This window comes from Grus americana, chromosome 1, assembly GCF_028858705.1.
Source record: "Grus americana isolate bGruAme1 chromosome 1, bGruAme1.mat, whole genome shotgun sequence".
Taxonomy (NCBI): domain Eukaryota; kingdom Metazoa; phylum Chordata; class Aves; order Gruiformes; family Gruidae; genus Grus; species Grus americana.
The window spans coordinates 126659403-126731491 of NC_072852.1; the positions used below are offsets into that span (position 1 = coordinate 126659403).

General features: G+C 41.0%; 1 protein-coding gene and 1 long non-coding RNA gene across 2 annotated transcripts; one reads left to right on the plus strand and one right to left on the minus strand.

The window, feature by feature from the left end:
• Window positions 1–7438: 7438 nt before the first annotated feature.
• On the minus strand, window positions 7439–22738 carry LOC129207995 (uncharacterized). Its single transcript, XR_008577640.1, has 3 exons — window positions 21813–22738; window positions 19857–20006; window positions 7439–14530 (listed from the first exon to the last, which is right to left on the minus strand). It is a non-coding gene; the product is annotated as an uncharacterized LOC129207995 (long non-coding RNA).
• Window positions 22739–22915: 177 nt separating this feature from the next.
• On the plus strand, window positions 22916–48602 carry TMEM47 (transmembrane protein 47). The gene is made up of 3 exons (XM_054829956.1): window positions 22916–23363; window positions 37032–37172; window positions 44844–48602. The coding sequence occupies exons 1-3, from the start codon at window positions 23138–23140 to the stop codon at window positions 45020–45022; spliced, it is 546 nt and encodes a 181-aa protein (XP_054685931.1). The 5' UTR covers window positions 22916–23137; the 3' UTR covers window positions 45023–48602.
• Window positions 48603–72089: the final 23487 nt, after the last annotated feature.

A 72089-nucleotide genomic window follows, 5' to 3' on the forward strand; every position in this document is an offset into this window, starting at 1 on the left:
TTGTCTTTAAGGCACTGTCAAAGGGTAGCTGAATGAGGAAAGAATGGGCCCATTGAGGAAAATCAAATCTGAGCTGTAAGCTAGCTATAAATTGGTGGCAAAATATCTTTTCTGCAGACCCAGTTTTCGGCAGCAGCCTTGACAAAGGACAGTGAGCAGCAACAGAAACTCAAGAGCAGAACAGGTGCCTCCAAGAAAGTGTCAGTGCTGTCATCCAAAAGCAGTAACCAGGATCTTGTATCCGATGACAGTTGAGAATACAGTATGGAAAAAAAAAGTCTTGTCAACAGTAGTATTGCTTTTAAACGATGCTTGGCTTGTTCCACAAGGACAAAAGGGAAATAGGCATCACTGCTCATATCCCAAGCTGAACAGAAATGGGGAATTCTGCTACGTTTTGAAGGGAAAGTACAGATTGTAAAGTCCAGCATAAAAAACAAGGAATAACTGTGCCTTATTTTTCTCACCTTCACAAATGAAAACTTGAAAGATCAGTGAAGTAGTCTTCTTAGAAATAAGCTGGCAGAAATTTTTGAACCCACTTATTAAAATAGCACTTTCATTTAAAAAGAATCAGACGTGCTATGCCCTTTAATGTTCAATACACTTCATAATGTTCAAATGGCTGAAGGGGCCCATCTTCTTCAAGATTTTCACCACAGATAGCTCACTTGTGGAAAACATCTCTCATGACTACTTGAAATTTCCCCTCACATAGCAACATGGTATCTTGACGGTGGAATTCAGGAGCTACAAATTACAAGAGGAGACAGAAAAGGTCCAAAGATGCCAGAGAAGCATTTGTTCTGAAGCTGGGAATAAGATATATGACCTTCCTGTCATCTTCAGGAATGATAGATAAGTGAAGTGGGCTAATGGAGTGACACAAAGGTGCACTGTGAGCTATTCATCCAGAAAAATGTTATCTGCATTTTAATGTTATGGGTGGTAGCAACCTTTGAAGCTGGTTTAAGAAAATAAGTTTTGGAAGTTTTGCCACTTCATTGTAATGGATGACTGTACAATAAAGTCATAGCTATAACAATATCTGGTAGTGATACTTAGATAAAGTTGGGCAATACAGCCTGCGGGTTTTTCTGAGCTTTTTCTTTCCTAGAGTTTTTGTGGCACTCATCACTGCAGTATCTAAGTATCCTCTGGTTAATTGGATATGCATGACAGGTTGCTTACTGGGAGCCAGCTTCCTAGTTTAGGAGGTTTTGCTTTGGGTAAACATGGCATTTTTACTCTTCTCCATCCCCCATTAATTTAATGATGGTGAGAAAGCTTCTCTCAAAGAGGCTCCTGCAGTGCACCCTGAATGTCATCATTAGTCTGAAAGTTCATTTCTCTGATAAATATTTCAGCTGAAATTACATATTGCCTTCTCCTGCATACTTTGATGTAGGCTCTTTAGCTTACCTTTTCCCACAAGATTGCAACTACCTTGATAGATTATGGGCAAAGACTTGGCTAGTTGGACCCTAACTTGCTGAATGTGTTGGAAGTGAACCTTATGTTGGCATTAAAAGTCTGCAAGAAGCTCGCAGAACAGTCAAAGCACTGCAGCAGCCTGGAACGTTGACATGTCATGTATGAACTTGCTTCCACTTTCATCCCTGATCCATGACCCAGTTTGAGACTTCTGATGCTGGGACATGGACTTGGGTGGGGCTCTGTGAGACCTTCCCAGCTGACTAAGCCAGGAGAGTCTGTGCTAAGTGGAAGACTAAGTCTAACAGGACCCCAGAGATGTGCATGACTCTCACAAGTGCCATTCACAAAGCGCATGGGCACAACTCCTTCGGACTATTGCCCTCGTCCAGATCTGAGTGGTTCTTTCTTTGCCCATATGAGGTTCTGGTCTGGTCTGTATATGTGCTTACGCTGTATTGGTGTCCTACACTTTTAATGACAATCCAATTAATTCTCTTTCTTGGGACACTTTTGTGGCTGAAGCCTACGAATTTGCTTTGCCGAGCTTACCCCTTCAATGATTTATTTATTTATATATTTTTCATCATAATCTGCAGAATAATAATTTTATCAACATACTTGTTTCCTACTGGAACTGTCCTCTGACAACTGCTTTTATGTGAGAATTTTGTGAACAGTGGAGAAAGAAAAAATACTTTCTTTTAAACTGTAAAATGCCATAAGTGGCCACATTTTTATAAAAGCTGTCAAAGTTTTGTGAATCATGAAGAAATTAGTAAGACTGCAACCTGTTTGTAGATGTCTTGTGAGCATGGTTGAATACATTAGTTTTAATGGCCAATTTTACCACTGTTAGCTCAATCAGCGCAAGAATTATAGTTCTGAAAGTTAAGACAGCTTGGACACATTATCCAAATTTCTTTCCAACATGTTGGAAGCAAAGCAAACTGCTGTGTTTACTGAAGAGGACAGTTTTGCTGTGAGAGTTTATTTTTATTCCTCTTCTTACTCAGTTACAGGGAAAGATCCTATAATTATCGACTATCTTTTAGTGGTGATTTACTTGGCAAAGATTGATTAGCACAATCAGTCACTCTAAAGCAATTTTCATCACCAAATATTAGATGGTTTCTTTTCCTACTTGATTAGCAGTCCTTCCACAGGTTACATTGTAGATGTAATTCTATAAACACGGCTTGCAAAGTGTTGTTATATGGCAAATCCATATCTAAATATAGAAATTCTTAAATATTTATGGGTACTAATTGTGTGCATGCGCATGTGCACACATGCATGTGTGTTTGTATATATGCATATGAAGAAAATCTGAAAATGTCGATTATATTCTAAATATAGAGATAAAGATTTGGATTCAGAGATTAATCTTCCATATATGTATATGAATAATATTTTTGTTTGATCTTATCATCCTGCCCCAGCATAATCTGCGTAAAATAAATAAAAAAAAACCCTTAGATATGCTTAGCAGAAAGTAATTCACATTTGTCCTTAAAAGTACAGCTAGCTTAATACATTTTAACTCAGGAATTGTGTTCAGATTATTTTGGGGGTTTTTATTTATTTGGAATGCTTGCTTTTTGAGCTATTCTGTTTTAAGCCTTGGGCTTGAAAGGCTGCACTGTTTGGCTCTGTTCTGTAGGGCTGACCTTAGGTGAACTGCTACCCCAAGTGAAGAAATCATACGTAATTCCTATGCCAAAATCTTCCTCAGATTGAAAAGAAAGCAGAAGCAACCATATTGAAGTACAGATTCAGCAGAGCTGCTAAAGCGTCTGCAACTCTAGGTATTGCAAGGCAATGTGTATAGTATAGATCAAATGATATAGCTCACTCTTACAGCCATGTAAATAATACATTTGCCTATAAAAAATGTTATATGTGCATTAGCAAAACCCCAGGTTTAATGAGAAACTGAACATCGCTGATTCTGCTTCTTGGTGCAGTTTCCTATGTTGTAGAAACACAAGGGCTGGCGAACTGCAGGTATGTGCACAGGAGGCACAGAATAACTGCCAGATAGGGGGGGTTCATTGCTTTGAGTAACAACTTAACCTGAGGCTGATCTGGAAAAAAGGAAAGAGGCTTCTACCCCCAACCATGGCCTGGGGAAGCAGTCTTCCTTCAGTAAGTAGCAGTGATTGTGCTGCAAAAGGAGAGGCTGAATGTGAAGTCTGTGTAGGGGATGTAGGACTTGGGAGAGGGACAAGTTCAACAGATAGCTGCAGTAGGTCCCTGTCTCCTACCTGGGCTAGCAGCCAGCATGAGGATGTTCCCAGTCTCCTTTGGAGGCTGAGATGAAATTATTTCTTGATTTTCCCAGATTTTTTTTTTTTGAGTGGGTAAATTCAGTCTTCCGCTTTGCCTTGACTCTTCTGCAGTGCCAGCTTGGCTACTCAGTTCCAACAGAGGATACAGCATTTTGGACCAAAAATTTCTTTACATAGCGAAGCCTTTTGAAGGTTCAGTGGACTTTCTCAGTCTTCAAATCACAGAATCATAGAATCATTTAGGTTGGAAAAGACCTTTAAGATCATCGAGTCCAACCATAAACCTAGTACCGCCCAGTCCACCACTAAACCATGTCCCTAAGTGCCACATCTACATGGCTTTTATGGGGCAAGTCTTCCTGGCTTGGCACAGCCCAGCCCACACTTGTGCATAGGAGAATATACTGTTCTGCATCTCCTCTTTTCCTGCAAGTCACAAAATCAGATAAAAGTGGGAAGATAATATACATTTTAAAATCAATACTGAGCAAAGCTGCTGAATTTTTTGAGTTTCTAAATATATAGCCCTGTTTTCAGTGAAACTTAGCTCTGTTTATATCTCTTATTTTTCTGTGCGCTCATGTCGCATCTACTGTAAGAGTTAAGGGAGTTGTACCATATACGACAAATGAACATGAGAAAATGATGTTGTCATGCAAAGTCACATAATTGCTACTTTATAAAGCACTGGAAAGTTCATATTTTTGCAACTATATCTGGGTTTTCTCTTATATAAACACACAGTCCCAGATGCAACGGTTTAAAAAGGATTCCCCCTGATCTGAAGACAAAGACTGCATGTTCACATAGAGGTTTAAGTTTGAATTCTGCTCCATAACCTTCCCCCGCACCGAGGTCAGACTGACAGACCTGTAGAATGACAGTATCATCACATAGAAATTTCATTATTCTGTGTAATTTTTGTATTCTTTCTAAGAGGCTTTAAGTCACTAATGTAGAACCTAAGCTAACAAAAAGAATAGGAAAATTTCTTGAGTCTCCAATACTCCATTTTTTTCCTTATATATATATATATATATATATATATATATAGTTCTAAATGTATGGGATATTAGCAAATTTACTATAGCACTTTTTACAGTGTAAGAAATGTTAATAATAGGAATTGCCTGTATATTAAATTTAAACTGTAACCTCTTTGCAGACTTTGTTTGCAAGCTCTCACCATTAGAAGCAGTGATGGCAGCAGGAAGCATGCAGCGTGGTGAGGCTTTTCATGTCAGGCCATTTTCCATTTCCGAATTGGCTCTGTACCACTAGTAGCATACACATACCACAGTTTGAGACCCCTTAATTTATGTCAGGAATCTGAGTGAAAGCAGTGACCTCATGTAGAAAGACTGCAAAAGTTTTTACGTAGCCAAATGAGAGATGTTGAGATTATTTTAAATAGTACTTGTGGCAAATCATTATATTCCAGTTGAACAATAATGAAGAAAACTCACTGATCTGTAATGATTTCTGTTTCTTGTAAAACTTTTGATTATTCAGCTGGAGAAGATCTCTCAGATCATGTGGTATGGCCTCCTGTGTGGAGCATGATATTCTTGTACAGTAAGCCAACAAGAAATGTATCTAACTTATTTTTGAACACTCTTAATGAAGGTGACTCAGGTTCATCAGTAGAAAGCATTTTTCCATTATCTAATTGCTTGTCTGGTAAGAAATGTTTGCTTTTATCTAATTCTGATTTTTTTTAATTTTACAGCATTAATTCTGATTTGATTTCTAAAAAGAAAGCAAGCAGTTATTCCTTTAGCTTTCTCTGCAGTTGTAAGCAACTGGTAAATAGCTTCAAAGACAATTAATTAATGCCAGCTTAGTGCTCTGTAATATATGATAATCACCTTTGCCATGGCTGCGTTTCAAATGAGACCCCGTTAAAAAAAAAAAAAAAAGAAAAAAGAAAACATCTTAGAAAGGTCCTTGGTTTAAAAAAAAGGCTTTAAAAATTATCTCCTGAGTAGCTAAAATATTAGACACAGGAACGAAACTCAACCTTTTATAAAGAATGTATTTCCTACTGATGTGAGGGATACTTTTATTTTTTGTTAGACCTGAGTGGATACTTTCAAAATACTCTGGCAGGCAAAATATTGGAAATCTCAGTTACATATTTGCACTGAAGAACATACTACTGAATTAGATCTATTGGTACAAAATCCCATGATAATCCCTCAAAACCATTTGAATGTTACCTGTAACTATTACAGTTCACAAAAGCAGGAATTAGAAAATGTATAACCAACCTTTAATTCAAATCCTGAACTGTGTCTTTGAAATGTGTGTTGTAAATAACAAATCAAAGAATACATCAAAACAGGAAATAATAAGTATATTTTAAGACTGGTTTTCATTCTGATGCAAGTTCAAACTTTTCCAAGAAACCTTTTAAATGATAGGCAGGAAATGAAGGGTTTCTGCTGGAGGACATTGCAAGTTGCCATCTCAGTGAGTGATTATGAGCGTTGCCTGATGTCAACAGCCAGTATGGTTGTTTATACTCTACTTTGCTCTCCTTTTAAGTCCCAGGCTTATATCACACCATTTTCTCTAAACTCGTTATAGCTGGGACTAAAATGTGCCGATAAGTCATAACATTTTCCTAGAGACCATCTGGTGTCCAAAGTCATGGGAACGTTGGCTGCTCTGCCTGACCTCACATGCAGTTAATCTTAAATGTGTTACTCTTCATTTAGTGGAGGAGAAAATGAAGTCAAGAGTGTCTCCTTCGGTTGCAAAGAAGGAAAGTTTAAAAGAAAAAAGAAACATTTGAAATAGATGTCAGAACAGTAAGTGATAATACCTAACCCCGTGGAGCCGAGGTTGAGAGCTTAAAAGCTCCTTTCTAATTTTCAGATGAAGGGTAATTATTACACAGCAAGGTTCAAATTAAAAAAAAAAAAAACAAACCCAAAACTGTAAAGGTTGCAACACAAGAATTGGGACAACAGACAAGTGACTATAAAGAAACACCTATTTATTTTGGTCACGGTTGATTGTTTAAAACAGATCTTCCCTTCCAAGGGGTGAAAGCCCTGCCTGCTGCTGTGAGCGGTTCGACCCCGCGTCCCGTGTGCTGCCGGACGCTTCCCCGAGAGCCGCGTCCCCGCAGCTCGTGCATCTGCTTGCCTACGAGCCCCGCGCTGGGGATTGCACGTGAGGGTCGCGTCTCCTCACCCCACTGCCGCAGGATGCCCTGCATTGTCCCTCCAACAAAAACCTGTCTCCAGCAAAGTGGATTTATGCCTCCTTCACACGTGCGACACCCCGAGCCTCGCCAGAGGCTGCAGCCATAGCCACCAGCTTGGTAACCAGCATCTGCACCCTCTCTGTAAATAACAACAGTTTGTTCTGCTAGGTGGGCATGTCCTCACCTGGCAGTATTCTTGGGCCGGTTTTCCTCCTTCTCTTCAACACAAAACTAAACCCGTGATTGTAAAGCTGCCCAGAGTGATGGCGGAGAATTGTTTCTTCCATTCTTTAAGGAGAACCACAACATGCAGACGATGCTCACAGCAAATCCTTTGACCACATTTATCCTCATTCTACAGGGAACTAAATAGAGTCCTTGGCTGCCAGCGTTAGTATTCATATAATCAGACACTGTTACTTTCTTTGTATTTATTTTTATCCACTGAAAGAAAACAGCATTCTTTTTCCAGAAGAAATTAATTTTATTTTTTCCAGAGAAAGCAGCATATCTCAAATTGGAAGATGTACATTTAAGGACATTATAACTCTGGAAATAAAACTGCAACCACAAATCCAGCAAGAAGTCTGGGGATTGTTCTGAAAGGCAAATAATAAAACAACATTTTACTGGTGATGATGCGTATTCTAGACAGACAGTGACAGCTGAGTGTCAGTGATGGATGAAGCAATTCCTGTGTGTGTATACATAGGCTCTAGCAAAGCCACCAGGACTTCATATTCTTTCCAGTGATGTTAATTGGGGTTTTGCCATTAAAATTAGCTTGAGCCGACTTAGGCTCCTAATTACGATGAGTCTAATTGTATGTATCTACAAAAAAGAATTTAAATAAGTAACATTTTTAAGCCTCTTCAACTATGTGAATGAGTATTTGACACCCAACCAAATGATTTTAAAGTGAAATACCCAGAGACCTTCCAAGCTTAGACCTAGCTGGAGACTGAGAATGAATTTGCTTCCAGAGGCATTAAACATATAATTGCAGGGTAGATTGATGCCACCTGGATAAAAGAACCCAAATGAGCTGCAGATGTCAGGTGTCTGGTCAACCTAAAAAAACCTTCAAACCAACTGCACAGTACTGAAGACGGATATAGCATTGTCCAGCCTTGGCTTTAGACAAGGTAAATGTCTGAATAGATCATTAATGACAGGGGACGAAAGAATGAAATATTCCTCTGGTAAGTGGTGGGTTTTAATTAAGTGGCAGATGTGTGAAGCTGCTAAAAGATTTAGTACATTATAAACCTTGAGAAGATAAATTAATAAGCCTACCATTGGTAGTATATGTAACTATCACTGGTACATAAAAACATATGCACACCCTCTTACTTGCACAAAATTACTGCCATTAAAAAAACAAGCACTGACGAGCCAACGTTGCAACCCTCTTTACCTTTGATAAAAGTACTTCTTGTTAAATCTTTGACATACTGAATTCTAATACGGGGGGAAAACATTTAAAAAGGACTCTAGTCTGAGAGACGTAACTGTTTCACAGACTGATGCTTAACATAAATGACAATTCATCTTCTCTACGCCAAATTTCATAGCTAAGCACTGTAATCTATTTCTTTATTGTAACCATCTGATAGCAATCTATGTGCAATGCTCAAGTCTAAAACTATTAGATCAACTTTTATAAAAGAAGTTTGACTGACAAAGCCTGAGAGAAGATAGCAATACCAGGATTACCGCCCATAGTTGTGCTTCCTGTGGCTAAACTTATCTGAGTGGGACTAGAAGGTGTTCACGAGAAGATATATTAATAACGACCATTTAAGACAGTGAAGTCCCTTTCAGCTTGCCCCATGGGTTATACTTTCCATCCTGCACCTTTAAGATAAGCAGGGATAGTAGCAACCCAATGATAATCCCACTTGCAAGAAAACTGAGATTTGCGTAACTAAAATTCACTTTCATTTCAAAGTGAGTTTAGGCATTTCAAAGTGCCTCAGGTATATGATCTTACTTGTTTTAGGAGGTCCACATTAATACACAACGTTATATAATTTAGAGTCAAACATGAAAAGTTTTGCCACGTATATACAGACCCGTATAATCTGATTTGTTTATCCTGAGCTATATCAAGGTTAATAGAGTTATACTAAATCTCATTGCCTGTGAATGCAATTACAAAAAAATTGACATGTAGTTAAACAGGAGCCTTCATCAGGTCCTGCTGCTGGATACATGTTGCTACATTAGAACCTCCTTGCTCAAGTGCAGACATTAATTTTTACCAGTGTTTAAATTAAATGTTTGATTATGCACCACAATAAAGTAAATTGAAGAGAACAGTGGGGATCAATGTTATTCATATTATTTCTACATTATGAATACATCTGGGGCTTTACCAAGACAGAAGGATGTGGATTTCTGACAGTTTCTCTTTTCTTCCTCCAATTAAAATACGTGTGTGCTATACATATGTACTTGTAAGCAGATTATATTTAAGCATATTACGTGTATGTTGTTTTATATTCATATATACATACATTTGAAGGTAAAGTAAAACCATGAAATAAGAAATTTTCCCTTTATTTACGCTGTTTTCCACAACCAATAGATATGTGAAAAGGTGATTAAAACAACACTGCAACTCAAAATAGATTATCAGGCAGTTCCCTCATCTAAATGAATGCCTACGTTTCCGGAAAAAAATAGATTGCCTTTATAAAAGGATGAAGGTACCTTCTGCTGTGACTAATCTTACCCAACCATCTGAGAAAGGCATAGCAGGAAACAATTTATTGAGTGTAATTATTCAGTATGCAGGTAGCAGTAAATAACAAACACGAGCTTCTTAGAGTATACAGTCAGTAGAAGAAATACCTAATTAGTGAGGATTTTTGCAAGTCTCTTTTTAGACCAGAGTCAACATCCAGCTCTTAGGAATAAGTACATCATGATCTGCTGTGGAAAGACTTTGGACCAACAAATCAGCATTGGATATTGTCGCTGTATTTCTGTGACAGCAATAAAATGGATAATATAGCAGAATATAGATAATATAGCAGTCTTATTTTATGAAATATAAGAACTCAATTATTCAACCAAGTGATTAATATAAAATAATCTTAATTAAATATTTCTGCTGCATTATCCTCTTCTCTGGCTGTATAAAATGTATATTGTTTCAATTACAGTATTTTGGAATCTATCAATCAATCATCTTCTAGATGGCTATTGTCAGAAACTATATGAGCTTGAGATATAAGATGGATAAAAATGCCATTTAGATTTCATAGTCCCTCCAAAAGGAAATCAAGTATTCATTATATTGATCTCTTCAGCATATCAGAGAATCATAGAATGGTTTGGGTTGGAAGGGACCTTAAAGACCATCTAGTTCCAACCCCCCTGCCATGGGCAGGGACACCCTCCACTAGACCACGTTGCCCAAAGCCTCATCCAACCTGGCCTTGAACACTTCCAGGGATGGGGCATCCACCACCTCTCTGGGCAACCTGTTCCAGTGCCTCACCACCCTCACAGTGAAGAATTTCTTCCTGGTATCTCATCTAAATCTACCCTCCTTCACCTTAAAGCCACTACCCCTTGTCCTATCACTCCATGCCCCTGTAAACAGTCCTTCTCCAGCTTTCTTGTAGGCCCCCTTTAGGTACTGGAAGCATGTAGAAACGGAGCCTAAATATGCCTTCCAGAAATTTGGCATATGCAACATACAGAATGCTAATACTAATAATCCTCACTACCTACTATTCTGCTCCCTTTTTGTCTTCTGTGGCTGCTTCAGACAGTGAGATGACTCTTCTGGTAAGAAGCTGGTCCTTATTTCTTGGCCTCATTCTTGTAAAATGTTACTGGGAACAGTCTGTAGCTGTTGCTCCCCTGAGAGTGAAACTTACTATTTTTGGAACGGATTTCTTCCTGTCCCTCACTCTATCAATGTCTATCAATACTAAATTATCTTCCAAGGACCTGAAGACCCTTGAATTTTATCATTTCATTTTAATCTCACATATTTACTTTTTTTCTTTTAAGTCCTTGGGTATGCAAATGCCTTAAAATAATAATTTTAAAATTTTAATTAAATATTTTTAAAGATATTTAATTTCTTAGTACTAAACTGCTATTCTAAGCACCTTTATTCTAAACATCAATGAAGTTTAAAGCAAAGACAGTGCTGGTAGCATCAGCTCTGTTTTGTACTTGCTCTTTCAGAGCCTTGAAAGATTTGCAAATATATCACTTGGATAGTTTGCTTTATACTATCTTTCAGATTCTCTGGTGGATATGCGAAGAATTTATATGGCTGATAATCCTATAGACAATGACGCTTTGTCTAGTATTCTGAAAGCTTGACCAAAAAAAAATGAACGTGTTAATGGGCTAATGAATAGTCACACTGGGTTTTTGCATATTTTCTTCCTTTTCTGCTGGTATTTTTAATAGTGGTATCAGCTGTTCCAATAGCAATTTGATATTTAAAATCAAATTTAATCACCTTTACCTAAATGCAGACTCAATTTTGTCATCCTTTTTTATTGCTGATACCACATCAAGAAATATTGAATAATCCCCCAGTAATAGCAGTTTTTCAAGACTTTTCAGTGGGTTTCTAGGTGACCTGGATGCATTATTGCATGATATTTCATCTCCTTCATTCTGCCTCTTTTGCTTGACATATATATTACTTAAGCTGTAGGTTGTTGTCTTCCCATATCTTTTGCAGTTTTCGATGTCTTTCCTCCTATAAATATTCTCGCCCTCCCACTTTATGGCTCTTCATTGTCATGGTATGAGCTTAGTCCCATTGCTTCTCCCAGTTTTGTCATTCTCATATTTACAGTATCAGTGTTATTGCATGTGGTATCTCCTCTGATGCTAGCATATACATTCTAGTGCTGCTTTTTTATGGTTTGAGGTTTTTTATGCTTTGAATTGAGTTATAGGTTTCACTAGTATTAGACTTCACTCTGACAACTTAGGATGCCTTGCATTCATTATCTGTCCTAGCCTATATTCTTAAAGCTCTGTACTCACAGTTTGATCACACTATGAACTGCATCAAAAATAAACTCCATGTGTTTCCTTTTGCTCTTTCCATTCTCCTTTAAATGCTACTTTTTTCATACAACATGCCCATTAAACGAGCACCGATTTTTCACGTCATTATGTGTAACCCATCTTTTCCATGTCAGTCACATGGAAAGCATTCAGGTATCCAAACCTTTGAATTCAGTAATACATGAGTGTATCTGAGTTTCCACAACTGATTACATTGTCCTAGGGATTACGAATCCCATTGTATTGCACTGACATCTCTGCAGTTTCACTTTAGCAGTTCAACCTTGCTCCTGCTTCTTGCACATTCTGAATACTTCCTTGTAAATAATCATTCTTTTCATCATTTTGCAGGCATTCCTGGTGTTCCATTTATTTTTATTTTTACAATTTCTGTTCAGGATCATTTACATTTAATCCCCATCTTTCTTACAGCTTCCACTCCAGCCTTCTTAACTTTCCATTGCATTTCTCCCTATAATCTCCCCAACTTCTCATCAGCTTTCCTCATAGCTAGCAGTGCAAAGGGATCTGGAAGGCTGTTGGTTTTTTGGGTCTTTTTTTTTTTTTTCCAATTTCTCTGTACTCTCTTTCTGAACAAAAACCACATAGTTCTGAAGCAAGGAAAAGGCAGAGTTCCCAGCCTCCTAACTATGAAAGGTCAGCCTGATCCAGGAGCATTCAGAAAACCTTATTAAACTCCTGCTACACATTAAATTGTCTTTTAAAGTTCCCAAATGCAAATGTAACAACCACCAAGAGCAAGAATAAATGCGTATGGCTCATTAATACAAGAAATAAACCAATGCATAGAGTGGAAGTCAGAGTCATCATTTTAAAGTGCTTTGAGATAGGAAGGCCGCTGAATATTTGACAGAAATTATTGTCTCCAAATTGCATGGCTATTTCTAAATCTCACAACAGTCCTTTGTGTCCTCCCCCCACTGGGAAGTACTATTCTTGCCACAGAATTCATTAATTTTAATTAAGAAATCAATTTAAAAAACCAACACATTTTGCTACTACATTTTGAAATTCACATTCTTCTTGCTTCTTTCTTGGAGTGGGAAGAGGAGACAAATTCAGTATGACAAACCTTAATTTGCATACTTTTGAAGCCAGGGACATGGAGTCACTCCAAGTCAATATGGAGATGCTAGTTTATCATGTCCACGTACACTTGTTCATACACAGCACCATCTGATGCTTATGTGCTAAACAGAAATACTGGCGTTAAGCTAAAGTTGTCACACAATTCAGCAAGGTTTGAAAATAATTATGGCACAGACAGTTTGGATCTGATCCCAACCCTCAAGGATGTCACACAATTTCCATAAAACTGAAACTTTAAAAAAAAAACAAAAACAAAACCAAAAAAAAAATCAACACCCCCCCCATAAATTTAAAACTTTGGGTGGTTGTAGACAACAAAACGGAGTAACTCACTTAAAATAGCAAGGAGCGGAGAATTATGGGTAAATGCTTTGAAATTAATTTCTATTTTCATTGGTAATAGTGAGGCCAAATTCTGCAGTGTTTAAAAACTTTCTGCTCTCTGCTAACTTTCTTCTGGCAGCCGGTGAGGCTGGTTCCAGCCCTGTTCTCTGCCAGATGGAGCGCAAAGAGGGAAACATCTGCCTCTGGCTGCCAGGTCACTGAAGACACGTCTAACCTAAAGTATGTGAATACTCCTTCCAGGGTGGGAACTGGTGCTATTAAGCACAAAAGAGGCCAGGCATTATTTTCTTTTGTATCAGGATACCTTTATGGCACTGCACTCTACCAAAACAAGGTGAAGTGAATTGCTGTAGATGAGAGGCTGACCCAACCCTGCTGTAAATCATTGACATTCACAGGGAGACCTTCCCTGTCAGGCACAGTGTGTCGTGGGGAGGCGGGGGGGGGGGGGGGGAGGCAGGGTAGCGGGATACAAGTAGATGTAAGCTAAAAAGAAGAACAAACTCTTCCGACCAACTCCTGTCTCGCACCCTTCTTTCACACTGCTGGGAATTAATTTGTTTTCGGTAAAGTGCCACTGTTTCTAGTCAGGTTTCGGATCCCAAATGCCATTTTTAGAGCGCCAGACATAAGATGCAACACGGCCAAGGAATCTGTTCTTCTCAGACCCCAGACCTGCGCTGCCAACCTGCAGATGTCTTCACGCAAAGGCAAGCACCCAGCACATGGCTCCCCTGCTTCCTAATGCTCCTTGAACATTCAGGCTGCATCCATTTGTGAATCCGTGCTTTCATTCCTCACACAGATGGGGCTCTTCAAACAGCTGAATCCTACTCAAAACAGAAAGGCAGTTTCTAACCCACATTTTGGAGACGGGAGGGATGCACAGCGCAGTCTACAACGGTTCATCTCAAAACGAGCAGCGTACCACAGACATCTGTTCTTAGCGCGCCTCTGCATACGCTGCCTGCAGCCAAGACTCCAGCAGCAGGGCAAAACCAGCAGCACTGGTGCCAGTGGTTGGCTGTCATCCCACTGTGGTCCCAGAAGGACATAAAGCTGCTGGGGTCATATAATGTTTCTGTAAGTGATAAAAGAAAAGGGAAAAATCTCAGTGCACCCCTGAACTCCTGAAATTGAAAAGGAACTTGAATTTTTTTTTTTTTATTTATTGATTTTTACAAAGCAATACCAAAACACAAATGTTTCAAGGGGCTGCGAAGGGGAGAAAGGGGAATGAAATGATACCGCAAAAAGGTATGGGATATTTATTACCAGTGCTTGTTCTGCACCTAGTCTGCATTCCTAATGTATTCATCTACTCAAATCAATAAGAGTTTGGGGTATGCAAAGAATCTTGGACTGGGATTAATTCTCATGCTAGTCAAAGTGATTTTTCTTCAATCTATCATATACTGTATTTGACATATGGCTTTTCTCTCTGTCAGTAATTGACTGGTACATGCTTTGTGCTCCAGTGAAGGTAGATTTAATACACTGGACATCGGTGTGAGCTATTTTTGCTTTTGAATGACAAATTTAATTTCTGTAAGTTGTATTGTACTATTGTTTCCACTAATTTCACATTCTTCGCCAGCAATTTGGTCCCTTGTTTCATAACTAATGTTTTACTTCAAGTGAACAAGGATCTCAAAGATATCAAAGGTGCCTTGACATCTCTCAATAGACCATGACAGCCTCCTTCATTCTCCATATTTCTTAATGTGGAGACATCCAGTGAAGGAAGAAACACAGGACTGTGGTAAACAGACTTAGGAGACGTGACTCACTGTTTTTTCAGTGATGTTACCGATGGATTTTCATTGCCCAGATTAAGTGGACTAGGGGATTGAGCAATTTACCTAACGAGCTAGCGGACAGATGCACACTTTAAAAGACAGTGTAACAGTCATCTTCCACGAGATTGTTTTTTTTTGGCTGAAACTGTTTTTTTGGCTGAAACTTAAATTAATTTTTTTCTGGTTTTAATGTACTTTTGAAACTTGATTTTGTGTGTATTGTTTCCTTATGAATATGAAGGATTTTGATGAAGAAAACTCTTAAAAACAGATCTAGACAAATGTCCTAATAACACCTACTATTTTCTCAATCTTCTAAAACTTTGCCCTATTTGCTGAAGCTTTGTATTCGATTCTCTTAAGAATTTATTTTAAGTTCTTAAGACTGCTCACTGCAAGCCTTTCTTGGCTGTATTTCTGACTGCAAGCTTCCCTTTACTTTTATTTTTACTACTTCTTATATGACTGAGAGAAGCCAAATGAAAATCTTTTACTGGCAGTCTTAATATGAACAACACAGCAACTGGAGCTATAGAGCACCACTTCTTGGCTAAAAAACAAGTGGTGAGTGTACAGTGTGGAGGAGGGAGCAGGAGGAAAGGGAACTGCTAGGTCTCAATTTTCTTTTTCTTAAATGTTAAACACGGATGAAGTTAATCTGATAGAAGAGGAGATTACAAGAAACAGGATGAGTCTAAAACATGTTATAGATTCTCAGGGCATCCAAAAAAAACCCCAAAACATCCAGGAGACTGTCCTTTCCCTCATTTAGGAGAAAGATCTGAACAATTTGCTTGAAGGCAGTGCAAAGAGTACAAGTGTAATTCTCCCATATAAAAATAAAACAATAGCCTTCCTAGACCATTGATAGGGAAAAAAAATCATAAAAATAATTTAGAATTAGCCTCCATGGTTGTCCTCAACAAGCATTAGCTGGCCTTTCTCATCTGCATTTCTACTTAAGGGCAACACAGAAAGAGAGGAAATGTAAGGAGACTAAAGGGCTGGAGTTTAGGAAGAGGGAACTGCAGGACTGCTGCGGGGGGGGGGGGGGGGGGGGGGGACACGCATCTTGTGCCTGCTATTTGCCGTGCCAAATGGGCCACAGGAAAGTAAAAGCCTGAGGGAGCACAGACCTGGGATCTGCCGCACGCCTGGAATAGCAGGGAAACTTCCAGCCTCGGCTGTCCTTCCCACTAGCAGGGGAGCTAGATCCACGGCATGGATGCTGGGTAGGAATGGGTTTCTAGGTGACCTTCACGTTAACCAAAGTAATCAAGGTGCGTAGATATAGCGCAAATCCTGACTTCTCGATGTGTTTTGTAAAATCCCAAATATCCCTCTTTTCAAATGCTGATTTTTGTCATTAATTTTAATTAGATTAGCTCTAACATTGCAGTTAGAGGCATTCTCTTAATACAGCAGAATAAAATGAACCAGCTTGCTCTCTCTAAATATTTTGCCATTTTAAGTGGAGTACCAGGAGAAAAAAAACCACACAGAACAAAACAAAAACGAATGTCACGTTACAAATGCAATGAAAAAAACAGCAACATCAATCCAGCCAATGAAAAATGCATTTCTGTTGATGCTCGAGGGCATATGAGAAGTGTTAAAATATATGAGTGAGGAAATGCACTCAGTCAGATGTACAAATGACAACGATTTGGGGAAAGATTCAAAACATTGTGAAAGAAATTCCAACAGGCATCAACAAGCAGAACAAATACACTTTCTCAGATATGATGTCTGGGAGGTTTCACAGTAGCTCATTTGACCATATGAGGTGACGATATATCAGGAGATAACACTTTTACAATCCCAGCCTCTGCAGAAAAAAAGGATATTAAAATTTGCAGTAATGACGCTCATCTTTTTACTTCTGGATAAATCAGTCACATTGAATTTTCTGTGTGTCACTAGCTTAACCATACATTTTCCCTTGGTATATCTACCACCTGTTGCAAAGAGCAGTTTCTACTTACCTTTTTTATTTTCTTTAATATGACATGTTCAGCTTCATCACAGCCTTCAAATGGCATTTTGTGTGGAAATAATACTATTTTCTGTTCCTACTAAGGATAAACTTTTCCCATGCTTTTTCGGTACCTGTCTCGTTTTTTTCTCAGTGACTGTGCACTTTGTGGCACTGCCAGCACTAAACCACTACTGAGAAACGAAAGGTTTTCTTCTGCTGCATAGTGACAAGTTCACCGTGGTTAAGGAAAATGCAGTAGCTCTCAGGTGATGATGTACTTCCCAGTTTGGGTGCTATTTGGCTTTAGAATCTAATTTAAAACCAAGCATGCCAGCAGCAGCGACCTCAACCCATGCATAATTCAGACCCTAACTCACTTCAGGGAAAGATAACTGAACTGCTGCCTCAGTTCTACTGCTATTATCGCAGGGTCTAGTCCTGAGATACTATGCATAATGGAAGAACTCCCACAGAAATCAACATCCTGCTTGCACGGATACTTGTTTAAAGGTTGCAGGGCTGGAAACTTCTCAGGGGACCTCTGCCACACAGCTCTTCCTATTGACTCTGCAAAGAATTGACAATAGAGGTAGCAGGCAGCTTGGTACATACAGGACTGGGCTTTGACTGCTGGTTACTGCTCTCATTTAAGAGTCTTGTTCGTGACTGCGGGGGGGAAAGCCTTGTCTCCCTCGGTTTTCCTTATGCAGTGTCTATCATGTTCAGGTCAATCTCTTCAGCTCTTTGACTTGGACGGACCCTTGACTAGGTATACAGCTGTTGCAGCTGTGACTTCTGACAGCATGAGGAGTACTCTCCGCAAATTTGCAGACAACACTGAGCTGGAGGGGGAGCAGCCAATGCACTGGAAAGCAGGACTGTGATTCCGAAGGACCTCGTCAGGCTGGAGTAATTGTCTGGCAGGAACCTCACTAAGTTCAAAAATCCAAATCTTGCACCTTGCAGGGAATTCTCCCATGCACCAGTACAGGCTGGGGGATGACCAGTTAGGAAGCAGCTCTGCACAAAAAGACCTGGTGATCAAAGCGGGTAGCAAGCTGAACAAGAGCCAGCAATGTGCCCTTGCAGCAAAGGTGGTCAACAGCATCCTGGGCTGTAGCCAAAGGTCCAGGAGGGTGATCTGCCACCTCTATTCAGCACTTGAAAGACCATTTCTGGAGTGCTGTGTACAGAATTTTGGGTCCCTAGTACAGGAAAGATATTGACATACTGGAGTGAGTCCTGAACAGGGCAATAAGGATAGTCAGAGCACCCGATGTGTGAGAAGACGTTGAGAGAGATGGGTCTGTTTGCTCCAGATAAGTAAAGGCTCATGGAGACTTTATTACTTCCTGACCAGAGGACACAAAAATGATGGTGCCAGACTCTTTGCAGAGGTGTGTGGTGATGGGACACAAGGCAATAGGGAAAAGTTGGAACATGGTACATTCTGACGAGATATTAGCAAAATTTTTTACCAGGAGGACGTTTAAACACTGTGGCACCAGGGACCACAGAGGATGTGGGCTCTCCATCGTTGGAGATGTCCAGGCCTTGAGTGGAGATGGCCTTGAGCAACCTGATCTGATTAGACATGGTTTTGAGCAGCAGGTTGGGCTAGATGACCTCTGAAGTTCCCCTTCCAGACTAAATTATTCCTTGAGTCTATGGCCTATGCATGTAGTGGTATAATGTATGAGAGAGAGTGCCAAAAGAAAAATAGAGAAGTCAGAGAGAAAGAAGGGGTGGGGGGGAAGTTAAAATAGTCAAAACACTAACTGGAGAAAAAAACAACAGAGAAAGGGTAAATGCAGATCTTGTAGTGATATGCTAAGAAAAAAATACCTCTGTTGAGAAATAGAGTGTCATTTCAGAAATGAACTACTATAATGTTTACTTTTGTAACATCCTTAAGTACCTTAGAAAAATACTACTAATTGGAAATGCTTTAAAATAGAATTATTCAATTTTAAATTGTACATAGAATAACATATTGTATTTTAAAAGATATTGTTGTTCCAAAGTGTAGCACTTAGAAGTCTGGAAATGGCAAGATTTAGACAGATTTAATTCAGCTGTTTCTACATATGTACTGAATCATGTTAACGGTGGCATACTAACTTAATACCTGACCGTGAGCTATGTTTCCAGAGGATACCTGCCTCTCCAAGGAAATGAAGCAGGCAGTCAGTACTTCTTAGAAGCTTTACTATTTATTTACTGCATTTTACCTCCATACTAACTTTTTATTGAGTACAGCAGAGTTAATTCTGTTGGGATACTTCTATGGTCTTTGTGACTTTAGCATATGGGTTCTCATAAACAGCACTGAACATTTCTGTCAGATTTGGAGAAGGTATATTTTTATGTTTCATAAGAGGGATTTCATGTACAGACTGACTGAGATTCGTTGAAACTGTACACTGATGGTAAGAGAAATTTCTTTGCTCTGTACCTAATATTTGCGAATATTTAACAAGCTTGTAGTATCTTACATGTTTAAAATATCCTTGCACTTGATTTCATTTGTCAACATGATCTCCAAACCTGAACCCAGGCAAGTCAATCAGACATTTCAAAAATAAGTAACTCGTACAGTGGAAGTGCACGTTGTGTGAAATTACACTGACCTGCCACTTATGTCATCAGCAAAGGTCAGGTCTTCATAATGACACAGGGGAGACTCTTATCACTTGAACTAATAGCTTCAGTAGCTGTTCCTTCCATGGACTGACTCCTCCAGGGAGGCAAGGCAGAGACTTTTCCAATTGATTTCATATCTGTTCAATAAAGGAAAAAAGATGGTCACAGTACTTCTTAAGTCAAAGACAAATTTCTGAGGCAATGGTGCTTGTTACTTTGTTACGAACTCTGCTATTTCGGTTTTCCTTGCTGTCTTTTCCCATTTTGCCTCTATTCACTTACCTTCGCATGCACGCTTACACTGTCTCTGCCTCCCGCTTTCCATCCCTCCTTGCCCTCTGCGAAGCCCTGGCTGCCTTCCTAACCCTTGAACCCTTGACGTCTGACGCTGCCTTAGGACCAAGCGGTCCCACCACATGGGCTGTTTCTCCCGTGCTCCTTGAGCAGAACATCTCTGGGGGGGGGTACATGTCCCTGTTCCTTTCCACGCCCAGAGCAGGCTCTCCCAGGTACTTCAGGACCAGTGGGTGGCCAGGAGGCGGAGGCTGGAGCGCGCCCAAGCATCCATTTGCTGATGCACCGTTCATTCAGACACAGAAGCTGTAAATGGATGCAGCACGCTCACAACAGTTGAAGTCCTTGGAGAATTTAAGATGCAAACACGTCTCTCTTGAGCATAGCAAACTGCAGCGCGGTGTGCAGGTTGTGGTTGGGTTTGTGTTTTGGGGGTGGCTGTATGTCAACCTTCTGCTTTTCAGTGAAAAACCTGTTGGTGTTTTTTTTGTAGACAGTGAAAAATATGTATTTTTCAGACAACATATGACAGAACTTTAGCTGGAACTTTAGGAAAAAAAAATCAACCTGAGGCAGGTATCTTGCAGAGGCAACTCCAGCCCAAACAGCAAAGGTTTGATAAAGTCAAAACAAATTGAGACTTGTACAGAAAGTGCTGGCAACATTAACTATAGGCACCAGTGCTATTTCTGTATGTAATATCCCAAGTTTTCACGTATACTAGTAAACTGTTGATGTTTTCTCCTCCTTTTTACGAAATACTAAAACAGAACCATGATTCTGCATTTTGTACAGTTTTAAGAGAGCGTGTTTAACTTGGCACACCTATGTTCTTTATTAGTTTTTGAATCCTTTCTCATTGTTTTCACTATATTTGCTATGTTATCCCAATAATTAACATTTTAGAATTGTGAGGCAACAGAAATGGGACTCAAACTAATTGGCTAACATATTAATGCCTGGCACATACCTACTGAAGTTATACCAGGCATTAAAAAAAACCTCAAACAAACAAAAAAAAAAACCAAAACCCCAAGCCCCCAGACCCAAACATCCTTCCAAGTTCTAGCTGTAACAAGTCAAGGAAATGCATTTCTTCTTCAGGATTAATGACAGACTGGCATTAGTGGAGGCACAGATACCTCTGGCTTAGAGCCCATAGATACACACTTCACTTCTGCTAACAGAATGGTTTGTACATGCACTCTGATTCACCTATTATGGTATCAGGACACTGAGCTTTGGTGGTTGTGTTTTTAACAGAGGAGGCACCTAAATGCTTAAGAAAAGGAGAAACTGTTGCAATAGATGTGAATGTTCTCTAAGGCAATGCCACTGGGAAACCAGGACTAGACCTCATATGCTAACTCCTATAAACAGCTGTAAGAGCAGAGCTGTTTGTGCTCCAAGAAGCTTGCAACATAAATAATTTTTTTTTTCCTGTTTCTGCTTTAAAGGACTATGAACAGAGTGAAATGAAACTTGGAAGAAAGTTGTGTAAACCAGTAGGATTTAATCCTGCACCTTTTGAAATTAATGAGAACATTCCTATAGTTAGAAGAAAGAAAGATGGAGATCTTAGAGAAGAAAGCTGATTTTTTTTTTAAAAAAAAGCTAAATAATATTAATAGGGATATAACAGCACTTACAGGCCAGATTTTTGCTGTTTCTTCACTAGATGACAGCTTTGCTGGCTTGATTTCTCTCTTTCCATTTTATCATGCCTTAAAAGTAAGGAGCAGCATTCACTTTCAAATCTTCACTTTGAATCTTCCTCCTCTTTTAATAATCCTTAATGGACATTATACTCTATCTTCGTGTCTGTCTGTGTTTCTATCTCATGAGGAAGAGCTGCTTTAGACAGTGAATTGTACAAGTATCCATGTTTAATAACTAACCAAAACATTTGCCCTTGACATTCTCAGCACCGTAATGCTAATTAAGCAAAATAAACAGAGATGAAATGAAACCGGGGCAAAGTATTTATCCTTCCTCAAGATTTAATTTGGAATCAGAAACGCCACTGACGGGAGAGGGAAGCGGGAATTGCAACTACGTCTGCACACGAACAATGAAACGCTGAATTATTTTTTTAAACCTTCCACTAATAACTTGTGATTTAAAGGTCACTTCAGAAAAGGAATCAAGGTCAGACACCGCTAATCCGAAATCCGACGCACCCCTTCGTTTCTCCCGCTTCCTCGCCGTAGCGGCGCGGTAACGCGGAGCTGGCAGCGGGGGCGGGTGGGGCCGGGGCCGCTCAGCTCCCGCTGCTCTCCATGGCACGGCACGGCACGGCACGGCCGGGACACCCTTCGCTTCCACGCGTGACGCCTGGCCACACGCGCAGGGTTACAGCGCGCACGATCACGCGTCCGCCGGGCACAACCTCCCACACGCACCCCCTCCCCGGCGCGGCCAAGAACGGCAGCGGGGCCGGGGGCGGAGGAGGCCGCTCGGGGGCGGCGGGGCGGGCCGGGAAGCGGGGCGAGAGGCTCCCAGCGCCGCCTGCGGTGGGGGGAAAGTTCCCCAAACTTCGCCCTGGAGGGGCGGAGCGGAGAGGAGCCGGCCAGAGCCGCGCCCCCGCCCCGTTCCCGGCCCCCGCGCACACGGCGCGGCGGCTCCCGCCCCTTTTCCGGCGGAGCCCGAGCCGGGCCGGGCCCTGCCGCGGCCGCCGCCTCCCCCGGCAGGGGCGGGCAGGGGGGAGGAGCGCGTCGGGCCGGGCCGGGCGGCGCCGGGGGGACTAGGGGGAGCTACTGCACCTGATACACCGGGGCGGGAGCGCGGCGAGGGCGGGAGCGAGCGGCGCTGCTCGCCGCCTGCGAAAGCCTCTCCCCGCCGTTAGTCAGCGCTGGTCTCGCTGCTGCTCCCTCCTCCCGCCCCTTCTGCGCGGAGCTGGGCTCTCGCTCCTGTTCCCCTCGGGGCCGGCGGCAGCGCGTCCTCCTTTTCCTCCTCCTTCTCACCCCCGGGCCCCATGGCTTCGGCCGGCAGCGGCATGGAGGAGGTGCGCGTCTCGGTGCTGACCCCGCTGAAGCTGGTGGGGCTGGTGTGCATCTTCCTGGCGCTGTGCCTGGACCTGGGAGCCGTGCTGAGTCCCGCCTGGGTGACGGCGGACCACCAGTACTACCTGTCCCTCTGGGAGTCCTGCCGCAAGCCCGGCAACTTGGACAGCTGGCTCTGCGAGTCGACGCTGCATAGCGGTGAGATACGGCTGCCCCGGGGCTCTCCCCGGCTCCGCTTTCCCCCCCGCCTTCAGCCCCCCCCCCCCCCTCGGCGGCACCCCGACCCCGGAGCCGCCCTCTGGCTGGCCCCTGCCCCGTCCCTCCTTCGGCCCTTTCTGCCTTCCCTCCACCTCGGCCGCACCCCGTGCCCTGGCTGCCCTGCCAGCATCCCCGGAGCCGCCTCTCCTGCACCCTTGTCTCCTCCGGGATCGCGTCCCAGCCACCCCTCCCCCGGACCGCAGCAGTGCCCGGGGCCCTGCCCCGCCATCCCCCGCTCGCCCTCCGGGCTCCTCGCCTCGCCCGCTGCCGCCCCGGCTCCCCGCCCGGCTCCCCGCTCCGGCCGCCGCCGCCGGGAAAAGTCTCCGGCACCTCTGTGCTCCCGCCCTCCGCACACCTCCTGTTCCCGAGCCGCTTCGTCCACCCCCATCCTCCTCATTCTCCCTGCCTCCCCGGTCCCGGCGCTTGCCCTTCCCGGGCTGCGCGGCCCCGACCCCACTTCTCCCCTGGCTTGCGGGTTGGGGCGAAGGCGGTCTCTGTAAATAGCGTGTGCTGGCGGGGGGAGCACGGGGGGTCCGTGCTGGGCTCGTCCCTCTGCCTGCGAGACGGTCTAGGGTGCAGCAGAGATGTGAGGTTGGCTTCTGTCTCAGAAAGGGGAGACTGATTTCGTATGTGCCTTTGACCGTGTTTTCACAAAACATCCCGAGTTTGGATTAGTTTTGATAATTTTTTTTGTGTGGCAGTTGTTCTCATATGGTGAGAAGCTGTTGGGGACCAAGTGTCTTATAATTTCCCCCCCTCCGCCCTCATCCCCCGAAGTCACTAGTCTTGGAAAGTTGGGGCTTCGTTACCAAACCCGATTGTTTTTTTTTGTCCCGAGTGAGAACGCCTGGGCTCTGGCTCTCTCTCTGTTCCCCCGCATCTGCTCGTGTGTGTCTTTCTCTAGCAAGTACTGATCTTCCCATCGTCTTTCATACTCCCTTGCCTGCTTGCCACACTCCCTGTTTTGATTTCTTGATGCTCATTCATTCTTCAGCTTTCTAGGTCTTTGGTCATACATATTTTTTTTTAATGTCATTTTGCTATCGCTTGGAGTATTTAAAAAACGGATTGTGAATGATATAAACAAGCTGCCTGTTGAATATTTTTCAGTAATTTCTTTGGTAGTACCATAATTGTTTAGGCTTTCGTGGGTTGTTTTATTTACTTTATGCCTGATAGCAACTTCTGGAGTCCAAACAAAAACATTGACAAACGAAGCCAGCCTCTTCCCCCCTGCTCTGTTTTCATCCCCATCCCTGTCCTCTTCACACACACACTTGCATTGCTAAATCATCCATTTGGATCGCTATGTTCTTCGGTTGGATAAATCATACTGAGACAAGATGTTTGTTTTGGGAAAGGCGGCAAGGGGCTGACTGTGTATTCTAGATGCTTTCCTCTTTTCCTTGCTTCTCTGAAATCCTTGTATAGATTCAAGAAAGTAACTATCTCTGGTTGAGTAGAAATTGCACAGGTTCCTTTGCTGCTGTGCTTATTTCTTCCTGTCATTGTGCAGAGTAGTATTTGAGGGCTTGAATGTTATTTGGAATTTTGTTTTAAATCACGTAATGCCAAAATGAATTGTAAAGAAATGGCGGTTTCAATCAGTTACCAGGGTATCTACACAAACTTTGGAGAGCTTTCTTTTCCTTCCCCAGTATAAATGGAAATTTATGTAGGAATGTCAGCTTCTACGTGTCTCCTTAGCAACGTGAATCCTTTGCCCCTTCTCCCTGTCTCCTGAAATAGTATCCCCTTGATTGCAGAAAGACTTTTCAGATGGCTTGAATGAGAACCTGCTTCAAATCCCCCCCCCACCTCCACACACACTTTATTGGGCTCCCCCCTCAATTCATCTCCCCGTGACGCATGCGTGCGTGTGTGCACACGCACACACATAGAGAAGTGGGACATTAAGAAAAGCAGGACAGCTTATGGAACGGCATAAAAGGACACGAATCTCTCCTGTTGCTTTATTAGTCACCTGTCTCTGTATGGGAAGGTGGAAGATGAATGGGTGAGGATGGATAGGAATGAAACGTAGTTTTGTTGGATGCTGTGTGTTGAAAATTTGCCCTCTCCTGGTGCTTTCTTCTACCTTGTGCAAAAATTCCTGCCTGTCCAGTTTTATTCAAGTTCCTGAATGAGCTTTACTCATTTTCCTTAGATACTTTCCAGTCTGGTGGAGCCAGGTTTCACAAGCTACTGGGGAAGAAGTGAATGATTGTTTTATTTGAGGTGACTGGAACAAGCCCTTCATTTTCCTCGTGTTTGGCACACAGTGCTGGACTCTGAGGAGACCTGAAATACGAGAAACTGTACTGCTCTCCTTTAGCCTTCTGCTAGCGTGTTACAATTCCCATTTAAGTCAATGGGAAGGCTCCCAGTAAGTTCACCAAGTTGGATTGGGCTCATATTTGAGACCATTTTGTGTGCTTGCCTTAATATTTTAAGTGCACTTTCCTCCTACATCAAGGATCTAGCAAGTGGTATATTTTGGAGATAGCGGAAAGCTCCCACAGGGAAAGCTCTTTTAGCTTGATACCAGTGCAAGCAGCTTTGTAGCTGGCTAGCTGTGAAAAGCAGTAGTACACACAGGAAAAAGGCATCTTCACCCATGGTTTTAAGAGATTTACTTCATCATCCCTTGAAGGAGAGCACCTCAAGTGGCACCATCAAGGGCAAGCTCATGCTAGAAGCTGTTAAAGCATATTTGAGGTTTAATTAAAAACCTTTGGTGTAATTAGATGTAGGACCCCTGACTGCTATCAAAAAGGGCAACTTAGTATTGGAGAGCAGAAGGAAATGTACAGAGCATGATTACGTTGGCTGTTATAGCAGGAAATAATCCTTCTCGGTTTTCCTTCAGCGTTGCTAGTGCTTTGAGTATGTGTTCTTGCATTTATTCGCTCACTGTTTTGAGGGGGTTTTTTTACAGCTTGCAAGCAGTCCTTTGCTTTTGTACTGATTTTAAAGTTGTGCAAGTACTACACAGTATTACTGGTTCAAGTATGTAAAATAGTGAGTCGCATTAGGTTTAAGAAATCTGATATCTCAATTTATTTTTTTTTTTTTTGAGTCCTTAGGGTCTATGTAAATGACCTGTTCAATTTGTTTCCTGTAATTGCAGAAGCTGGAAAGGTGTTCTTTCATATCTGTTGTCTCCCTCTTCCCTTGATGAAATTCTAAAATTCCCACTAAGAACAACTTCAGGAGCTGAAAAACTAACAAAGGTGCCAGTATGGAAAGCTTCGTGATAAACTCTTGAGATCCAGCAATGTTGCTTTACAGTTTCACCAGCTGTCTGGGCATAAAATTATTTTCTGTGATCAAAGCTTAACTTGGCTAATGCACAAGTTGTCTTTAAGTCAGCTGTATTTTAAACTCGTGTGCTAAACTAAAGGCAAAAAAAACCCCCAATTTACAGGGTTTGGAGTGTTCCTTTGGTGTCTTTAAACAAATTTTTTTTTAGACCTCATTTGAAGTTGGATTATGTCTAATTTGTGATGGTTCATTTGCAAATTTATCAGGAGTTAAGAGTTATGTATGAATATTTATTTCTATCACAGCATCTGCCTAAAATTAAATGCATCTTGTGTACAACTGTGGCATGTCTGTACCTGTACAGTTTTCTTCTTCCTGCAGAATTAATAACAGAAGGTTGAATTTATACAATAAACTGCAGCCACTATAGTTCTTTAAATCAAAGATATGCAAATATGATGTGGAAGATGTAAATAATTCCATAAAATCCGAGCTGCAGGTAAACATTGTGTATTTTGGCTTCAATACATGTATATGCTATTCATAGAAAACAATAGCTCCTTCACAGCATTTCAGTTTATTGTGAAAGTAGCGCATATAAAAATACGTTTGAATGGTTTCATACTAGTTAACTGTATTCATTCTGGTTTATGGGGGGCATATGACTTTGTTACTTCTCAACCTGTATATTTGTTTATGCAACTAACTTTCAGTTTTCTGTAAGATCATTATACTCTAAGAACTGTCCATAAATGTTTGAAAGACAAAAGGAAAGACAATGTCAAGGAAATAAGTGCAACAGGGTCTCTGTACATGTTTAAACTTAGTGGTGAACAAACCATAAAGGTAAGCTCAACTTACAGCATAGTGCAGTAAGACAACTTGAGTCTAGTTTTGTGCTTATAATTCTGTTCTAATTTGTTCTTAAAATAAAAAAAAGCATCAGGGGCTGCTCATTTGGTAGCACTTGAAGCAGTTTAACCTTAATTATACATTAGATGCGGATATCTGAATTAACATGGCTCAGTAGTCTTGGATGGTATCTGCTTGTTTTGAATTTAAGGGGTTGTTCCAAGGGGAAATTGCTAGCTCAAAAGCAGCTTCCTCGTTAGAAGATCTGGATCATTGCTCAGAGTTGATGTTGACACATATTTGTAAAAAGCTCAGCAAGGCTGATAGTTTGCTATAAAATAACGTAGGAAGAACAAATTTAATTTTACTAAGTCTGAAGAAAGTGGCTTATACAATGTAAGGAGCAATTAATAAAACATTCTTTCTGGTTTTGAAAACTAGTTTTTTGTTTTGCATACTACTCTCTCTAATAATCATCCCCAATACTTTATCTGAAGGTGCATATAAAATCAAAAGCCATACTACTTCAAACTCACTGTCTAAGACCCTGAGCAAGCTGCTCTAACTTTGAAGTTGAGTCTGACTTGGAGATTGGCCCTGCTTCCCATGGGGAGCTGGACTAGATACCCTCCGGAGGTCCTTCCCAACTTAAATTGTTCTGTGAGTCGGTGATAACTGATACTCTGTTTATGCCTGATGTCTACCTGGCTCCTTCAGTGCCTTGACTTGTTTACTACGCCTCACAGTAGCCCCAGATAGAATATTTTAAAGTATGCTCCCTCTTTTACAAATGGACCAGTTATTTTTGCCTCAGACTTCTCAAGACCGTGCTCTGTGGCAGCAACAGATCTAGGACTCCTGTTCTGCTGTCTGGACCTCTTAGTATGACGGAGGCTACCATCTCAGCCACCCTTCTCCATCCAGCTAAGAGACATGGTTACAGCACGTGTGCGTAACGTGTGAAGCTTGTGTGAGTTTATCTGATCAGAGCAAGAGCACCATACACCTTGTCATTGATAATACTCTTTTAAAAAAACAAATAAATAAAGACTTCTAGCCTTAGTGGGTTATTGTTACTGCTGTTGTTCATCGCAGTTTTAAAGTCTGTAATGTATCCTGTTGCTTTGAGTCATGTTCATTTAATAAAGAAGTCTTGCACCAGTAAGTTAAAAGATGTTCCTTGTGTTAGGGATAATATAAGTGGTTTAAATATTTGATGAGATTTTATATTTAGAATCACGTAGAGAGTAACCTTGCCTCCGTTACTGATTTGTGGCCACAGATGACCACATAAGATTCAAGGTAACAAGCGGGAGGCGGGGTAAAGTCTGTCCAGCCATAATGCTTTATGTGTTTTCACTTGTTCCATTTCTGTAATATAAAGGCCGTCGTTTTGATGGGAAGTACTCCTTGAACTATTTTAAATGCTAATTGTTTTTCTCAAGGAACAACGGAATGAGTTTTGAAAATTGCAAAAGATTGCCAGTTTGCTTGAAGAACATCAGTAACTGTGGGAAATAATTACATTCCTGTTCCAAGGCGAAGCATACTTCTTCCTTCTTCAGATTGCTAAAATGTAGTAGTATATATAGAAGAGGTCAGAAAAGGTGAGGTTTTCTTGGAAAGCTTGTATAACACATCTCCCACACTTCTCTTCTAATGTCATAATTCTAAGATTTCCAGGTTTTCGTGAGGTTCTTGGAGTTGTGGGTGTGCGTGTTTGGCTTTTTTTCTTGAATGAATGGATATCCAATAATTAAATTGGCATAGTAGTGAGCTAATCTCAGAAGAATGCCATGTATCCAATGGAAGAAATGCCTGAGTACATGCTGTACTATTCTGTGAATGAATTATAGATTACATGACTTTCTGTAATGCTGTGCTTGTCTTGAAGTACTCTGTTGGCAAAAGTGATGTGCAACGCATGTTGCCTTTAAATAATAAAATAAAGATCTATATAATGGCAGCACTTAAGTCTTTATTTGAAGATGCACTTCACTTAAAGGATTTTACTCCGTGATTTTAGAAATACAAGTAGGTCATGGCTTAGAGAGCAGCTGTACAAAAAAAAACCCCAAAGTGTGTATATATTGTCTAAGTAAGGAATGTAAGCTTTAATCTTCAGGAGAGATGTGTGTCATGGGCAGATGAGCAAGCACCTGCTATGTTTCAAGTTGTTCATACATCTGTAACCCCCCCCAGGCATTAGACTGTCTTATTGTCTTGCAAAATCTGTCTCCTTTGCACAACAGCAGAGTTGCTTACCATATTTTTATTGCTTTTGTTGTTCAATGTGGTCTGCTGTAGAGTCGGCAGATAAAACTTGTGGTGGTGTCGAAACTCACAGAAAGTTTGAGTCCAGCCCCAGTTTCAGGGTCACACATAGTCTGATGAACATGGCAGCTGAAATGGAGATATTGGGCAGATTAATGCAGTCCATATCTTATGTGAGACTGCTATAGAGATCATCCTGAGAAACTGAGGCCATTTCTTCTTTGTGCGCTGCTCGCTCCTCTGGGAACCAATCTGTCCCCCTCGTGCTCACTGTCATCTTGGGGTGGAAGGCAGGGAGCTCTGCTCACTATTGAAAGGGGAGCGGAGTCTGCGCCATGGCTGCCTCATGAGTCCCCTGACCTAGCCAACGCGTCCTTCCCGTGCCGAGGAGGGTAGGTAGTAGAGCACCTACTACCTGGAGCATCCTGCCAGTGGGCCGTTACCGTGTCTGGAACGGAGCCGGCCTCTTCCCCTCTGATCATGGTTATCTTGCTGTGGAGAAAAGTCAAGCCATAGGAGGGGCCTGGGCGAGAGGGACGCAACTCTCTAGATGACTGCTGAGGACTCTTCCTCCAATGCTGAGCGAGCCCTGAGTCTGGGCTGCCTTACGGTAACGTTCGGGTATTTTTCGTGTGCCAGTGGAAAGGTGTGTAAATGGCACCAGAAAGTTTGAAGGGACCGGTTAGGTAAGAGGCACTTCAAAGCAAGACTCAGATTTGGATTCCCTCCTATTTGTTCACAGACCCCATAGATCTCATGTTTATCTTTTTCCAGCTTGAGTCTAGCAGACGGAAGGGAGGGGTTTCGGTCTACCCTACTGGTTAAGAAACTTCTGCGAAATGGGAGCAGAGGTTCAAGGCTGGAGCCAGAGCTGGGAAGCAAAGACCTTGCAGTTTCTGAGAAGTCATCTAGCCCCTGGTATATTGCAGCTAAAGAGGTGCCTGCCTTTCCTCCTTCGTTAGTCAGCTGCTATTGTTAGCCATTAACCTCAGCAAGACACAAGCGTACCAGGGTTTGCCCCAGTTAGCTGTTTTTTGGATGCGTCTCTGTGCTCGTTCTCTTTTTCTTTGGCTGGCTGTAAATAACTCTCCACTTGGCATCAGGAACACTAAATCATCCTACGAGCATCTTGTAATGGTAAATGGAAAGCGACTGATGCCTTATGTGGAGCCTCCGAAGTATACTTAGGAGGCACTTACGGATTTTGGCACCCAGCATAAAGTGCTCAAATTTCTGTTTGGGTGTTGTCAAAATCCTGGTGAATTAGATCTATGAGAGAACCTCACTGTTAAGCCCACCTGTGTTGTGCAAGACTTGGGTTATCGAGGGCTTTGTCCCATGTGCTGTGGTGTGTGGATGAAGACCGATTTCTTAGGGAACAGCTCAGTATGTAAATCTGTTGAAGAAGCAGAAAATTGTTTTGTGTCTTCTACAGACAGCTTCTTTTTAACATATCTGTGACCTCACATAGTTATTTCATGTGTTCAAATTCATGGCTTTCAGAAGAAAGCCTTGGTGTAGAGCGTTTGAGTTCTGTCTTAAGGACATTATGCATTCAGTCACAGCTGGCTGGTTCCCACAGCTCTGGTAACACTTTTTAAGTGTCTGAGTGACTTGAGGATTCACACGCACAAGTCATTTTCATACTTTAGAAAAATCTTATTCTAAATCCATAACATAAAAAGAAAATGTAAAAGCCAGAGTGTGTCTGTGCAGCACCTAGCAGTGATAAGCATATCAGACAAACTGACAATGAACAGAAAAATACGTTATTTACTGCAATTTTTGTGCAAGGCTCTGCTGCGGAAAGTTGTGGCTAGAGCAACTTAATGGAGGTTTGGTGTGGAGACTGCCAGAAAGCGCTTCTCTCTGCAGTGTGCAGAGGTGTATGCTGCGGAGTCTCAAAAGACTCTGTTTCTGGTGCTGGCTGTACAAGAGTGGAAGAGTATGGACCAAGTAACTTATGGACGCTGGGCTTCCCAGCTTTAGCTGATTTGCCCTTCATGCAGAGCAGAATTCATCCGAGCAGCTCCTTAAAATAACATCATTTTGGCTCAGGTGAGGTTCCAAAGGACTGACTTGTCTGTGGAATAATTTTATGTGAGAACTTAATGGTGACCGCAGTGCTTGCTTTACCTCAGTATTTCTACTGAATTCAATGGAGCTTGGCCTTACGCAGTCTGTGCATCTGGATGTGCTGAAGAAAGAGGAAATCTTAGCAATCGTGCAACAAATGCCCTTTTACAAACTAGACTTTACCATTCTGCCTTTGTGTTTTTATATAACCACTGCACTTTTTAAACTTTTACTGGCTATTTGATGGCCTAGTCGATGAATGTTTGTAAACTCAGAAATAGTTTTGAATATGAAGCAATTAAGATTATCTCTAGCTATCTTATTTATCTTAGTTGATTGTTATGACGTTCAGTGGGTTATATTTAATTTTCTATGCGTGGGTGCCTCAACTTTCTGTGCTTTACTTGACACATTCAAATTCATTATTCTTCACTTTAAATGTTATATTAAAATTTCTAAGAATATTTATTGGCTGAGAGAGGGCATGTACGTGACAAGTGGAAGCTCTGCAGTGAATCAGAAAAACTTACCTAAGAGCATTTTTCTGTTTTGTTTCTTACCAAGGTTTTCTTTAATGCTAGAAGAAGGTCAGTCATTACCTTCATCATGGAACAGCTGCATGCATTTTCTTACTTCAGCCTCTATGATAGGACTCAGTAGAGAACCATTATATGAAAGAAAGGAATACTTGATTGTTTCTTAAGAGATTAATTCTGTTCACTTGCATTATCTGGAAAAGCCATATACACAAATGTTTCACATATTCCACAGTATGTTTTTATGTCCACCACTTCTCTTACTGTAGAATACCACATAAATAAAATATTTATAATCGGGGAAACTTGCTGAAAACGTGAAATGTATGCCTTTTGCATTTCTCTTTCTGGTGTTAACAAATTACCTATTTATTAAAAGAAACATTTCACAACTTTGAGATGTTTTCTTCTTCTTTTATGGCTTTTCCTGATTTTCATCCTAGTACTGAAGTATTATTTTGCCCCAAAAATAGAGCAGATAGAGCTGCTCTTAATTAAAAATTAATAAAAAGCTTAAAGCCTTAGGTCGTTTCATTTGGGGGGGAAGAAGGGAGAAGAGTCACACATTTCAATATGCAATTAACACTGTGCTTCCATATCATTAAGAAACAGGCAGAAATTCCAAAGAGCAATGAAACCAAGCTGTCCTTACAAAAAGGCACTGACTTATGTATGAGGAATTATCATCATGGTTTGGGGGTTTGTTTATTTTTTTTACAGAAGATGGTAATTTTAATAAATTTTACACCATATATATTTTGAAAATGTGTTAAGTACCTAGGTTCATATTTATAGATATTTCCAAATACTGAAATCCACCTCCCTAAACCAATATGCAGATTGTTATAATAAAAATTATGCAAATGCTATCATCACCATCAGAACTGCACTATATATTTCCCATGGTTATAGACATTGTGATGCTGCTTGTGCAGTACAAAAACATGTTTGGATTTTCAGACCTACAATAGTATACATTAAGTGAGGCTTTTCTTAAGAAATCTGTCCTGAGTTACTTAACGATTGTCAAAATGTATTCATTCTAGTTGTTCAGATGGGATAGGTGGCATTATCAGTGTAATTCTTAATATATTGCTAAGATCACGAATGCTGAAAAAATCAGAAGTTATGCTTTGTGTTGACTCTACCATTATAAACCAACAAAGCAACTTAATTTGGGCATGACTGTGAGATGATGGGGCTTTTTAAAATCTACAAGTTTATTAAGATTTGCAAGAGCACAATTTTAGTAGTTCCTAACATTTTTCTTTGATAGCGGATATGTAGTGTAAGTAAACCGTAATGATGTACAGTGAAAAATACCGATGTGCATTCTTAAAGTGTAACCAAATTGTGTTTTGAATCCAGGAAACTAATAATGATTGTCTATAAGGTCCCATGTTGCTCATGTTTGTGCACTTTTCTATCTCTGTGAGAACCAGCAGTCTCACTGAACTGCGGAGGCTCCTGAACTGAGTGTAGTAACTTATTTGCAAGATTGGTACATGCCTAGAAATGGTGCAAGCATATTTTGGATACTCTAAAGTAGACTTACGATGTTTATGTTCTGTGTGCCAGTAACACTATGTAACAGAGCAGTCTGCTGTTCCCATTTTGATGCTGTGTGTTATAAATCACTCCTGGGTAGTCCGAGGAAAACTACAGATTTTTGTTGTAGAAAACTGTGTTTTCTGTGTGTGGTTATATTGTTGTAGCTATCTAACTTACAGGATGTTCTTCTTGAGAGGTAGTGATTCAGTTTTCTTTGGATGTTTCTTTTCTTCTGTATAAAGTCCAGTGGCCTGGATTTTTTCTTAAAAAATAATTGCCATTAAGTAGAAGGCCCACGCGGAAGGTTTTACTTCCTTAATCCAACGTAAGTTTTATTTTGTCACCAGGTCAAATGGCTTTCAGACTTGAAAGTTAAGGTTTTTCTAAGATGACAAGGAGATTTAAACATGCAGTTTCCATGGTAGGCAATACAAGAAAATTCAGTACAGTATTCTTTGTGCACTAATGTCTGACCTTCATGATGTTCTTTAACCAGAATCCCTTTCAGCTGCAGCTCAAGGTAAAGGTTGGTGGCATCGGATGCTTCTGTAAACAGGGGCTGGAGCTAAACTAGACAATTCCAAACATTGCAGCCCAGAGCACAACGTTCAATACCTGATCCTCAGCTAGTAGTGAGGAACATTAAGAGCCTCAGTTTTGTCCTACTGTCAACATCACTGAGTAGGTTCTCTTACTCAAGAAATTAGTTTTGTTTAACTAAGTCGGTTCTTTTTTAGTTGGGAGTGTAGGTGTCTTCCAACACTGATTTGTCCTTCTACCTCCCACGTCAGTGCTATAGTAAGGTAGTTTGTTTATTTTTTAACCTTTCCAAAATCCAGATACATCTGTCCTGGAAGCTAAACTATATTCTAACCCCACGCTTGTATCATCTTTGCCTTAGTTATTTTCACTTGTTTGGTAGTCTTGCCAGTGTGTTTTGAAAAGCAATAGGATACTCAACTTTTTTTCCATTTAGTTGCTACTCCAACGTTGCACACCTTTTGTTTGCATTAGACTTTGGCATCTGATCAATGTGAAGATAACATTTAATATTTTATTATTTGTAGTGGCTTTCAAAAATCTTAGTTTCTGAGTTTTCCCATCTGGCACTTTGATTTATTTCATCAATTTTGTATGGCTTTTAACTTTGGGGCGATATGGATTTATGTGTCTAGTCTTCGTGTCTGTGTAATTTTCTAGTGCAAGGGTTCCTTTCATGTTGTTCCAAAGTGGTCCATTCTGTTTATTTCTGTATTTTATATCTGTAATGTGCTCTGATATTGGAAGAATAGTCTCTAAATCATCAGTGCACTTAGCACTTGGTGTTTCTGAAGGATCATGTTAACATTAAAAATCACTCTTCATAACGTTCCCATCCATAACTAAAATCGTATTTCCATCTCAATAATAGTAAAGCAGGGGGACACACAGCAAACTGATGTTAGAGATTGCATGCTGAAGGTAGGAGAATGAGAGATTGTTCCAGCCTTGGGTTTTGGTCCAGTAAGAAAACAAGGAGTAAAAGAGCTTGGAAGGTTGAGTACTTAGTAATTAAAGTATTGGTAAACAGCGTGCCTGGATTTCCAAAACAGAATGAAAATAAATGTGTATGCTTGCACAAACATGCCTTTAAAATAACTTTCTTTTTTAGCAATGCTTTTATAGCTCTTCTATTCACTTTCTTCTTTTAATCTCCTTCATCCTTTTTCATTTAATATATGAAAGCTTTTTGGTGATAATGGCTGCCAGCCTTCCGTTCCCAAACCCCACAGCTGCGTTGTCGGTATCTTCAGCAGATTAGATCCTTCTTGAAACTGGATGTACTGTTTTTAAAAAAATTGAATTTTGCTCTTGTCAAAAAAAGAGTGTGAATTTTGGTTGTTCTTATTTTAGTAACCTTAGGATCTCTAAATTTATTTTGGAAATAATTAATCTTCTTTTCTTTGAACTGTGTAATGCATTTGGACATTTTATTCTGAATATCGTATGAGTCCTAGTATTTTCAAAGTAATGAGAGATGCATTGGATCAATAGGTCCTTTTCCCACAAGCTGATTTTAGATCATCTTCCTTGAACTACAAAATTGTAGTGATAAACAGTAAATAGTGATCCGATTCTTTTTCCTGATGCCCTGAAGAGAGACAAGGCGTTATACTCCTTTGCAAAGAGAGACAGCACAAAGCCCGTGCCTTTCTAAAATCCTACAGAAGCTTTTAAGTTAGATCTTGAATGTTGTGTAGACGCATGATGGCCATCAGCTTGCAAATGGATTTTGTCTTATGTGATTTAAGACTGCAAGGATGTTGTTTATAACTGCATCCATTGTGTATGAAAACAACTAGAAAATACACTGGGCCGAACGCAGAAGTTGCTTTTGGAGAAAGAAAAGAAAACCTGACACTTTAGGATAACTGACGTTTTAAAATGGACTTCAGATTTGACTCTGTCTGCATCTGATGATCGTTACTGCCTTTATAAGGGCTTAACTTCCACCTTTTTTTTTTTTTCAGTGTTGATTTTTTTTCCGTTATTCCTTTGAGCATCTCCTTCCTTTAAGTTTTGTTATTCATATTATGTGGCCTTGGTCCATCCCAAGTGACAGGTGTATATGATGAGCCTCCATGCATTTCCCTTCCTATGTCACCCTCATCAGCTCAAGCAGAGGTTTGACTTCCGTCTGTGAGAAAGTTATGACAGACTGGGGGTCAGCTAACACACACTAGCTAATCCTGACCCAGCCTCAATTTTTCATTCTAAATTGGACAAAACCAGGGGACTAAATTATTCAGTCTTACTTGAGCCAAAATCCCAACGAGGCCAACTAAGCCTTGAAAAAGTGTGGGAGGTTGCGGCACTTTGCTCCTGAGTTGCATCTGTTGTATGAAGGTGTTTCGCTAATTAGGAGAAAAGAAATCCAAAGCACAGTTGTTTATTTACCCGAGCCTTGATGCAGCCTCTGTGCTTCTCATCTTCTGCTGTTTCTGTGAGGCCTGTGGGCTTGTTTTACTGAAATTGATTTTTCCCCCCCCCCCCCCCCTCCTCTCTTCCCCCCCAGACTGGCAGATAGCTACTCTTGCTTTGCTGTTGGGTGGTGCTGCCATCATTCTCATAGCTTTCCTGGTTGGGCTGATCTCTATCTGCGTGGGATCTCGGAGGCGGTTCTACAGACCGGTTGCAGTCATGCTCTTTGCTGCAGGTAAGCAGATTACTGGCACCATTATGAAAATTTCATGAGAGCAGCTTCACGTTTGTGAAGGAAGACGTGCCTTGTTCTGCATACTAATTCAGAGGCATTTGGTTTACTTCAGCGTTAACTCCTGTGAGGTTTTTCAAGATACCAGTTCCGCACGGCATTAATCGCTTTTGGCAATTGCACTATTATTGGTTCATAAGCAATTATTTATTTGCATTCTATGTATTGTTTTGTGAACTACATGCAGCACAGGAAACTACAGAGGATAAATCTCAAAGTACCGGTTTTAGTCTGTGACTTTGTGCTGCTCGATGTCCCCATTTTTATTCTTCATGCAAAGACATTTCTGTTAATGTGCTTCCTTTTACAATTTTAAAACAGGAGAAAATTAGTGCTCAAATGTGAACCCTTGAAGCCCTACGTGTGAAAAGAAATAGGATTACGTTTCAAGGTGTTTATATATGCCCCTGTGCCATGGGGAATTAATTTCATTGTGTCAGCTTGCTTACTTAGTTATTAATTTAACAAGCTGTCACAGTGTAGTCCCTGTTTGGTTTTAAAAACATGAAAATGGAACAGTTTATATAGACTATCACAAAATCTTAAGGGAGACTCGTGAATCTGAATTGTCCATAAAACTGGTCCAGTGAGATATAATTACAATATCAAATCATCTCCTGTTGTACGTTCTGGTGTTTTGGGGCTTAGTCAGCACGCATGTTTGTGTTTCTCCTGAGATTCACCAACCGTGGTTTGCCTTCATCCTGTCGCTTGTATCTGCATTGGAGCCAGCAGCTTAAGCCCCTTCTGATAGCCCATCATGAAGAGGATGACAGTGCCCAGTCTTCGGAATGTATTAAAAAAAGAAAAAAGCCGCGTACAAGGATATGAAAAGATAAGAGCACGGAATGTGCAGGGTGTTCAGGAGTGAAGCAAAGCTCCGGGGAAGGCTCCTGCTGCCCCCTGCTGTTAACCATACCTTGATTGAGCTGCGGTGCTTTAAGGTGCACTTTTATTTGCTCAAGAGATGTTGTTAGGTTATATTTTGTTTGCTTTTAGGAAATGAATGCAACCTAGGGTCAGATTTCCTAAGCAGAAATTGTATCTTTTTGTTCTATGTGTTGTGTTGCTTGCTTCGTTGAATGAATAAAGGCACTGGTGCCATTATTTTAAAATTTAGTGTTAATTCTGAGATTGTAAAGCATGCTGGGCAGTTAATTTTGAAGGAAATAGCATTATTGAATTTTCTTTTTTGGCTTTTTGACTTACTACATGATGTTAAGAAAAATTAACTTAGTAATTGTTCAGCCACACACTGCCTATCTTGCCATATTGCTCATTTACTATATAGTTAATTTTGTACTAAAAAAAGAAACAAATTTCCCCAAATCCTGTTGTTTGGCTTAAAGCTTAATCTAGTCTTTTCTGCATAAAATTAGTTTTAGTGTTTACTACAAAATTTGGAGGGGACAGGGGTTTAATGCTTACTTGCATCAGAAAAGACAATGTAATGATGCTTTAGCTCATGATTGGTGTTCACCTCTTTACCTCTGTGTGTGTGTATGCACATCCATTTTAAATAGCCATGACCTAAAGCATATAAGAGGAAGAGAGATGATGAGGCCGAGACAGCCTGCCCCATTCTTCTTCATTATCTGGCAAATCTGAGGGGAATCCTTTTGGGAATTGATGCTGACATTGTTAGTGTCATTTCCTACAGATGTTATCTTTAATGTCAGCTATTTTTAGAGCTGAACATGGACTGGCATATCTTGAAAGAAAGAGTCCCCTACTGAAGAGGGGAAAGTTAAGATTGCAGCACAGTGGAGTTTGTGCCTTGTGCAGCTCTCCATGGATTCAAACCTTCACCTGTGGATTTCACAGAGGTTCTCTGAGGATAAACCCTGCCCTGACCTGTGAATCTGCTGACAAGACCAAATATTCTGTATGACTCTGGTTAAGAGTCTACCAGCTGCCTCTGGAAGAAGGACATGGGATGAATTGCCCAGAGGCATTTAATGGTCTGTGTGGGTGTCAGGTAGAAAACATCACTGTGTGCGAGAAAGGACAAAATGGAAAAGTGGTTTCCAGGCACTTTAGAGTCCAAACAGTTGGCTCCAGGCATTTTTTTTCTTAAAGTTTTGATTTTTATTTTTTATTTTTCTCAGCTTCAGGTTTCAGTTAGCGACTCCGTAGGTGAGGAAGAAGATTGACTGACTAGGACTGGAAGAGATGAGAAAGCAAAAGGACAAAAAAAAATAATTCAACCTAGATACTGAGAATAAGTCAGCAAGTGATCAACAGATGTGAATGTGTTTAAAATACATACTGTCAGCTCTGTGTAATGGGGAGAGGAACAGGTAATGGAAAAACGTGGAGTGTACAGAGAAGCAGTTGCAGGACACTCTTGTTTGGAGCCACTTTGGCTCATACAGCTCTTCCCCAGTGTTTTCGGTCTAGTAGAGGTCACTAGCTTATGTAATTGCTGGGGGGTCTTAGTGCTCATGAACCAAACGGGCCCTGAAAGCTGCATCCTCAAGGTACAAGCTCACAAACTTGTCAGTGTAGGAGTCTCATGATACGATTACCAGATAATTAAGTGCTAACCAAGTCTTAATTTAGGGGGAGAAAGTGTAATTGTTTAAAGTCCATAAAAGCAAACAAAAAAGGTAATTTAAAAGATGTTTGCCTTCTAGGGCTATGTTTTAACAATGTTTAGAAGAATAACCCGTTGAGGTTAGTAAGCTTTTAACACATTTCACAGGATGCTCTTCCATGTAAGGTGGGGAAACAGTGGCTTAGTGAAAGTAACGTAGGTGAAAGAGTAAAAGAAATGATGGCAGATGATATTTGAAAAATACTTAGAGGATGTATCTTTCCATTCTGACAGAGCGCAGCCCGGCTGGATTGTGTCCCAAGTTTTGTGCTATTACCTATTTTCATAATGGTGTGGAAGATAGAATAGAAGTGTACTCGTCAAATTTTACAGTGAAGCTAGAAAAAATTGCAGATATATTAGAGCTCAGAATTTCATGGAATGGTCTGAAAAAGTAGGACTGACTGCAGTAGGATTTAGTGCAAGTTGCTGCAGGGCAGTAGAAAAGAGTCAGCATCAAAGAAATATTGATAGTAAAGATACTCTGTAGGTCATGTAGTCCAGCCTTCTTGTTGAGGCAGGACAATCGCTAACACAAGGTCAACCAGCTGCAGCTTTGTCTGGACCAGTCTTGAAGAACTCCAAGGATGAAGATTCCACAGTCTCTCCAAGCATGTTGTCCTGGTGCTATACTACTTATATTTTTTTTCTTTCCTGATGTCCATTCTGAATCTCTTAAACTGAGATTTGTGTCTATTGCCATTATCTTAGGTTGCCTGGCACTACAAAGAAGAGGGAGTTTTTTTCTTTGTTTTTTCTTTCTATCATCATTGCAGCTATGTTTTCAGGTCACTGTAGACCCATTTGAAATTGCTCCTTAGCCGCTTCTTTATGAATCTAAATAAACCTAGCTCCCTCCTCCTCCTCCTCTTAAGGATAATTTGCTTCAGGATTCTGATTATCTTGGGAGCTCTCTGGACCCTTGTCCTTCATTGGTGAATCCACGTTCACTACTGATTGCCACTTTGTTCTGCATGTGCCTAGAGGTGGACTCCAAGAGGATATACATAATGTTTGCAGGGATTGAATTGAGGCCGACCGGCCTATAATTCTGTGCACTTTTAACTTCTAGCCTCTTTAAAAATGGACACAACATTAGCCTTTTTCCAGTCATCTGAATATCTTCTGATCACTGTGATTTTTCATAGATGATAGAGGGCTCACGATCACATCGACCAACTCTTTCATCACCCTTGGGTCAATTCCATCTGTCCCCATAGACACAGATGCAACTCTAAGTCATCCCTAATTTGTTCCTGCACTGCTGACACTCTCCCAGACCATGTCACTAAAAGGTTTTGGAGAAACTGTCATGGTACATCATCTGTCATTAGACTGGCTTTCCTGTCCATCATCGTATAAATATGTTTTCTGAACTTCATTTTGCAACTAATGCACCTGTGGGAATCCTTCTTTATTACCCTTTTTGTCATTTCCTAGCTTAATGTGGGACTCTAGCTGGGCTTCAAACTTCCTGATTTTGTGTCTAAGTATCAAAATAGTGCTTTTATACTCCCTTCTCATTGTCTGTCCTTGTTTCCTGCTCTTGTGTGCGCCTTTCTTGCACATTCATTGAGAAACTCCCTGTTTGGCCAACTGGGCTTCCTGCTGAAATTCCTGGTCTGCCTGTGTAGCAGGATGGTATGTTCCTGAGCTAGCAATATTTTAAAAATCAGCACGTACCCCCCTTTCTCTTCATGTTGCTTCCCAATTAATTGCATGAGTTGTATTAAGTACAACCAACTTCCTAGATGTGTGCATGTGTGTTAATCTTTAAAACTGTAACATCTGTTGGTTATTAATGAAGTGTTTTACTCAATGTGAATGAGCAGGAGGTATGGTGTAGAGAACAGAAACACAGAACTTACTAGCCAGCATCACCATTTTCGTAAATGGAGACCAATTAGAAAACCACATTATAAGGTTTTTTTGGACAGCAAAACTGTCAAACATTTGACCAAGGAAAAAAAGATTGTATTTTCCTAGTTTTAAAGCGTTTGTTGTGATTTTTTTTTAATATATATAAAAAACATAGATGGTGAGTACATATAATTGCATATATTTCATGTAAATGGAACAAAACTAGTATTCCTGTTCCTGTGCAATTGTCTTGCAAGCATCATAGTGCTAGTCATAAAAATGGGTCTAAACTTGAAGCAAATAGTCTAGTTTGAGATGACTAGTCTTTTTTGAGTAGCATTTTGAAGTGTAATTTTTTTTTTAAGATTTCTTTTGCAGCCTTTTTTTCTACAGCAAAAGACTAGCACTTCTGAAGAAAGGTAGCACATACACACACTTCCCATAAGCAGGTCAACATAGCATGGAGTTCCTTTAAATTCATTGGAAGCAGATCAGTAGTTGCTAGCATTGGTTTTAACATCTTTTTGGGTCGTTCTCGTCATTTTTCATAACTTCACTAGCTGTTTCTAGCCTACACAGGAACCTTGCCACTTTATGGGGAGCAACAGTGACAGAAGGCAAAAAAAAAGTGCAAAGCGACAGCAGTGTTGTGAAGTGTGGGTGTTTCCACTGGCCAGTTGCTGCCAGCACTTCCTTTCAATTTTTCAATAGTGTAGCTGGGCCAGTAGTAGCAAAAGAAGGACTATAAAAACGTTAAAATACCTGTTATGGGTATTACTCCTTTAGCCACATGTTCCTCTTCCAACAGAATCACTTTTTAGTTTTGTTTTGACAAGTCCAATCTGTAGATTAAAATTCAGCATACTTGATATGTCAGATTGAGGGAAGGTGGAGAGCTTCCTTGGTTGGAACTTCACACGCACACACGGAGCAGAGCAATTCCTGTATTGACTCTGCAGAGATGCTGCAGCCCCGGTTCAGGAAGCCCCTGAAGAACTGGCTTATATCCGTTCATCTCAGAAAATCCTTTTTGACTTTGAATGGTCTTAAAGATGTGTCTGAAAGCAGAGCATATGTTCAGGTATTTTTGGGTGTAATGATGCTCTCATTATACAGAATTGGACTGCATAATCTTTTCATAAGTGTAGGCGCTTCCCCTAGTGTACCCTGTCAAAATTTCTTCAGTGTTGCGCAGTATTTTGTGAGCTGGAAGACAAAAATTGTATTAAAATGGAATAACACAAAGTAACACTTCAATAACTTCAGGATTAAAAAAATCCTGTGGATTTTGCTACCCACATCAGAAAATCCACTATCCAAACATTGTTCAGATTGTCAGTCTCAAGTAAGAGTCCAAAGGCTAGTCTGTAGGTGAAGTAGACGGGGAGGAGGGAAAGAAGTTTCCAATGAGTGTTTTGTAAAGTGTTATCAACAAAGGGTGTGTAAGGAACATTGGAAATCATCTCCCCATACTGGTCCCCATCCAGAGGACAGGAGAGCGTAAGTCTCCGGGAAAGGTGCCAGTTTGACAACACTATAGAGAGTGTTTGGGGCTGAAAAGGCAAATGACAGATTTCGTATGTGTGAAGTGTTCAAGCAGTTAATGTTGTTTTATTTTCCTGTAATTTCTCAGTGTAATTTCAGAAGGACTTCGGTAGTCCAAAGTAGTCTTGTTTTCTGCTATCCACTGCCAATATATATTGGCGCTGACTTTGTAACAATTCTCTAAAAAGTGTTCCCTCTTCTTACGATACCTAATAAACTGTAAAAAACCGACCCAGTCAATATTAAAGAAGGTAGTTATTATGGCATTACATTGCATACCATTGAACTTTCATCACTGTGTGTCTCGGGCCTGCAAATACGTATGCACGTGCGTAACGGCGTGGATGTGCCCTCCCTGGCTGCCATCGGGCGCTGGGGCAGCTTGCAGAGGCGGTCGCCTGCTGAAGCCTTTAAAAATTGCTAGTGTTAAATGCTAGAAGGGAGTGTTGCGATAAGGACGTATCATATATTTGAAGGGCAAAAAAGGATGTTTTGTACGTTCCTGTGATGTTTAGTCTTCTGTGGGTGGCAGAGCTGGAGGCCTGGAGAACCACTGCATCGTGCAGCTTGTTCTTGTCTTCACACCAAGTGTAATTTTCACCTACTTCCCCTGGAAACGGTTGTCCCAATTATACTGTTAACAATATGCCTGAATGTAAAGGAGAATGGACACTGATGAAACTAAATTCTTGTGAAAATTGTTCTTCATCTGTGTATTTTCCTTTTCAGGTTACTGTATGTGGTTTGGGGTTTTTTTAATGTAACACAGTAATTAACACATATGCTGAATTCCACTGTAATGTGCGGATCAGGCTGCAGGAGATCTGGCTCTCAGAGGCAGTGCTGTAGAAAGTAGTGATTTTTAAGTTTTTTCCTGCCTTGGATTTGATCAGCTTTATTAGCTTTTTTTCATCATGAAGCATTTCTGACCCACCCCTTGAATTCATAACACAAGGCAGTGTTTTGCCAGTTGGAAGTTTAATGACTGATCAAACTTTATAGATTCCTTGGTATTCTGTCTAACAATATCATTAATTCTGATTACAGTACACAGCAATGCATATGAAATATGTAATTCAGTGAGTCTCTACTGAACATAAATATGTATCACCTACTGCAATGAATTATTTCTAGGCTAAGTAAATGATTTGATTCTGAGCTATATTTCTTAATATTCGTTTAGTCTTGTGCCTTGTTTTGATTTATTTATAATAGCTATAGAACAAGTGATCTTAGTTTTGTTATTATGGAAGGAATAATGACTGCAAACTAAAATACAAAGGAGAGGCAGGAAAGAGTTGGGAAAAGATTGCTTTCACTGTTAATTTCATGGACATCTGAAGGATCATCATTATACCATAGCAATAACATTTATTCATCAACGAGGGAATATGGAAGAACTGCCCTGTTCTCGGTGGATGAAATGAATGTGATAGGTTTTTGGGTTGTTTGGGGTTTTTTTTGGTTTTTTTCTTCAAAAAGAGCAGTACTTGTAAGCTAAAAATGCATCAAGAACATTTTAAGTGTGAATTTCAGTTACATGATGTTTTCCTTGTTTTATGAAAAAAATTAATTAAGGCTGCTTCTGACATTTGGGTTTTTTTCTCTTTCAGTTGTTCTTCAGGTGTGCAGCTTAGTCCTTTACCCAATCAAGTTCATCGAAACGGTCAGCTTGAAAATATACCATGAGTTCAACTGGGGCTATGGCCTGGCTTGGGGTGCCACTATATTTTCATTTGGGGGTGCCATTCTTTATTGCCTGAACCCTAAGAACTATGAAGACTATTACTAGAATCATTTAATGAAAAGAAAAATAACAAAAGGATTACTCCATCTTTTCTAACTCACAGTTTTTTTAGAACAGTTGTGGAGCACCAAACAGTCTGCTCTGTTGATAAAATAGCCTTTGCCTTTTGGGTGTGAACACTATAACCAGCTTTTACAACCATTTAAAAGAACTGCAAACACTAGGATTGCTGATCTTACATAGGCAGATGCTGCAAGCTGCTGATACATAAGCTTCATTTTTCCTGACAACAAGCAAAAGGATCTACGTGACAGCGATCATTGTGAGAAAACTAGTTGGAATGAGAATGCAACGCCAGCATCTGCTGTTGCCTTCAGGGGAGCAGCTGGTATAGGCTCCATTTAGAAGTTTCCCTGTATCATAGAGGATTCAGATGTCTGATAAGCAGGCTATGGCATCTTGTACAATAGGCTGTGTTGGCCCCTTGTTACTTGCTCAAAAAAGCTCTTAAGGAATTAGTTGCAAGTGACTGTGTTGAGGGCAGTGAATGTAACTGGTTAATGACTTGTCTAATATCTGCATTCAACAGTCTTCTGGGAGAATAATTAAAAAAACCAAAAACCAAGCCACCAACCACACAGAATTTCATGAATCGGTAATCGACATCACCGTGCCAGCTGTAGCAGATTGTTGAAGGAGGTCCAAACCCGGGGACATGTGCTTCTGACTGTGTAGTTGGAAGTTGTCTCAGCTCTGAGTGTTTTGCTGGAGGATGGAGATAAAAGGGAGTAGAAAAAGACCTTATCTGTCCCTGAGGCATCTAAAATGCATGAATGAATTGCAGTTGTCCTAAGTACCCATTTAACTTCTGAACGTTGTAATGAAAAGAATGATATGGAACAAGTTCAGTTATTTTTTTGAAAGGTATTTGTTAGAATAAATGAATTTATATAGTACAACTATAAATGCAGAGGGAAAGAAATGATTCATCTTAAAATTGTAATATGAGCTGTGATGCAGTGGTTAAAATACTAACTTTATGCACATTCTTGATAGCTTTGGATTGGTACCCCCAATTTTGGTTGGTGTTACAAAATAAACATAAAATGGTTTGTCTTCTGTATATGCCCTTGTACAGACTCTGTGTTGTGGGAAATGCTTAAAAGTTCACATCGAGTTAAGATAGAACTGGACAAAATAACTACTTGCTATTCTCTGTGTAATCTAGTACTTACTAAAAAATGTTTTCTAAGGCTGTTGCAAAGAAAAAATGCCTTTTTTTTTTTTTTTAAAATCTGGTTAGGTTGTGAGTGTCTCTGATCATCAAGAATACAGCTGAGACCCCATCATGTCCATATTAAAACATTAGCACTGCAGGAGGTAATCTCTTGTTTTTAAAGGCTGAGTTTATAATGGACTGGCTGATGATTATGTACATCTAATTACTCCTTGCTTAGTATGTTTCCCACTTAAAAACATTCAGAGGCTGTACACATGAAATGAAACCCAAGATAAAATAGGGAGAACTTTTACATGAATTTAATCCGCATCACTTTTATTTTTGTTTACGATTTGCTTATTTGGATATTTTCAATTAATTATGAACATATTTTTATACAATTCTAATCTTTAGAAAGAACTATTTTTTTTAATGGAGAAATTTAAAATATATTCTCTGTGGACCTCTGCAAAAGCAGCTTTGCCGGGGTTGCACATCCACCTCTATACAAATGGTTTTGCTGGTGCCATGGAAGAGACTGCTGAATTACTCGACGTTAAGACCGCATCTACAGTGTTAATGCCTGCGCCGTCGTTTGCAGGGCACAGAGGTTCTGCATTGACCATGGGACTACAGGGCTGCCTTTAGGAGGTTGTCGTGAAAGTATTGCTGAAATACGGGGATGGTTTATAAAACTCTGGAGCTCTCAAATTAAATCTTTACTACCACGGCAGAATATTCTGTATCAGCAGTCTTTCCAGGACCAGTGGTGATTAATTAGATTAGACAGAGCAAAATGATAGTTTGACTTGGAAGGGATTGTAGGGCAGTGCCTGGAGAACAAAAAGGATGGGAGGAAAAATTATGTCCACTTGTTTCACAGGCACCAGAGGGTGTCTGTAACTCTGCTTTTTTCCTGAGACTGACTTAAGGCAGATATTCAGTATTTAGTTAACTCTGTATCTTTCTGAACAGCTGTGTAGTTCCACTTTTATTTAGCAGCATGAAGAACATTGTAGTTTGGCATGGGACTTAGGTTAATGTAGAGAAGCCCACTGTGAGAAGATTTCTGTACCTTCTAGGAGAACGGTGTTTTGGTGCTGACGTTGTGTGTCACTTCTCCTATGCTGACAAGGAGGTACAGTGCCGAACCCATATCATACCTACTGATTTATCAAGTAATTTTTCTTTATGTAGAGTTTGAGCAAAAAGAAATGTCAGGCCTAAGGCATGCGCTCTGAAAGTCACCTAGCTCTTAATATGAAAGATGTTCAGGCAAATCTACAAACGTGAATGCCTGAAGACAAGGTTCTTCATTCATATTTGAGTCAGAGATCTGATTTTCAGTCTGAACACCTGCTTTTCGTCTTGAAGATAATGCAATCTATTAGGAGACAACCCTCAAACTCCTCAGGTCCTTTGCATTTGGGCATCTGGTATATGGGTTTAGGTACCTACCTTTAGCTTATGTTGCTATGGCCATTTCCCCCCTCCCCCCCTTACCATTGCCAATTTTGGCAACCATTCTGTTTCTCAGCACTGAACTAGAAGTAAAAGCAACATTCTGCTGATTTTTTTTCTAGCCGCAAACAGGATACACACGTGTCTTGAGTGTACGTACGACAAATTAATCATTTTGTATGTTGTGCTTGTGTCATACCACCATTATTTCAGTTCTTTGGCTTCATCTCACTGGCAGGATGATTTTCTCACACAACAAATCCATTGTTTTTCCTCCAAATATATATGAATAAATATATATATAGCAAACTTGCAAGCAGGGCTAGTTACTTGTATTTTTTAAGCTTAAAGTATACCGTCCGGTGCTGACAAGTACCTAGCACCTCTTTGGATTTCTTGCACAACTTCGTTTAGCTTTTGTAAATTTTAAAAACAAATATAGAGACACCTATGTGTTTGAAATATAAATGATATATATGAATTAGCATGTAACTGTATATTATTAAACATGCAATGAACTGACTGGTAAGTGAAGTCTAATCTTATGGCTAGCAATGTAATTTATTCAGACTGTATTTTTGTACAGAGCAGTGCACACTAACCTATTGCCTCTGTGTCCTCTATAATGCCTAAAACTGTGCCTAGAAATTTCATTTCTGTCTTTAAAGGAAAAAGAAGACAACTAAATGCTTCATGTTGTTGATGGTTTTTCTGATGTTGTTCTTTATTTATTTTTGAGAAGTGTATGGTATGTTTATTAAATGAATCCATCAAAATATGGTTCGTTTTAAATGGTCATTGTTAGCAGGGAAAAACACTTTTTTTTGTCAAGACTTTTAAGTTTGCAGTTTTAATACCATTTCTGCATTTCACGATTTTTGTAGCTTACATGAAGTTATATGTGAAAAAGTAACTGAAATAAAAAAAATTGTTACACTAACCAAATGTACCCGTTCTGCTCTGAGTGAAATATATATGTATGCAGCTGAAACTGGCCTGGTTTTCTGTTGGGCAGGCTGAGAAGGAACAGTCTGCTTAGGCTAATGAATATGCCTGGTATTCAGGTACCATACTAAAGGAGTCTTACCAAAATATACAGGGGGGAAGAAAGAGAGGAAGAGATGCAGGATCTTGGTGATGTAACCCCTCCATCTCACCTGGCCACAGAACAAATAGCACAGGGTAGGTGTCTGGGTATCACGCAGCCCGTAATACCTTTATAAAAATGCAATTATTGTAACATCAGAAAATCAAATTGCTTTTTATGTGGTAAATAACAAGGCCATGTGTTGAAATGGGAATCTATGCTGAGCACCTTGTTCCAGTAGGGGAATTTATTCATTATATATGCATTTCTTTTTCACATTTCCAATAACTAAGACTTCTTTCCATTTTGATTCTAAAATCTGTGCTACTTTTGACCCTGAAAAAAACCCACAGATACTGTTTTTAACCTGAGACGTGCTGTTGCAAAAATGGAAAAGCATGTTTAAAACACTGAAAACGTGATACCGTGTTGTTTCTACCGCTTGGTAACGTACTGTCATCCTCTGCATTGCTGGGTGCCTCTCGCGTAGGCAGGCAGCAGTGTGAAGCAGAGGCTGCTAGCAGAAAGCAATAGGAGAATTGAGGGGAGAAGCCTTGGCTTCAATGGACTATTGCAATGAATGAGTACAGGCACGGGGGTGGGATGCACAGAGTGGAAATCAAGTAATGGAAAAGGAATTCGGAGCAGGGAGCAAGTATGATGGAGGCTGTGTGAAGATTTGTTTTCTTTTGAATTGCAAGTACAATGAGGGGAGAAGTTCATAAGGGAACTATGAACCCACAGCCACTGGGGAGTGAGGGAGCAAGCCAGAGGTGATGGAAGGCGTGTGTCTTGAAATCTTCATTAAAGTTCTGGTTGTGGTGAGTGTGGCGTTAAGGGACATATTGCCCAAGGGTTTGACCTGGGCTTACTGCTGAAATTTTAGGTCATCTGGGTGCCTACATGTTGGCACAAGGTCAGAGGGGCCCACTGGCTTACCAGGGGAAGAAATTAAGCGTTGAGTTGAGGGTGCCTTATTCAAACCTTGTCTATCCAAACATGCTGAATGATAGGGACACTGGCCTGGCAGGAGCTAGCATACTCTTGGTGTACCAAAGACCTCCCAGCAGATTTGACAGTCGAGCAGCATCTCACAACGTGTTTGGTATCCACCATAAAAGCAGGCCTGCATTCTGCTGCTGAACCACATGAAGTGTGGCTGGATGTACAGCATGTTGTAAAGAAGAGAAAAATGCATGGAAAATGGTGTACAAGCCCAAGTTTGTTCCTACCAAAATGCAGTTTGAAGACGAGCAAGCTGCAGAGCACGTAGTGGAAACACATGGTTTGAGGTCTGTGAGTGACGCTGAAAACTCCAGCGTACTAGCTCAGGCAAACATAGCCAAAGCAAAAGTCTTTGGGACTTTACAAAATTTTCTTTTGAGTTGATATTTTGGTGTTTTGTCTGTGGGCAGGGAGTTGTAATGCTTGCTTATTTCTGTACCTTGAAGGAGTACTTCCCAAGTCAATGTTTTAGTGTTAAATATATAGGTACAGTGGGATTTTGCAGATACAGAAGATTTTCTTGCTGTGTTAGTGACTTCCTGGCACTCTCTTGATGGAAAGCAGTATACTCTTGGGCTTTTCAAACAAGCAGTAGCTTCAAAAAGGACTTTAAATCTTCCAGATATCCAAAAAAAGCCAAGTGTTTGTCTGGAATTTGATGTGACAAGCATTGCAACCTACAGGAAGGCTGAGTTTTGTGATTTTTCTTCTTTCAGTTAATACTTCCACCAAATGTTTTTTGATTTGAGGGGAGAAACGCTGGATGCAGACAACCAGGTAGAAAACAGTATTTCTGTATCTCATTAAGGGCATGATTTGTACGTAGTTCCCCCACAATAAAACAAATGGGTCTGCATTCCAGTAGGCCATTGCCTACTCTTAGAGGGAGTAGTTTGATGGGTATATAGAAATTTCTGTGAGGAATGTATGAATTGTTAGTGAAATACAGGTATTCAACTAAGTTTTGAATTGTAATAGCAAAATCACAAAAGGTATATTCAACAATATCTGCTGTCTGCTATTGCTTATTTTACTTCTCCTTATTTCCTTTCTCAGTCCATTTTCATTTGCTCTTTCCGAGCCATGAAATAATCCTATTATCCTATTGAACTATAAGATTTGATACATAAGTGAACACATATGTTAGGCCTACCACTTCAAGAGAGTATCTCCATGCATGCAGCTAGACGGCAGGTGTTCATGGGGGACAGGAGCCAGGGGCATGGTATTGCTGATGATGGGTTCATCTTAGCGGAAGCAGCGTATCCTAGGACAGAAAAATAGTGACTTCTGTGTTTCAGGAGTGGTATCTGAGTTGAGTTTGGTTCCTGACTGCATTGCAGATCCTCTGCCTTGCAGCCTCCTCCTCCTCACCTGTGAGAGGGGAGGTAATGATTCGGCGCCTTTCTGTCACAGATGCTGAAGAGCAACATGGCTGAAACACCTGAAGTGTGACTACAGGGACAGGCAGCAGAACTATTTTGTGTATCTGATCGTGGTTACTGTAATGGTACCATGTATGTTATGTCACGCTGAAGAGGCTGTACAGCCGGGTCAGGAGTTGTCTCTTTACCTTTTGCGCTCTGGATGGGCTCTAATCCTGTTGTGAAAGGAGACTGCCCTTCCCCTGGGTCGACCAGGCATGTTTGACGTGTATAACATTTTAGCGTTCAGGGTAAAATGAACAAAGAGAGAGTGAGAGATCATGAGTGAGCAGTAAACAGGGAGCCTGTTGTCCCATGTCAAGGTGGGAAACACCTGGGAGAAGTAAGTGACCTTCCTGCCTGCTGAAGAAACAGACCCAGAGCCAAGCTTCAAGGGCGACAAATACTGTAACACTCCCAAAAGATCCGTACAGTTAGTTTCAACTCCCTGAGCAGTGCTGGACTTGCAAAGCAGCTTTGGAGGCTTTTGTCATCTCCAGCCCTGGACACATTCCCACTGAATGTAAGCTTCCTGCCATGCTTCTGCCCCTCTAGGTGCCTTTGGTCGCTACGTACCTTCTGAGCATCTCTGTGTACGGTACCATGCACCATAACTAAAACCCTGTCCTGAAGGGAGATGTGGCCCACTGTGCAATGAAGCTTATGCTGGGCAGGACACGGTGGGATTTGGGATGGTCCTCAGTCCTGCCGTAGTTCAGGATTAGATGCAAAGACAGTTGTGTCTCTTGGTGAATATGAAACTAGCTGCAACTGAGATAAATCGTAAAGGTACAGCAGGGTACAAAAGAATTTCTGCAGTAGCAGACAAGCCTTGGTATATAACAATGATGAATGCATTCATAAATGCCTTCCTAAATAAGAGGAGTATTTTCTGAGTGACTCAGAGCTGCTGTGGGCCTAAATTCTTACCTTTGTCTCCAGGTTTCTGTTCTAAGAGCTATCACAGGAGGCAGAATCAGAGCCATTATCTTAAATTCTTTTCACTGAGAACAAGTCATGTTTTTTCTCAGAGAATTTTATACTACTAGAATTATTTGAAATACTTAAATGTATTCAGGTTGTGAAACTTCAACTCTTTTAAAATAATTTCTTAGCTGCTACGTCTGTTTTAGGTTTTGTATTGTGGTTTTGGTTTTTTTTTTAATTTTCAACTGCTTATCTATTTTTCTCATCAACAGGAAAAAGGAAGCTAAAACATTGAAGCCATTTGGAAGTTAAGAGACTAGGAAAACAAGGCTGAACATTGTACTTATCTTGGAATAACAGGACTGTAGGGGACTAATTTCAGCTCTATCAGCTGATAGCTAGTAACAAAAATGTCTGAGAAAGAGTGAAATGAATAGCACCTGTGAAATATGGCCCCTCTTTCCTACACGCGCAAACTTTGTTTCTGTCTGTTCCCATTTCTTTCCTTGATGCTACAAGAAAAGAAATATTTATTTCAGGATTTGTCCTGGTTATCATCTTTTGAAGTAAGTATGCCTGCTGTAAAGCTGTATAACAAAGTACTTGTTAAACTAATATCAAGAATTTCTAATGGAAATGTTTAGAATACCTAATTTCCCAGGCCTAATTGGAAACAACTTAAACTATTACATCAATAAAATTTGCTTGAGGGGAAGCCAAAAGGGATTCATGTAATGAAATAAGAAGCCCTAGCTGCAGAAAATTATTTTCATTGCAGAACATCTGAAAAGCTTTGCAGCTGTTGGATTAAAAGAAAAACTACTGAATTATTCTGAATTTTTTAACACAGGACATTTTCACATAAAAGATCATGCAACTTGCAAAAGGAACAGGCAAAGAGAAGCTGAGAAGCGTAAGTGTGAACAGATTGCGCTCCATTTGTTTGAAAAGAACACTTACCTGACCAAAGTGCGAAGCCATTACACTCCCTACCTAACATCTTGTAATTCTAACACGCTTATTTTTATGGCTGTTTTTAAAGCTGTAAGAGTGTGACAACATGGTGGTTTAGGCCTCAGGTTTTAAAATGCCAGTTCTCTTGGGAGCCAAAGGTGCAAATCCAAACCACACTCAGCCCATGCCTTCATCCCAGCAATTCGTAGCTATTCGTAGCTTGGGATTCTTGAGTCTCTTGGACGAAAGCTAAACCCCCAAGATTTTGACTGTTCTGTGTCTACACAAAAGAAGTCTTTGCAGCAGATGTGAGAAGGGGGGAGGGGGCGGCAGGGAGGGAACCATTTCAATTTTCTTACAAATTCTCCCTCTCTCCCTGCAGCTATACTCGGACCTGCGCGTGTCTGCGGGCAGCGACTCTCCACATCAGAGGGGTGTGCGGTCCGGCACCGCTGCTACCGAAGGGCTTTGGCCAGCTGCTCTCACACTGCCAAAGCAACTGTGAACTAAGGAGTATCTGATTTTTCCTTGCTTGAGTCAATCAAGATTTGTGTGCATCAAATGTGAAAAAGGCAAGGCGTAACGAGCTATCCTGGTGGTGGCTGACCAAGTTCCAACCTCTTTCAAAAACATTGAAATTTTTACTAAATGGACAGTGCTCTGGTGCATATACGTCTGTAAAAAGTGACCTGGAGACGATGAAACTTTTTGCACAGGCAAAATCTTTCCAGGAAATAAAATATATTATAATTTTGTCAGGGAAGCAGATGTAACTCTCATATCCTAGACTTACTCTGTATACAGAGAAATCGATTATTGTCAAACACATATACATGCTTTCAGTGTATAAACTTAAAAAAATCGGAATATATATCAATGTACAGTGTATATATATCAGTGTACAGGGACACATTCTAGGATGCTGTTCACACTTACTTTTTAGCAGAGATTAATAGGAGACAAAGTAGATGGCCATCTTAGTGAGAAATTAAGAATAAGGAGAAAAAAATGAGAACGTCACAAAAAACTAGTGTGAAAGTTTCATTACTCATGGGCTACACATCTTTCCCACAAAACCTGGCAATTGGAGAAGAATGTTTTCTCAAATTTGTATTTTAAATAGGAAGTTTTCTTGCTCATCAGGTAAGGTTTAAAGCTAACGCTGCTTTGCAAATCTTATTTTCTGAGAGATCTGCATAGATACGGGTTAATTACTTGCTTACAGTAAAGCTCTTCACACCTCTGATTCAATTTTGTAGATCTCCAGCAGCAAAACTTTAGAGCAAAAGTTTACAAAAAAGTCAGATCAGCAGCCTCTGCCTCCCAATGCAGTCACATATCTGCAGAATTCAAAGCACAGTTCTCTAGAAGCTGCTAATTGCCTGTCAATCATCTGGCACACTAGCAGTTCACACATTTTTGCTATCGACCTAGCAGATTAATAGTATAACCCAAACAAAGGAACAAAGGCTAAACTGTTCAATTGGGAAGGGTAATGTGTGGTCTTTTCAGGCCAAGATTAACAGAGAAACAGAAAAATGGTGTTCTTTGTAAAACTAAAGCTGCAGTGACCTTAACTCTGACAAACAGACTGAATGAGTTCAGCACTATTTGCCAGCAAAACCTGAAACAGCAGTGCTTTTTTTAAAAAAAAAAAAAAAAAAAGTAAAACCCCAAGCCTTACATTGAAAAATCATGCCAAGCAAAATGAAGTAAAATTAAAATGAATTTCGTTTCACTTTTAGGAGTCAGCAGCATAGCTAAAATGATTCATAAAGCAATGCTGGAAACTGTTGACCATTATGCCACAGCCTTATGCTGAATGTATTTTTAGTATCTGTGTGAGTCTATTTTCAGGACAATACAGCACTGTTTAAAAAAGGGTGTTTAAATTTTCCTCTGGTATCTTTGGGACTTGTATTCTTGGATTGAGGTCACTCAGAATAAGGGTACTATTATTACTGAAATTAATATTTGTATAGTTGTATATTCATCATAGTTAGGAATTCCAACCGAGACTAGGACTCCAGTATGCTAGCACTGAGCCAACACCAAAGATGAGCACCTGAAAATTTCCAGTCTCTCTGTACTGTGGAGTTTCCAGTCAAAGCTTCATAAATTCTCATTGCAGTGAGATTTGCTAAATTGAGCAGTGTTGGATGAAGAGAAAAGGGTGACTTATGTGTGGACTGGCTGCTTCAAAAAGCATGTTAGCTACCTTTATTGACATTTACTTGGTATTAATTAGTTACAATCTGGAGAGAAAAATTGTTTTCAGGTTAAAAGAGAAAATATACAAAATGGGTCTCTGGTCTTCTTTGATTTCTTGAAGCAGATTTTGTTTCCAAGGGTGTAATGACATATAGTTGCCCCTTTAGCTTTGGCTTCTTATTCCTGTTCACCATATCCATGTCCACAGCTCAGTTGTTCTAATACAATATTTTTCCAGAATAAATTTCCACGATAAATTTAAGTCATTGAAGTGATCCACTACACAATGTAGTTGGTTGGGAAATATTCCCATCCCAGACCATTTCAGCAACAACCAGCAGGGGTGAGCACCAGCAAGTGGGCAGGGGAGAACAGGCACCAGCTGCATTGCTGCAGCCAATGCATCACATTATCACACTCAGTCTCTCTGTATTGCAATCCCTTACTTAAGAGAACAGATAATCAGAGAATCATAGAATGGTTTGGGTTGGAAGGGACCTCAAAGATCACCTAGTTCCAACTCCCCTGCCATGAGCAGGGACACCCTCCACTAGACCAGGTTGCCCAAAGCCCCATCCAGCCTGGCCTTGGACACTTCCAGGGATGGGGCCTCCACAGCTTCTCCGGGCAACCTGTTCCAGTGCCTCACCACCCTCACAGTGAAGAATTTCTTCCTAATATCTCACCTAAATCAACCCTCCTTCAGCTTAAAGCCATTACCCTTCGTCCTATCACTACATGCCCCTGTAAACAGTTCCTCTCCAGCTTTCCTGTAGGCCCCCTTTAGCTACTGGAAGGCTGCTATAAGGTCTCCCCAGAGCCTTCTTTTCTCCAGGCTGAACAACCCCACCTCTCTCAGCCTGTCTTCATAAGGAGAGGTACTCCAGCCCTCTCATCTTCTTTGTGGCCCTCTTCTGGACTCGCTCCAACAGCTCCATGTCTTTCTTGTACTGGGGACCCCAGTACTGTATGCAGTACTCCAGGTGGGGTCCCACGAGAGCAGAGTAGAGGGGTAGAATCACCTCCCTCGACCTGCTGGTCACTCTTCTTTTGATGTAGCCTAGGATATGTTGGCTTTCTGGGCTGCAAGTGCACATTGCTGGATCACGCTGAGCTTCTTGTCCACCAACACCCCGAAGTCCTCCTCAGATCCATTCTCTCAATCCATTCTCTGCCCAGCCTGTAGTTGTTCTTAGGATTGCCCCAACCCATGTGCAGGACCTTGCACTTGGCCTTGTTGAACTTCATGCGGTTCGCACGGGCCCACCTCTCCAGCCTGTCAAGGTCCCTCTGGATGGCATCCCTTCCCTCCAGCGTGTCGACCACACCACACAGCTTGGTGTCATTGGCACACTTGCTGAGGGTGCGCTCGATCCCACTGTCCATGTCGCCGACAAAGATGTTAAACAGTGCTGGTCCCATACTGACCTTTGAGGAATGCCACTCGTCACTGTTCTCCACTTGGACATCGAGCTGTTGGCCGCGACTCTTTGAGTGCGACCATCCAGCCAATTCCTTATCCATTGAGTGGTCTATCTGTCAAATCCATGTCTCTCCAATTTAGAGATAAGGATGTCGTGCAGGACACTGTCAAATGCTTTGCACAAGTCCAAATACTCTTTTAATTGCTGCTGTTGTCAGTCCCAAATATTATCTGTTTTCCAGGCCAGATGAATAAGAAGCCCTGGAAAATGTTAAAAAGCAAAAATCAAAGTCTGAAGCGTGAATCAGCTATTCAGATATAGTCTGACCTCCTAACAGGCCCAGGAGGCTCCCCCAATAATTTCTGCAGAAATTGTTTAAATTCTGTTTGAGCAGTACCTTCCTCCTCGGCATTGCTCCCAGTGGCTTTGGCTCAACCTTGTAATGTCTTTCGTGCTTGTAGTCTCATGATCCGCTTAAATCTTCATTTGCTGCTAAAGGGCCAATTCCCATCAAGCAGTGGCCACGTGTTCAGTCACCTTCTTGTGAGCCCACATTTTCACATCTGTGCTGCTGAGCACTCGGGATGTTGTGGCAGCTAATCCCAGAGAGGATGAAACCTGGAGTCATTAGATTTCAGAAGGGCTCCTGTTCAAGATGAGGCAAGGCCTGGAGTCAGTGTGAAAACACATCCCAAGTGTCCTAAATATCTGAGCTTTGTCACAGCCAAAGGAAAGGAGGACCGGGAGTGGCAGCACACAGCTGGGTGAGGAGCCCGGTGTTTTGCAGGTAGTTCCCTCTGGCCAACTCTCTGCACCCCCGGGAGGGCGACGGGCTGAAACGCAGTCCTCAGCAAGCAGCAGCACTGGGAGTTTGTAAGATGCCTGCAGATATTTCAACTTGTGGCAGGAATGGCTGCGTGAGCCGCGTGCTTGGAGACCTGTCGCGACTGTCTTAACTGTCTGCAGGCCACTACATACCCTCCTGAAAGGTTCACATACTTCATATGGAAGCCTGTCATTTTCCTTACTGGTATCCTATTGCATCAGTGGCCTCCACAAACTGTACAGTGAATGAAAATGTGGAAACTAGCTTATATTTCAAAATAATTAATTAATCCTGTGACTAAATGTTGGTCTGAAAAGTGCAAGTCAGATGATAGCCATCCTGAATGTCTGGCTTTGACATTTCAAGAGAATTTAAATTTTCTGTGTGACTCTTAGTGCTGCCATTTTCGTTCCCTGATTCAATGCACATAATTCAAAGAAAGGGATTTCTAAAATGCAGCCCTAAGGTTGGATTCAAGTTTTGTTTTCTGTGAATATTCTATAATATTAATTTGAATTTTTTCATTGCTAGAGATATTCAATTCAGTAAACTCATTCATTGGCCTATAAATTCTTGAGCAGTTATAAGGTATCCACCCTTCTCTAGTGAAGGATGCAATTAGCACTATTTCATCTTACAGGCATAAAAAAATAGGGAACTTTCAGCCTGGAATCAGAGCTGGGAGACTTTCAATTGCAGTCAAAGAAACTAAAGTAAGGCCATACATTAAATGCATGTAGAAGAATATTTCAGACCTTAGAAAAATCAATCGAGAAGTAATGAACATTGATGAACATATAAAACTTGAAGAAAGTCTCATTTATTCATTGTGAGCTTCAATAAAGGGCATCTCATTTATCTGCTACAGAGCTGGAGCAGGATGGATTACACTACATAGTGAATATTTTGTTTCGTGTTTTATTGATCTGAGGGGGAAATACAGATTGTACTGTAGAATATGAACTGGATTCAAAGCCATTAAAGTCAATGGAAAGATTTCTTTTGACTTCGGGGGTTTTAGAGCAGCTTACATCTGTGAAGTGTAAGTTGCACAATCAATGTAAATTGGTTACACAATCCTGGGCCAAAGTGAAGAATATTCCCTGTCTGGCCCAAATGAGCTGTAGCTACTTCCTAGCCTTTTCTTCTATGAACCTAATCACACAGAACAAAATTACAAACTTTAATTTAACAGATCATCTCAGACAGGAGGGGTGTGGTGGGTTGACCCTGGCTGGGGGCCGGGTGCCCACCAGAGCTGCCTCTCTCACTCCCCTCCTTCACTAAACAGGGGAGAAAAGGTATAACGAAAAGCTTGTGGGTCGAGATAAGGGCAGGGAGAGATCACTCACTAATTGTTGTCACGAGCAAAACAGACCAAACTTAGAGAGGAAATTCATCTTATTTATTACTAAGCAAAACAGAGTAGAGGAATGAGAAATAAAATCAACTCTTAAAACACCTCCCCCCACCCCTCCCATCTTCCCAGGCTCAACTTCACTCCCAGCTTCAACCTTTCCCCCCTCAGTGGCACGGGGGGACGGGGAATGGGGGTTACGGTCAGTTCATCTCACGGTGTTTCTGCCGCTTCTTCATCCTCAGGGGGAGGACTCCTCTCATCGATCCCCTGCTCCAGCATGGAGTCCCTCTCATGGGAGACAGTTCTCCACCAACTTCTCCAATGTGAGTCCTTCCTATGGGCTACAGTCCTTCATGAACTTCTCCAGCGTGGGTCTCTCTCATGGGGTGCAGACCTTCAGGAACAGACTGCTCCAGCGTGGGTCCCCCACGGGGTCACAAGTCCTGCCAGCAAACCTGCTCCAGCCTGGGCTCCTCTCTCCACGGGTCCACAGGTCCTGCTAGGAGCCTGCTCCAGCGTGGGCTTCCCACAGGGCCACGGCCTCCTTCAGGTGCCTCCACCTGCTCCGGCGTGGGGTCCTCCATGGGCTGCAGGTGGAATCGCTACACCCCCTCATCCTTCCTCCGTGGGCTGCAGGGGGACAGCCTGCTTCACCATGGTCTTCACCACAGGCTGCAGGGGGATCTCTGCTCCAGCGCCTGGAGCACCTTCTGCCCCTCCATCTGCACTGACCTTGGTGTCTGCAGAGTTTCTTACATCTTCTCACTCCTCTCTCTGGCTGCAAAAGCTCTCTCACTTATTATCACAGAGGTGCTGATTGGCTTGGCCTTGGCTAGCTGCGGGTCCATCTTGGAGCCGGTTGGAATTGGCTCTGTCAGACACAGGGGAAGCTTCTAGCAGCTTCTCACAAAAGCCACCCCTGTAGCCCCACCCCACCCCGCTACCAAAACCTTGCCACGCAAACCCTGTGCAAGGGGTTACATCCAGTCTGTGTGTGCCCATAGAAGCATATACATGCATGTATCTTCCCACCTTGACTTTCAGGGCTGCCTAGAGAATACGGGCTTAGAAAACTAAATTTTGGACAGAAATGGTTAGATGCCAGATGGGAATTTTGTCCATCATCTTAAAATGACACTTCACAGATATGGGTGTAAACCTAAACTGACTGTAACCTTAAATGCTAATCCAGATCATACCCAATGGGTTGTGCCTTGGACTAGCAGCACTCATGGGTATAGTTGAAGAGACAAACATCATTGGGTATAGTTGAAGAGACAAACATCGTTTTTGAGATATCAAGTACCAGATGCTGGGAAAGAGACGAGGGACATCAGAAGGGCTATCCTTTGTCTCTGTGACTGAGTCTGGTTGGAATATCTCCAACAGGCAGAAATTTCTTCTTCTCAGCCTCCTCCATCAGTGTTTGAAGAGTCTAAAGGTAACTCTAAACCCGAAGGAAAATAGATACCTCCCATGTCAAACTATAGACAATGGGGAATGGATGCTGGCTCTGTGGAGACACTGATTTTAAATGTGTGCTCTATATCTTTTTGTTGCATTGATATTTCAAGGTAGATTTTTTTAAAAGAGTAAATGCAGAGTAGGTAACATTTGGAAGAGCAACTGAATTTCACTTCCAGTTGCATCTGATGCTGACAGGCAGTAACTTGAATAAAAATTGCAGATTCTTCTTTGCAATACATGCACAAAGACCGTGAGATAGCTCTTTTCCTCTTTCCCCTTTTTTTCACTTGTATTTCAAGCTACTGGAAAATTTTTTGTACCCCAGAGCAGGAGGACAGATTTCTCCTGATACCTGAAGGGGCACAAAGAAAGACAGTGGAGTTCAGCTCCTATATGATACAATTTGGCCTGAAATATCAGAAAGATAAGTATGTTCTGTGCTAGTGACAAATTTATCACAAAACATTAATATATCACAGAGATGTTCTTTGTTCTCTGATTTTGACAGCTGCAGTTTGCCTTTAGTTACTCATGATGAAATATGCTAGTTAAAGATGTCCATATGCATATTTAAAAAAAAAACAAAACCAAACCACCTTTAAACAGGCATTAGCACTCTCTCACTATGTTATTTAGTCTTTGCTGAGAATTGACGACTCCTGCTGCGCTTTGCTTCAATTTTGATATAAGTCAGAAGTGATGTGTAAGTTGTTTTAGAAACTGATGAGGTATCAGGTATGTGCTATTTTTGGAGGGAGTGTAAATTAAGATGGTTGATGAACATGTGGCTACTTGTACTTCTGCAGTACAACTCAGTAGCAGAAATGCGCTTCTGGGAACAATAGAAAGTGCTGAATGGGCTTGTAATGTTCGCTTAATGACAAGGAGAGGAAGAAGGAAGGTTTGGACTACTGCGGAGAAAAGGATGCTTTTGGCAAGACAAGTGATTGTGTTTCAGAGCTGGTTTTCAGTGGGACTGTGGGTGGCACTGGCAAAGCTTTTCACAGGAGGAGTGGGCAATATCCTCTATTCAGGTCCTGATGCTGCTCCCCTTGCCAGGGCTGCTAAGAAATTAGAAATACGGTCAGATTTATACAACCTGTCACAGAACTGCATTTTATCACTTTCTCTCCTCCACACAGAAGCCCTTTGTCTCTGCTGGCTTGTACCTTTCTTCCAGTGCACTGCCATCAGTCATGCAGGGGGAAAGCTGAGCTAGATGCTGGACAGCCTCATCAGACAAGAAGAGAGTCGATGAAAGCCCCTCACCTCAAGACTTAATTTGAGGTTGAAACATAAGCACTTGCAAATGATATAAAATCAATCACTTTAATTGTCAGTGTAGGCTACAGTCTGGCCTTAAATTTGCTTTCTCTTTAGTGTCTCTTCAACAATGACAAAGAATAGACCAAACCTTTAATTCCCTTTTGTGCTATGTATCAGAAAAGTCAGCCTTAAATAGTTCTTGGGTATTTCATCGTGTCATAGGCTGCATCTTTGGATCTGTATCTACTTTTAAAATTTTCCACTACTACAGGACACAATGGATTTCTTGCACTTCAAATCTCAAAACAAGCCAAATCCTACTTCTGCTTAGCATGTTCTATAAGTGCCAGATGACAAGAAAACTACTACGGCTTAACTGCTTTTTAGTTATAGATCCAAGAGTTACAGTCAAGAGAAATGGGAAAGATTATATTTGACCCCAGATATTGAGAGTATCTATAGTAAGCTCAAAAACCAAGATGTCAGCAGCTGCTCAGAATATCTATTCCTGGTGTAGTCTGCACATTAATTTTCTGGGAATGGGAAAGGCAATTGTCTTCTCCATAGGTTTCTATGATGCTAGAGTGATTTATCCACTTTCCTTTCAAAAGGCTAGAAGACTCTGAGATCTTGAACCGCCCTGAAAAGAGTGCTAATGAACAATGTGTACAATGGAGCAGTAAAAGCAAGGAAAGCAGGGAAAGCAAAGGAAATTATTATTATTACCTTTTATGATTATGATAATGACTGCCTGAACTAGTTACTGGTCTTTAGTGCAGAACATCTCCACATCCTTCCACAATTTTCTCATATCCTAAATGTGGAGAATCATTATGTCTGCATCTTTTCTCAGTATACAGCAACAGTATCTTACAGACAACAGGCATACCACAGGGATACTTGATTCCATCCCATACAGTCATATCCTGGAAATGAGATTAAATGGACTAGGTAAAACATTAATTTCCATGAGTTCGCTACTTAATTACCATCCCAAACTGCTGCAAGATCATCAAGCATGACGAAGAATAAGAAGAAAAAGTTGTGTTCTGTATTTTACATTCAGCAGCAGCCACACTGCGTTTATCTACAGTAAAAATGCTTGTGCATCTGCTTTCTTCCCAAGGCTTCAATGCATACTAATTATTTTCTCATGTATATTAACTAGGATTTTATAGCTTTTGCTGCTTTGTGCACTGTTTCAAATCTTTATCCCATAGCTTTTCTGCTATCTTGCTTGCTTAGAGCTGAAAATATTTTTGATAAAAGTCTGGTGCAAATTCCCTTTTGTACATGGGCAGAGTCTTGTAAGTTTACTAATACTGCATAGTACAAAGACCATACTCTTCAGAGGAGCCTTATGTTTCCTGGGTGAAGTGAAGCACTAAAGTATACTAAGGTGAATTGCCTAGTTTTATGATGTTTCATTTGCCTCCAACCACGAGCTGGACAGGCCAGGTCCCTCTATAAATGCCAAGAGACTCATTACAGGCCCCCACACTGATGACTAACCTTAACATCACACATACTTGGTACATATGGTTTACAGATGCTACAGGTATTTAAAGGACAGCTCTAAGCTTTGTCCTCATTGTCTTGGTTCCATTTCCTACCATTCCTTGTCTCTGTCTTGCTTTATTTGAATTCCCAGTAAAACATCATCTTACTTGAAATAATTCACCAGTCTTTGATGTATCACACTGATATTTATTGAGATCTTGGTCTGTCTTCTTCATATCAATAAGTTTAAGTGAGAAATGTGTATTTTCTCCTGTTGTTCATAGGAAGAGAAACATTCCTTCAGCATACCAAGTCGTGATTAAAGTCAGCAATTTCCTCCTCTCTCTCCTCATTTAGACAGCACTGGAAATATCCTTTTTTGTATTACTGCTTGGCCTAGATAATATGTAATTCACAATTGGTATTAATACCGCATCTGGCCATTACACCTTGCTCTGCTTCAGTAGTTCTCTCTCTCCATGGTCCAGGGGTTGCCTTTATTAGCAGGTCAGCCTGAGAAGTGAGCCTGCTGGAGAAGAACTGCAAATAGGATTCCCGATCCCCTCCTAACTGTTCTGACATATCATCTAATCTTTGCAAGCCCATAAAACTTTAAGATGAGAACTACCTACACATTTAACTTTACAATACAGTCACACTTTACTGATTTTGAGCTTCCTCCCCACACACATACAATTCAAACAGATCCAGTTTTTAATTTATTGTGGGAATCAGAGGGTGAGGATAATATATTCCAGGTAATGCACTCAAAACATTTATCATTGCTAGTTAACAGCTAGAAGCTTATCGTGTTATATGTTAAAGAGCTTTTCACATTATCTTGTGCAGTGAAAGGGATTTGGCCTTGTGCATGGGGCTATATGTGCATTTGGCTAGGCCTGCTCATTCCTTTGAAAAGCAGAATCAAACCCCACGATTTCTGTTTTAAAACAGTTACATTCAGTCCATGGCACCCTTGACTGGTTGGCTAATTCAACATATAATGCTTAAAATGAGGCTAGGCTCTGGAAATTGATTCTATAGAAGTATAGTGTGGGGACTTTCCACATATGCAGTGTCATATGGCATTTCGTTCACTTTGCTTATGCATTACTTTTATTCCTACCTTCCATTTTCCAGCCTTGCACCCTGGCCATGGCAGCACACACTGCCATCTGCAATAATCTGACACCAAATTACCTCTTCTTGGGTAATTTGAGAGAGTGGTGGGTTTTTCAGAAGTTGCTTTACCTTTGTAAAATTATGTCTGCTTCCTTCAGTACAAAGAAGAAAGAAAACCTTAAAGTTTAGGGATAACCTAAGATTCTGGGAGCATATATGGAATTCCCAGGTCTCCCCAAAACTTCTTGTGTGATTCTGGGAGCATCTCTGAATCTTTTCATATTAGTCTTCCTCATTCTTATGATGGGGTGACAGTTTGGTACCTTTCTACTTAATAGGGTTAGGAGCCAGCAGTAAGAAGATATCCACCACATGATCAGATAAGCATACTAAAGGGGATCCAATGATCATTTCAGTAGATGGAGTCCATTTCTAAGGGTAAAACCAATCAAAATTTTAGAAAACAGTTCTGTAGATCGTTTAGGTGGACACATCAAGGCACATGGGAGATTGCAGAGAGGTACTTCATTTACCTCTTTTATGTTTGCTGAATCCACAGAGCTAGAATCACATAATCATAATCATCATGTGGTTTGGAGGGTCCTCTGGAGGTCAGCTGGTCCAGTCCTTACTCAAAAAAGGGTCAGCTAGACAAGGTTGCCCAGTAGAGATTTGAATAACTCCAAAGCTGGAGTTCCAACAGCCTCTCTGGACCTCTGCTCCTGTGTCTCGCCGCCCATTTTCCTTGGGTCTAATTTCCTGTATTCCAACTTGTCACTGGTGCCTCTCATCTTTCCACTGTGCATCTTTGAGAAGAGTCTGTCTTCTCTACATCCTGCCATTAAATAGCTGTAGACTGCAGTATATTCCTTGACCTATCTTCTCTCTGGGCTTAACAAAACCAGATCTCTCAGCTTGTCCCCATATGCTAAGTGTTCCAGCTCCTGGACCACCCTGGTTGTCCTGTGCTGGTCTTGCTCTAGTATGTCAATGTCTTTCTTGTACTGGGGAGCCCAAAAATGTCTGTCTTACACTGGAGCACAGTGCTCCAGATGTGGTCTCACAAGTGCCAAGCAGAGGTGAAGGATCACCCTCCTGGACCTGCTGGTTGCACTTCCACTAGCCCAGGATGCTGTTGGCCATCAAGGGCCCGTCACTGGCTCATGTTGAATTTATGCACCATGACCCAAAGGTCTTTTTCAGCAAAGCTACTCCCCAACCAGTCATTCCCCAACCAGTAAGCCTGCACAGCAGGCTGTCCCATCCCAGGTGCAGGGCTTTGCTTTTGATTTTTTTTTAACTTGGTGAGATCCTCTAGCCTATTGTGGTCCTTCTGAATTGAAGCCCTGACCTCCAGTGTATTTTACTGCTCTTCCCAGCTTGGTGTTATTTTCAAACTTGCTGAGAGTGCTTTCTGTCCAAGTAATTAATAAAAACACTAGACATTATTGCTTCCAGTGCTGCTCCCTGAGGGATGCCACTAGTCGCTGGCCACTAGATGGACTTTATACTACTGACCCTAGTGTTGAATTTTTGAGCCAGGCTGTCCAGCCAATTTTCAACCCTATTTACTATCTGTTTTTCTAGTCTATATTTCCCTAATTTGGCCATAAGGCTACTGTAGGAAAACACATCAAAGACCTTACTAAAGCCAAGATAAACAACATCCACAACTCTCCCATGCTACCAGTCACCACAACTGGTAGATGACTGGTAGAAGGCAATCAGGTTGGTCAAGCACGATTTGTTCTTGATTACTCCATCTGGCTGTTCCCAGTCACCTCCTTGATCTCGATGTGCTTGGAAGAAAACAAGAAATTAATTCACTTAATTTTAGTGAAATATGAGAAACCAGTATCAAAGTGACAAAATCTGGCTGAATATTGACGGAGCAAATCTACTAAGCTATTTCAGAGAACCATATTTTGCTTTTAGCATTGCTGAGGCTTATCCAGCTAGTGGAAAAGAAAACCCAAAACAACACTTCATGATTTCTTGTGATGGAAGGAGTCATACAACCACAGATGTAGCTGAAGGCTTTGGCAGCAACTCCAGTATGAATAAGTTTAGGCTCCTTATACACACACAGTTACTGCCATCCTATCAATTGATCTGAACAGATTACATTAGCTGAAGATCTGATACCTTGAATTCAAAGCTTATTATATCTTCACAGCTATTGAACTTTCTGAAGTGCAGGGATTGCAGATAATTTCATTTAGAATTACAATCCATTCTTAATCTTAACTACATTCTTAGGCTGTTATATTTAAATTCATATTCAAGAACCTCATGTTCCTTATATGAACGTTTCTTTTAATTAAACAGGATAAGTGTTTGCTACTGTGAGTGAAATTCTGAACCAAACAGAAATTGGATAGTGTTATCTCTGGGTGAATGTCTTTTGAGATAATTCATGTTTGCACTGCCTCATTAAAGTTGTCTAGCACGTATTTAGTTCTTTTTAAAAAAAAAGAAAAGAAAAGAAAAAGACCTTATAAGTATTCCACTTAAACCCATTTGCTTGGTAGGGTTTGTTCACCTTGTTTATAATTATCTCTACTTTTTAAATGTCAGTGTTATAAGGTTAACAAGTCCCACTTTCTGCAGCAAGTATATTTGAAGGAGACTGAGTGGAAGGAAAAACCCTTCCTTTTCCCTTTAAGTTGCTGAGGTGGTACAGGCTGCTGCCAGCTGCACCTTATCGAGTACTAAGAACACCTTATTAATTCCTTCAGATTTTAGACTGCATTTTACTCCTACCTGATTTATGCTATGGATTATATTCATGTTTAATCTATTTTTAAGGTTAATTCACAAGAATTCAGTAGGATTTATTTCTGTTTATACAATTGTTGCCTAGGAAATAGCAGTGAACAGTCTCACTGCTCTTTCATAAGAAAGGCATGTGTAGTTAGGGAGTAATTGTTTCCTTTCATTATTGGAAAATGATTTTTTTTAGATTGTTGTTTCTTTTTTTTTCCTAATGTATTTTTAGAATTTCTCTTAAGGAAAAAATAAATCTGCTACTATCTCTCTAAGCATCTTCAGGTAGAAAATCTTTAATCTTCTGTGACACCTTTGTTATCATAAATAAATGCCACTGTGAATGCAAATGCCTACTGTAAGGATTTACTGTTTAGCGAAAGGAAATGCAGGCATGAGGCGTCTGTATGTTTCAAAGGTTTGTTAATGTAAAGCAGAGCCATTCAGTTCTGGGTCACCTGTTTATTACAAACTCAAGTCAGAAGTGGTAAAAAATCTTTACATTTAGATGGCTGTGCAGTGGCCCCAGCAAAATGCATCTACTGTCTAGTTTCTAGTGAACAGGTGTTAAATTATTAAATCATTGCCACAACTGCAAATCCTGTCTCCTTGTTTCCCCCTCCCCTTCTTTAGCTGCAATGAGAGACATTTCAGCAAAGAGAGTAATCCAGGACCGTGCACCCTCCTCTCAGAAGTGCAGCTGATGTTTCTTGGTCACTGTTAAGCAACGTTGGCTGGTGTGATGGTCTGCTCCTGTAGGAGAGCGAATTTTCTTTGTGTCTAAGGAATTAACAACAAAGTTCCTAGATTTGCTCATCTAGGTCTGTTAATATGGGTAGATCCTTTCTGTAGGTACCCATTCTTGAAAATCTGGGATGACAATTTTTCCTAAGTGGCTCCAGGTATAAAAGCTTAGAAGCCCAACTGAAGAGATCTGAAGAAAACCCATTCTTTAGAAAGTCATAGATGGTTTTCTCTGAAACTCTCTGGCTGATCTCAAGCTGAGTATCAAAAATAGCATAGGCGTATTAGGACTAGTCATTGTGAAAACTTTTTGTTTTGATGTAAAGTATTTTATAGAAACAGTGATACATAGAAGGGCTACTGTTGACGTAATATCCAAGAATAACACTCCAGCTTGACAAACCATTAGCAAAGCTCTAGTCTGGAAAGAGAAAGTTCCTCTAATGAGCTGAAAATGAAACCACCTGGCCATTATTCATTAAGAGCTTCTCTATGCATCAGGTCAAGTTTTACACAGCTGCCTCAGTAACTACAAGGTTTCATTCTTATATTTATGACTGCTGGCAGAGGTCTTCTGGTCATTCTGAAGTGTTTTAACTCTGTGAATTCTGGGACATTTTGAAAGATCAGAACTATGTAAAGCACATGTATTGCTACAAGGATGTGGGTTGTCTGGACAATCAGATTAAAACCGCAAACAAAACTGCGTAGCTGCTTATGAGACAAATTGATAAAGTACTCTATGTAAATTTATTTAAATGTGTAGTTTCCAGCTCTTTTTTTGTTTTAAGAGGAGTGTAGTAGATAGATGTAAAGGCACATTTGCTAGCTAGTATAAATTTCCATTGAGACCATCTTTATATGTCACCTTGTATTGGGTTTGTGTGGCAAGGTTTTTTTAGCGGGGAGGCTACTGGGGTGGCTTCTGTGAGAAGCTGCTAGAAGCTTCCCCTAGGTCCGACAGAGCCACCTCCAAGATGGACTTGCGGCTGGCCAAGGCCGAGCCAATCAGCCATGGTGGTAAAATCTCTGGGCTAACATAGTTAAGAAGGAAAAAAAAAAACCCAAGGGCATTTGCAGCCAGAGAGAGGTGTGAGAATATGTGAGAGGAACAACTCTGCAGACACCAAGGTCAGTGCAGAAGGAGGGGCAGAAGGTGCTCCAGGCACCAGAGCAGAGATCTCCCTGCAGCCAGTGGAGAAGACCATGGTGAGGCAGGCTGTTCCCCTGCAGCCCATGGAGGACCCCACGCTGGAGCAGATGGATGCACCCAAAGGAGGCTGTGACCCCATGGGAAGCCCACACCAGAGCAGGCTTGCTGGCAGGACTCATGACCCCATGGGGGACCCACGCTGGAGCAGTTCATGAGCTGTAGCCCATGGGAAGGACTCACATTGGAGAAGTTCATGGAGGACTGTCTCCAACGGGAGGGACCCCACGCTGGAGCAGGGAAGAGTGTGAGGAGTCCTCCCCCTGAGGAGGAAGGAGCGACAGAGACAACGTGTGATGAACTGACCACAACCCCCATTCCCCATCCCCCTGTGCCACTGAGGGGAGGAGGGAGAGAAATCAGGACTGGAGTTGAGCCCAGGAAGAAGGGAGGGGTAGGGGAAGGTATTTTGTAAGATTTGGTTTTATTTCTCATTATCATACTCTGATTTGATTTGTAGTAACTTTAATTAATTTTCCCGAGTTGAGTCTGTTTTGCCCGTGACAGGAATTGGTGAGTGATCTCTCCCTGTCCCTTTCTCGATCCATAAGCCTTTTGTTCTATTTTCTCTCCCCTGTCCAGCTGAGGAGGGGGAGTGGTAGAGCAGCTTTGGTGGGCACCTGGCATCCAGCCAGGGCCAAACCAACACACACTTTTACTCATACCCTATCACATATCTTCCCTGTGCCTTCCTCCACTGTAGTCGCTACAATCCCTCCAGCGTACTCTGTGCCATCTCAGTCAGAGGAAATGTGTTGACAGTGGTCTTCCAGTGTGTTCTCAGAGTAGCAGGGAGTCCTGCTTGCATGCCACAGGACAGACTTGCTCCAGTTTTCCCTAAAGACAGTGATAAAGCTTCCCTTGTCTCAAAGAAGATCCCCAGGCAGAGCTTTTTTTTTTAAGGGCGCATTTTCCTTTTGCCAGCTTTTTTGCTTTTGCCATAAGGTTGCAGGGATAAAATTTCATTCTTAAGACATTTGTTTGAATCTATAGAAGCCAGATCCTATCTGATGCAGTCTTTCTAAATGCTGAACAAACATCACTTGCCTGAAAGAAATGCAGTTGCTTACTTTTTCTTCCTTTTAATCCCAAAAGAGAGGAGATAATGTTGAAGGACTGCAGCCAGTGGCTGTGGAAGGCAACAAAGTAAACTCAGCTTTGTCCAGCTTCCTTTTTGTCTAATTCTTCTTTTAAAAGAGAAGCACTCTTCTGCCTCTCTCTTTTAAAAAAATAATTATTTTCTTGCATGTCTTTGAATATTTTGATCTTCCAGTCATCCTGTAAAACCTAGCTACTTAATGGGATTTAGAAAAGAATGTGGAAATGTATTCCAGAATTGTGGTGGTGGTTTTTTGTGGCTTGTCAGATGAAGTGAATTATTTGTCCGTACCGAATGTTTGTTCCTTAATGATGCTAGAATTATGATTTGTTGTAAATTAATGTCTCATAGTGAATGATCTTGAAAAGACCATCTTTACTGTTCAAGTATTCTGGCTTATAGGTGATTTGTGATGACTTCTCAGAAGTTTTCTGTGCAGTACAGTTCACTTAACTGGTAGTGTTACAAATCTCACATAGGGGAATATGCCTGGTACAGTGCAGTCTGGTTCCCTCAGTAGCCAAGTGGCATGTCAGCATGTAAAAATCAATTGAAACCTAATACTGGCATTGCCTGTAAGTTGGAGTACTCTACAGGTACAAAACAGTATTGTAGAATGTAATTTTGGTTGTGTGGTTCTCCATTTGTCGGACTCATTCTTTTTTTCTGCTCTGCTGTGGCCATTAAACAAATCAATCCTAATTCAGTGTAGATCCTAAAGCATTTTGTGCAAAGCTTCTCTTTGCTCATAAAACAAAAGGTAACATACAGGCTTATAAACCAAAAGGTAATATACAGCATATCAACACTATTTTTTTCATCATTGTCTATTAAGTGATCATGACAAGTACCACTAGCTAGGCGACGATGAAAAAAACACCCCAAAAAACTGTTTTTCCTAGGAATCCCCTTTTCACCATTGATCGCCTTAATTTGATTTTTATCCGGCAATTCTTGCAAAATTCACTGTATTAGATTATCAGTCTTGTATTTCTGCTAGCAAGGTTTAATGGGCTCTTAGAGAGCTGGCTTAATTATGGATACCTGTCTCACCAGCTCTATGCCCAAGTATTGCTTAAAAGTAAAAGTAGTGATTTTTCCCTCTTGTTCTCATTTTTCTTTAGGCTGTGCAAAGTAACCCACAAAGTTATTGATTCATTGGTTTAATCCTTGCATTAACTGTAGCATATAATAGTTTCCGTCTAGATGGTTTAACTCTTCTGTTGCTGTTAGTTTATTGTTGTCACACATGACAATTTTGGGGTTTGGTACTGTTGGGCTTTAAACAAATTCCACAAAATCCCACTAGCAATTTCCCTGTATGCTTCTCTTGCTTATTGGGGTTCTAACTTGTTATTTTGCAACACTCCAGGTTTTTGAGAGGTGATTTGGAGCTCCTGAAAGGTCTCCAATTTTCACGGTGCTTTGCTGAACGCCTTTTGCAGTCAATCTTGTCTCAAGTCACCTCTCTGAAGCAACGACGACCGTACACGGAGATCTAGCTAAGCTAGCTTTAAACTAGTTTCCCTGCCGCTGCCAGCTCTATGCTGCTAGATCAAGGAGCACAGCTAGCTGTAAAACCCACCTGAGAAGCCGGGTAAATGTGAAGGAGATTAGCTCATGCTGAGCTCTGTAGTGCTGTGGTTACAACGCCAACAAGCGCCCGCACTGTCGAGTTTAAAGCGTGCCTACACAACCCCTGCCACTACAGTAGCTGCGGGGCCACCACGCGCTACAGCAGGGAGAGAAAGCCCAGGCTGAGAACAGATGTAATCGCGGGCCGCTTTGAGAGTGTCGTACTAATGTATTTGTTTCTCACGTGAGAGCTTAGCTCTGCTTTCTCTCATGCCCATGGTTGAATCATTCTATTTTGGGTAACTTTAGGCATAGAATTCACTACAATTCAGATACTAACGCTTGTAAACAGCCCCCGCCCCTACACCCAGAGTTCCCCGAACAGTTAATTTTGTTGCACAAAGAGGTCCAAGTCCGAGTATAAATTCATCCCCAGGTAGTATTTGTCCAGGGTCTTAAAAGACA

What these genes read in the sequence shown, in the direction of transcription:
- TMEM47 (XM_054829956.1), top strand. Translation starts at nt 23,138, where the DNA reads ATGGCTTCGGCCGGCAGCGGCATGGAGGAGGTGCGCGTCTCGGTGCTG. An exon ending in CGAGTCGACGCTGCATAGCG is followed by an intron (nt 23,364 to 37,031) that starts GTGAGATACGGC and finishes CTTCCCCCCCAG; the next exon opens with ACTGGCAGATAGCTACTCTT. An exon ending in AGTCATGCTCTTTGCTGCAG is followed by an intron (nt 37,173 to 44,843) that starts GTAAGCAGATTA and finishes TTTCTCTTTCAG; the next exon opens with TTGTTCTTCAGGTGTGCAGC.